This window comes from Planococcus citri, chromosome 3 (genome assembly GCF_950023065.1).
Source record: "Planococcus citri chromosome 3, ihPlaCitr1.1, whole genome shotgun sequence".
In the NCBI taxonomy this organism is placed as follows: domain Eukaryota; kingdom Metazoa; phylum Arthropoda; class Insecta; order Hemiptera; family Pseudococcidae; genus Planococcus; species Planococcus citri.
The window spans coordinates 65,033,047-65,093,784 of NC_088679.1; the positions used below are offsets into that span (position 1 = coordinate 65,033,047).

Genomic DNA, 60,738 nt, shown 5'->3' on the forward strand with positions numbered 1-60,738 from the left:
CCCATTTTGATGGGCTGCATGGCAATACCCAGAAAAATGACCCAGTTTTGGGCTCCATCCATCCAATTCCAACCAAGTGGAAGTGTTTCAAAAGTTCGAAACAATCACGCTGGAAAAAACATTTATTCGTCGAAATAAGTAACTTATTTGAATTCTTTTCTTCCTAAATAAAATACTGACCCATTTTTTGATAGAATGATAGGTCGAATGGCAGTTTCTGAGGGATCTCGAAATTCAAAGCTAGGTAGGTACTTGTTAAAGAAGTATTTTCGCCTCAATTTTGAATTTGTCACAGAATCTTGATTCATTTTGAATATTTTGATAGATTAAATGGCAGTTCCTCATAAATTCAAATTCTTTCAACGTCTCGACTCTCGAGTGAAAATGACAGCTGACTTGTAACTGTATCAACTGGACTAGGCACTAACTGATCATGGACATAAGCCAGTCAATGATGAAATACTTTAATGAAAGCATTAACAGTTGGCAGTTGAAAGTGTGTTTTTATTAAGTACTTGTCTATTAACTTGATCATTAGATAACAAAAATTTGAAGAAAAAAATATAAATGGTAAAAACATGGCAACAAATAACAAAAAAAATCAAAAGTTCATAACATTATCACACAAATATTGCACTATTCTGAATCACATTAGAAATAATAAAGACAAAAATTTTTAAATAAAAAATATAAAGTAGAAATTAGTTTCTCTCCACGAATCAGTTTTTGGTCTAGGTGGCCCAGTAAAATTGAATGAAACCAGAAAATTCATCACTTATTTAACAAATAACTTATATTATGGAAGAAATAATATTAAATTTCAAGAGGCACTGTATAGTTAACATAGATCACAATCCTCGAAGCTCATTATTTCATAAGAATAAAAACGTGATAAAACAATTGTAAATGCACCAGTAGGTACTATTTCCATAGTCCGTCCATTTATATTTTCTTCTAATTTTCCAAAATGCTGCTTACTGGTATGGGCAAGTTATCTAGATCACTTTGATTTTCACCCTACAAACAGGTATTCAAAATTAATTTGACATACTTTTTTTTTTTGGAAGTTTTCAACTCAAATTCTATCAAAACAACACTTACTTCGTATATATAATCGTTGTTTTCAACATTTGAAGCTGTACAAGTGGTTGAAGTTCCAAAGGAAGGTTCAGTATCATCAACGGGTTGTGGAGTGGAAGGTTGCACATTGATTTGTGGAAAGACTTGTATTTCTGTTTTTTTATCAGAGGGAGTCGAAGGAGAAAGAGATGAAATTGGTTCATTGGTTGGATTTTGAGTACTCATCGGAGGTGTAACTCTCACTGGAGATATTCTCCTCTGGATGTCCATCGTACTTGCTTCTATAGTTCCCAGGACTTGACGTTGTAAATGTGAAGGGGCTGTAGGCGATGTACTCAGCACAGCTGGTCTACTGGCAGGGGGACTCTGTAGAAAATCCAACTATTAGTTATGCTAGTTCAAGAATTAAATGCAGATGTTCATTTTTGAGCACTGATTTGGACAAACCGGGTATAAGTAGTGGGGAACTAAATTTGAATGTGAGCCTGGTGGTATGGATGGTCGTCGTTCGATATGTGATGCAGTCATTCTGTCTATAAAAGTTTATCATCATTAATATCAATATCTAGAACAAGTTGAGTTTGAAAGGGGGAGGGGTGGGTTGAAGAAACTTACTTAGTAATTGTCTACTTTCCATCATATTATCCAATTCTTTCAATACAATGGCCATGAAAGGCCTACCTTTGGCAGTATCGTGAGTGCACTGAATTCCCAATTTGATCAAAAGCACGTAATAATAATCTTCTTCTGGTCCAGCCTTCGAGTCTTTTAAATTAATAGAATTATTTTCTGCTTCGTGACAATGATCTCTCTGAAATATCAGAAAAAGTACGTAAGTAAATAAATAAATATTTAGAAATCATTTTAAGGAACATGGCATTATATGAACAATTGAATAAGTATAGAAATAAAAAATTGAAATATTTACCAAAAATCTTTCCTTTCTTGACTCATCATAAGCTCTTAAACCAGTCGCTAACTCGAATAACACCTTAAATAATTAACAAGAATTTTATTCATTAGATTCAAAAAAGAAAAAAAATACGATGAAAAGTAAATAAGGAAAATCAGGCTAATTACCACTCCAAATCCATAAGTGTCCACTTTGACTGATAATTTTCTACCTCGTAGAAACTCATGAGGTAGATACGGTTTAGTACCTTGTACTTTAGTTATTTCTACGTGAGTGATATCTTTGATAGGACCTTCTTTCGCCAACCCAAAATCTCCAATTTTTGGCACGAAATTGCTATCCAGAAGTATGTTGGCACTACATCAAAACATAATGAAAAAATTACTGGGAATTCAGAGGTAAATAAATATGGGGAATTTACGTTGGCATTATACGTGCAATGTATTTGAATGAAGCATAGAAATTTTTGCCAAAAATTACGCGAGGGAACTTCTCGAGGAGTTCTCCTCTGATTTAAACAGCGTTGAAATTTTTTTGAAAGAGAATAGTGTGAAAACTCCTTAATTAAAATTTCAGCAGCCCAAACTGATTTTCTGATTTTTAATGAATATTTTAGAAAATTCAAAGTTGGTCATTTTCAGCAATTTGAATTTATGATTTTATACCTTTTTTTGAAAAATGAAAAATATTTACATTCAAGCTGGAGCCTCCAGTGTTTTTTTGATTTCCTCAGAGAGCATGGAAATCATTTTAAACAGTTGAAAATCAGGTTCACACCAGAAATCCCGAATCCGATATCCCGAATGGACATTTCCCGAATAGGATATTTCCCGAATACTATTTTCCCGAATCCATTTTCCCGAGGCCCAAAATCCCGAACCCAAAATCCCGAATGACCACTTTCCCGAATGTCTTTATCCCGAATTTAAAAATCCCGAATATATTTATTTTCTATGGAAAATGTGTTTACCATGGTCATGTCGCTCAAAGCGAGATCAGAGGAACAATAGAATAGATTGGGATTGCCGCTTACGTGAGTACGATCAAAGCAATGTAGAGCTCAATGTATCAACAACTTCTTTGACGAAGGCAGAAATATAGTTGAAGCATATGTTTCCAAACTGCACCAAGTCCAAAAAATATTGATACGAAATTCATGGTAGGTACTTAGTACAGTTTGGAAACGCAGAAATGATCCAAATTGGCTGATTTTTTGATATGTTGTAGCCAAGACCCTTGGACACAATATATCAAAATATCAGTCATTTTGGGCTGTGACTTCATGCTATGTAGATGGCGTTGCAACCTCCGAAACCTTGAAAATGGACTTAATGGTTAATGCAGTTTGGAAACATGCTTCAGTTGTATTAAAAAGACCTGAGCAATCTGTCCACATGTACCTCTGAACGTTGGCTCATAACATTGTTCTTTGAAATTTTTTGTCATACCACACTATTTTTGAATTTAAAAAATTCAATTTTTCCAAACGAAATTTGGCATTCGGGAAAATGACTTTGGGATAATGGTATTCGGGAAATATCCCATTCGGGAAATGTCCATTCGGGATTTCGGATTCGGGAAAATGACCGTGAATCGAAAATCAAGTTGAAGCTAATTATCAATACATTTAGGGGGCTTATCTATTTGAGAAAATTTTTGAAATTTGCACGAATTGCTATGTCTCATCAGAAACCAACAGCTTGACATACCTTTTGATATCGCCATGAATCAAGGGAACCTCCATACTGTGCAAAAATTGTAATCCTCTGGCTGATCCATTGGCAATGGTCACACGTTGCCACCATGATAAAGCTCTGGTTCCTTGCTGCAAAACGTTGAGAAAAAACACATTCACTCGTTTGATGTTTGATTATTATTTCATCATTAAGTTGTACATTGCATGTACATTGTACACTTACTCTGCATTGCAATCGATCTTCTAAAGAACCATTCGACATGAACTGATAAATTAAGCAAGGGTTCTCTCCATCGATACTGTATCCGTAAAGGGGCAAAATGTTATCGTGTTTATAATTATTTAAATACTTAAGCTCTCTTAATGACTGCTGTCTTTGAACTTCCGCTGCATTATAGTGAGGGTCATTAGGTCTCTGTAATTAACCACACACAGACAATGTGAGTACGATTATCGTCCTAGATCACTTAATGAGTAATATCTAAATATACCTACTGATGAATTTGTATAATAACTAACAGAAGCAGTGAAGTAGGTAATTGATTAGCTTATGTACCTGTGCTTCGAGTCGTTTTACAGCCACCGAAGTATTCTTCCAAGACCCTTTGAAAACTACTCCAAAGCCACCTTTTCCTAGTGTAAGTCTTCTATCCCAGTCTCTAGTCGCTTCTTGTAATTCTCTATACGATATATGAAGAGAGCAGGCATCTAAAGACATTCCTGAACACATTTGATATCGATTAAATGACTTGCTTCAGCTTGAGAGTATCTACCTACCTATGTATTGACCTAATAACTCTAATTACTTGTCAAGTTGGTTTCCAGAGTGGCTGGGGTGTCTCCAGAACCGGATCCTGATCGTTGTTGAGATGTGAGTGATGCAGCTGGAGGCTGAGCAGCATTTGATCTGTTTGATACTCTATTCTGAGAGCAAAGAAATAGACAATGTTGAAAATGAAAGTGTTTTTTTGTTTAGAAAAACTGATTTGGAACGTACCTAGTTGACTTACTCTGTTCAATGCACTGACTGGATTTGAAGGTGAAGAATGATTACCTACTTTAAATTCGATATCAGTGGAGAAAGAAATATTGGTATCGTCTTCGTCTTGGATATAAGAATGATATTGCGGATCGACTATGATGAAAAATGATTAAAATTTTGTTAATAATGATTCCAGGTTATCTTTGATTGAGTTGATTTATTAATATGTACCTAGTACCTACCAAATGGTTTTAGTATTTTCATAGCTTGGTAATTGCGCATTTTATGTAGGTATTTGAATAATTTCACAATTGTGCCATTCTGACTGCCCCATTCGCTCAATAAACTGTCTGTGGGAGAACGATGATGAGCGGCCATTTCAAATCTGTTCAATGTGCGGTAATCGAAGTGCAAGTATATGCCACCTGTTATCAGATATAAAAATAGGGTTTAGTTTAGGTTCGAATAGTGTGATATATTGGAATGTTTAATTAGCAATCAGACATGAAAGTTGACGTGTAACCTACCCAAATCTTTCCATTTATTGTTTAAATCCAAACATAAGCACAATTCGTTTCGTTCGTAGTATGGAAGTTCATACACATATTTAATCTGTTTCCTACTGTGTGTTTCACTTGACGATCGAAATGACATATTTACATAGCACTTTCACGAATAAAATACAATACCTAATCGATCAGGATTAATCACTATTTAAAAATAATAAAACCGAATAGCGAAAGGACATTCTAATTTTACGTTGTATGAAGTGTTATCACTACTTCGTGACAAACACCGAACAACCGAACCGAAGAATAGAGGAATTTTACAATCATCATTCATCAATCAAGCTATGTTCGGCTATGTTCGGCTGGCTTCGGTATGGATATGATAACAAGAGAAGTTGGTAAACAACTTTGAAGAGTGAAATTTTTTATACCTATTACCTACCTGTTCCCTGTTCCAGATCCAGAGTTCAGAATCACACTTCTTGAAAAATAAGTTGAATTGGAAGATGATTCTGACCGAGGGCCTGTATTTAATTATAATGATGACATTTAGATGCCATCTGTGATGCTCAGTTGACCTTGAATCATTCGTAATTGCTCTTGCTCAGAATTGATCTATCATACATCCTTCATCCCGCGTTCCCCTACCTACCTACAGAGACACACTTGTAAATATTTAAGAAGTATATCAACACCTCTATGTTTGAAAATTGAGATACTGGATACTATCTGAATTTGTGATGAGTATGACGGTACTGTACAAGTGAATGAAATCGAGGAAAATAAGTGATGACTTTTTCTTCTTTAAATCTTTCGTCTCAGCTCAGTCACGTGAAGAAAGAATTTTTTTATTCGTCATCTTCGTTAGGTTTATTACTCGTATGTAGTTCTCTAGATGACGTCATCTAATTTATGCATAATTATCTTTCGCGATGGACGACAATCAGAGAATTACCAATTACCCATCCGGGTATCTTATATGTATACAGATACAATCGCTGGAGAGTGGAGACGAATTACTCGTACATGGACGTGGAAATACCGGAGGTTTGCCTGGAAAAATAGGCTATTTCCTGTTTTTATTGGGATTACTCTATAGGAACTGTAATCGAGTTTGCATGCTAGGCAGGTGAAGGTGCAGTATTGCTGCTGTACAAACAAATCGTTTGTTGGTCATTTTTGACGGATTTTTGGAATTTGTAAACCCCCAGATTTGAGCAAGTAAATGATTGAAATTTGACTGACTGGACTTTGATTTTTTTGCTGAACAGAAAACTTTTTTGTTTGTGGATTGTTTTTTTTTTTTTTTGAAAATAGAATAATAAATCAGGTACCCAAATTATAATGTACTTACCTACTTATTTATCAAAAAATGGAACAAATAATTTCTTTTTGAAAAAAATATTCAGAATGGAATTATTACTTACCTGTAGAACAGAAACTTCAAAAATTCGCCAGAAATCGAAAAATTAACTTCAGCAACTGAAAATTAGTGTTGCAGTTTTTTGAAGTCCTCTCTCGACTTATCTGAGTTTTTTTCTTTTTTCGAGTCAATGAGTTCCCTCGTGAGTAACAATAACAAATCCAAAACCAACATTGCCATCAATTTTCAAATCAGGATAGGTAATTAGATCATAAAAGAACGAAGAAAAGAAAATTATAAAATTTAATTCATTATAAATTATAAAGTCTCGTTTAAAAAATTATTTTTTCACGTTTCTCATTTTTTAAAAAAAATGTTTCAATGTTTTCTGAAAGGTATTGAAACAAAATTCAAAAATATCAGTATAGATTATTTTTTGAGACATTTTTTTTTCATGTTTGCAAATTTTTTGAAACAGTTTTTTCAATTTTTTATGCGTTGTTTTATTTTGGATATGTAAACATTTTTTTGTTAGGTATATTTTTTACGCCAGAAGAATGATTGTTTTGTTTTTTTTCGAGTTCAACTCTCTGAGTTGACTTTTTGCTTGATCCTTTCAAAAATGATTGTGTATTTTGTAATTTTATTTGCAATCAAGTAGGTAATGAATGAATTTTGTTTTTTTTTGTTCCAGGTGAGTAATGAATTTTAACCAAGATATTTAATGATAAGAAAAACCGAAAAAGTATGTAACTTTCAATTTCATATTTTATATTTTTTTATTATTCGTGAAAATTGAAGAACTACTCATTACATTCCTTCCTCCTTCTAGCAATAAGGTACCTGTCATGAATTTTCAAAAAAAAAAAAAAAAAAAACATCATCTAACTTTTCATTTTTCAACTTTTTAAGGGGTATCCAAAATATTGATATGAGTCGAAAACTGAATTTTACACGTCTTGTGAACATTTATTTTGTTTTTTTTTTGCTCGCATCATTCAAAATAGCTAGGTAGTTTTGATTTAAAAAAAAAAAATGAAAATTTTAGTTCTGCAACTTGAAATTAAGGAAGCATCCTGGTTGAAAAAATTATTAAGTATCCAAAAGTTTCCCTTTTTTTGGTCAGAATTCTTCTAAATTCTTCTCTTTTCAAAAAAAGAACCTCTCCCGGTCTTTCAAACTATTTTGGACCCCTGTCTGTATGAAGCCCTCAAAGTTGAAAAAACATCAAGTCAATGAAATCAATATTTTTTTTTTGAAAACTTCTCGTTTCTGTTTTAAAAAAAATTTTTTATTGCTTTAATCAATATTGGGATTTTATTTTGAAAATGTCCTTCTGGTGCCTGGTGCTAGTTTTAAGGTACTTCTTTTTAGTTTGAAGATTTTTTTAGACAACATGAATTAATCCTTCCTTTTATTTAGGACTCACAAAGGAAAATATTTGAACACAACATTTTCATTATTTTAGTCAATCTACAAAAATTTAATCCAGAGATAGTAGTTACTTTATTAATACTTACCTACGTCACGATGATATTAGGAAATTTTTGACGAACTACTTAATTATTTGTGCAGAGAGCAAAAGTGAAAAAATGTGGAGAATTTCGTGTTTCATTCTGAAATTTGAGGGGAAAACAAATTTTTAAATTCGAATTCCAATGTGATTGTTCAGAACCATAAATTCATTCATCCGAATAATTTTTACAGTGTAGGTATAATTCAATTTTTGTTCAATATTGTCAAATTTTAACAAAATTTCACGACTTTTTGTTTTTGTTAATTTTCTTTAGCTTTATAGCAATGTAAACCATTTTTTCCTCGAAATTTGGCGCGATTTTTCCGATATTTGTATATCAGTTTAATATGTTTAGGTAAACATTTTTTATGCAATTTTTTGCCAATTTTTCTGACCTTTTATCAACTTTTGTGTCTTATTTACAGTTTTAAAAATGAGTTTAATGAACATGTTTTCAACATTTTTTTCATATCAATTTTATAAAATTATATCATTTTTGGTGCTTCAGTCGCGTTTTTAGTATTTTCAATCATATTAATTTATGCATTTTCCCCCAATTTTATTGCTTCTTTTGCGTTTTGAAAAAGTTAAGTGCAATTTCAATTTCTTACTTTATTTTCTTTTCAATTTTATTAAAACTTCATCACTTTTTTGCATTTATAGCAAATTTTACTGATTTTTTTTGATTTTAATGATTTTTGAGTTTTTTAAAAAGCGTTTTCAAGTCCACGCATTCCACGAAAATCTCATTATTTTTCATGTAAATTTTGTCGTATTTTGTCAAAATTACATTTTTTTTGTTGAAAATTTAGCTTTTTTTTACAACATTTTTTCTGTTTTTTTTTTTCTACTGTTTGTGTGTTTTATCACAACTTTTATACCAATGCAAAAAAAAAGTATTTACAATTATCATAATTTAGTACATGTTTTGAAATTAATAAAATTGACACGAAGATGGCTCCAAACTGAGAAAAAATGAATTATATTGCTAAAATTTATCGAAAAATCATCGGAAATGACGAAAATTGGTAGAATGCTATAAAAAGTTATATCGAAAATATGTAAAAATGCCAAGATGAATTAGTAGAGCGAACGAGAAAAAAAATGATAAAATATCATCGAAATTGGGTACCATGTGTCAATTAATTTAAAAGAAAAAAAAAACATTTTTACTCAAATTTACAATACATGCAGTCTCATATTAAAAATGACACACAAATTTAACATTTTATGAGTAGTTCAATAGAAAAATAACCTAAAATTAAAAAAAAAAAAAAATGCTTTTTAAGAAAATCACCAGAATTGTTTAAGAATGTTTAAATACAGGTACTCGATACAAATGCATAAAAAAATGTCTTTTAACAAAACACAAAAACATCGTAAAATTAAGCTCCATTAAGACCTTGTTAGCTGTTCCCATAATTATAGATATATCTATTAATTTAATAATCACAGAACCAATATGTATGAACATGAATCCATAATAATAAAACGCAGTTTTCACGACCTCGAGACACAAAAAAGCTGCTATAAACCGCTACTTTGTGGCCAATGCATAAGGTCATTGATACGATCTGAATTACTAGGCCTGATATTTTCAGCCATGGGATGTAGCATTTTAGGAATGGTTTCCGGAGTGTAAGTGAAAGATAATCCGGTAGCGTAGATGATACCGTCATCTCTCACCAGCGAAATAGGAACCTGGGTAGGATGTCTACTCCACATTCGATTACCCCTAAACAACGATATATCTGGAACAACACACAGCATGCTTTCCAAACACTGGTAAATAGTTTCCGATTCGACTTCGCCGAACCATACTTTCAAATAAGGGCTGAAATTTTCGCCAGATAGTTCCAACATGGCCATTTCACCTCCGCCGTTTAGGTTCAAATTATTCACTATAGGTACCGGTGTAACTGGTGACTCGACCGGACCCATACCTTCGTAAAACTGATACTCAGCTTTATCGGTGCTAATTATCGTCCAGCATGCTCCATCGTTGATCATTTCTTTATTCGGATCTAACGGACTGGGAGATGCTTGGAAAGGAATAATACGTTCTTGCGATAAACATAAGTACGTTCGTTCGGTATCTTTCATGTAAAATGCGCATTTATGCAGTTGCGATACCGGATCGTCGGCGGCCAATAGGGCCGTTTGTTTGTCTACTTTTCGTATAATTAATCTAGGTAACATTTTACCAGTCACACCGCAGACTAATCTGACGGTGCTGCCGTAATGTATGTATCCGTCTCGTACGGTGAAATCTTCGCTTTCGCTGTCGTCTTCGTCTAATAGGTACATCGTGAACGCTCCCCATTGAGTAGAGCTGGCGTGGAAATTACCATTTTCCACGTGCAAGTACCTCGTGCTGACTGTTTGGGAGCGTAATCTGTTGAATAACGCGACTCTGGTACCACTGGCGATACAAAGATCGGCGTTTTTCAACGATTGTTTCTTTTTGGACGGTTTCGAGATGACTTTCATTCGTTTACTGTTGAAAAATCCAACGCTGTGGCCATTGCTGTAGAATAGTTTCACCGATAGCATGAAATGCTTGCGTTTATCCGAGTCAGATATGTATAGAGTTTTGGCAGCGCAGTATTGTTTATCGTTGTTTAGATCTAGCTGTTGCATATCCTGATCAGAATTACCGATACCTATAAAACCGCATAATTGGGTCGGGTGTTCGGGATCGGTGTCTCTGTTCAGTTGTTCTCGGCGCATTCGCCAACCTTCTCCGTTGAGATAAATGCAGGGTGGTGGGCAGAAAAATCGTTTTTCGTTACCGTATGATTTTTGAGCGACTTTGGCGTGTAGTATTACGATTACCATGTCTTTTCGTTCGCGTAGGTATCGTTCCATTGCCTCGCGGGTTAGCTTACGGTCTTCTTTGCGGAACTGCGGATTGTAACTCATTTCGTAATTATTTTGAGGCATGTTACGGTTCAAATTGATCGAGGGAGCATTGTATTCGTTCTACCTGAAAATGAACGTAGAGGTTAGAAAGATAGGTACGAGTATAATATCGAGGAAAATAAAAATATGTTTTTTATATAACTTCTAACACTATAGTTCGTAAGTAGGTAGGTATCACTTATCTCAGTGGAAAATGATTGAATCTGATCAGATCCGAACATTTTCCAGATCCAATCGCACCATGCTTAAATCGGATTCGATATGATCAGATCTGATAAGATTCAATGGGGGGGGGGGGGCTGATTGGATTGACCAGATCCGAATAAACGTAAACAGACTCGAATAGATCAGATCTCGAGCAGATTAGAACAGATCACAGATCTGATCAGACTAATCATTTGCCCCTGGAATAAATCCTTATAGAAGAATGGAAAAATAGGAGAAAGAAGTTGGAAGTACAGAAGTAAAATTGTTTCAATTCCGAAAAAATATCCTACTTGAAAGCTGATTGTAAACAATTCTGCTTATCCTGCTAGTCCTGATTTTTGCTTATTTGCGTCCTACATAGTCCTGAAGTTGTCCTGCTTTTTATCAAAATGTGCTGTTTGTACGTATACTTTAATCAGACTTTAAATTTTCAATTTATTTCATTTTTTGTGGAATTCTGAAAAAAAGTATTCTGTTTTCCACCTGACTGGTGAAAAATATTGTGTAAAAAATAAAAATAGTCTTCAGCCAATGGTAAAATACAAACATCTTCAGAAAATTTTCAACATATTCTTATCTGAACTTTTTTTCCACCGTTGCGTTGTTAGTCTTTTTTTTTTTTTTTTTTTTTTTTTTTTGAAAAAACGTTTACAAAGTAAGTAGGTAGGTGCATATAAACAGTTCACACATGCGATCAGCCAACATGCTCGTTTTTTGCGTACGCCTTATAGACACTGGACCTGCGTATAAGACAACCAACTGGCAGCCATCTTGGCAAAATATCCTGTGTAACGCCAATTTATCCTGCTGGGTGCTCTTTGCAGCGTTGTAGTCGATTTTGCAGGCAACAGGGAAAAGGGAGGGTTGTGTAGTCCGCGAGGAACTCCTGGCTGCGCGCGCAGTCAGAAGTTCCTCGCAAACTACACAACCCTCCCTTTTCCCTGTTGCCTGCAAAATTGACTACAACGCTGCAAAGAGCACCCAGCGGGATAAATTGGCGTTACACAAGTTTTCTTTACCATTTCCGTTCCCCTCGGCCTGCAGTTGGTTGTCTTATACGCAGGTCCAGTGTCTATAGTACGCCTATACGTGCGCGCGCGTGGGGGGGTAGTTTTCGACCTTGTTTGTCAACATGTAAAGCGTTGAAAAACGCAATTCGGTCAGCAGTACCGGTAGCTGCATGGATAAGGTAATGGAATTTGAGTGCAGAAGGTGTGGGTTCAATTCCCGCGTCGGGCACAAATTTTTTCAAAATTTTTTTTCGCGATTCTTATTTTTACGAGTTGAATTTTTATAGAAAATGTAATTAAATTATTTTTTTTTGCTTTCAAACAATGAATAAATTTATTAATATTATTTTTCGAATTGTATGCCGAATTAGGCGAGGCGAAGCCGAGCCGTTCATAATTTATATTTCACTCGATCGACATTACTCCCCTTGGTGAGTTCAGACGGAGGCTGGACATTTACCGTGTATGTAGCACTTGAGGTTGTTTATAAAAAAATTGTACTCACCGAGGCCGAAGGCCGAGGGAAGTTAACAGACATAGTATGAACAACAAAGCGACCCGCGCAACCGAGGCGAAGCCGAGGTGAGCGGACACAACGCCCCCCAACACTAAAAACAGCAATGTACATAGAGAATTGTAACCTTCAAAAATATGAAAATATAAAGGTATGTATTTCAAATTTGAAAAATGAATGAAAACGTCCACGTAACAGGCGAATTCAGGCATGTTGGCTGATCGCATGTGTGATGTGTGGAAAAGGAAATGCTAGGTAGGTACCTATGATAAAAGTATGTACATGTACACTTCTCTTGATATTCTAAACAGAAAATTCTTCAATATGTTACGCCTCGTTTCGTTTTTTAAAATAATTTTAGGTAGGTAAAGTAATTTGCATTTGTTTTTTTGTTTTTTTTGTTTTTTTTTTTCAGAAAAATTACGTGGAGGCGAGACAAAGCTATGTTTTGAGGAGGCGGGGGAGACTACAATTTTCCCAACTTTTTCCGCTAGATTTTCGCAAATTTTTCCCCTAGAATTCCTCCTCCCCCTACCATAATCCTCTTCTCCCTCACCAAGATTTTTTCAACTAACTAGGGAATGGTCAGAAGTGTTGGTTGCCGTTTGGACCGAGCGGTTGCCTACATGTAGCATATGAAGGGGCTACCTACACGGTATATTCACTTTTTCTGAAACGAGCCTTGTTTTGAAAATTCAGGGTTGCCAATGTTAAAATTTAAATTTTTTTCAATTTCGAAAATTTCAAATTTTTTTAAAACTTATTAGCGATTTGGATAGAGGACATCAAGACGATCAAAAAATGTTATTCATACTTTTTGCCCGACTCTAGAACTGAAGGGGCTTCGTAAATTTGAAAAAAATTATTTTACCATAAGAAATTAAATGAACGACAGTACATTTTTTCAAATTTACGAAGCCCCTTCAGTTCTAGAGTTAGGCAAAAAGTATGAATAACATTTTTTGATCGTCTTGATGTCCTCTATCCAAATCGCTAATAAGTTTTGAAAAAATTTGAAATTTTCGAAATTGAAAAAAATTTAAATTTTCAACATTGGCAACCCTGAATGTTTAAAACAAGGCTCGTTTCAGAAAAAGTGAATATACCGTGTAGGTAGCCCCTTCATATGCTACATGTAGGCAACCGCTCGGTCCAAACGGCAACCAACATTTTCTGACCATTCCCTAGTAAGTACATAGTTGGTCAGATTTGGTTCGAACAAATTTTTAAAATGCGGAAGTTGGAATCAAAAGGTCGAATAAAAAATTATAATTTTTTTTAAAATTAATTTGTTGATCATGATTCTGGAATTTCTGGAGTTGATTATTTTTCCTTTCTTGGAGATGTTTATTTTGTTCTGTGAAAAATTGATAATTCAAATTGTGAAACAACAACATTTTTTATGCAGAAAGTATCAAATTTTCAAATTTTTCAGGAAATTAAGTACCCGTTGGTATTTTATTATTTTTGAAAATATGAATAAAGACTCAAACGAAGCGAGGGCACAAGATTTCGAAAGTTCACAATTCTTCAGAAGTAAAACTACATTATTTTTTATGGGAGAATTAAATTTTTGTACCCTCCAACTTTTAACTCACATAACTTCTTCCCAACTTTTCCCAAATTCCCAGCTCACCCAACTTTTTTTCAACGTTTTTCTGTCTAGAGGATGAGATTCACCCCCCCCCCTCAGCACGCCTCAGCAAATACGTTGAAAAAATATGATAATAATTTTTCATTAAAAACACTTAAAAGTTGAAACAAATTTGAAAAATTTGATAAACGAAATATTGAGTTGGGATGGTAAAAATTTTGTTACCTCCTCCCTACCCTTAAAACGTTAATTTTTGAATTTCATACCCTCTTCTAACGAAATCACACGTATTACTTTCATTACACGTAATGGATGAAGAAAAGTGGTTTTGAACTGACATATTTTATATTTCAGAAAATTCAAACTTGGATCTTTCAAAATTGATTTTATTCTAAAATAATGAGAACACACGTTGCTGCTCCTACTAGAGCAGAGAAAGTGGGCAAACTTTTTGGAGTATCGTGCTTTTTGATGCCTTTGAATTAAATTTTGTACATTTTTTCGTAATTTCGCAGGTAGTTGTAGTTTTTTAGTTGAGGTTTCTGCAGTTATCCACTGGATTTGACTTTAGGTTTTAGGCTTCAGATTTTCAATTTTTTTTTTTTTTTTTTTGATTCTGGCTGAGGAAATAAGCACAAAATAACAGTTTTCAATTTCAAGATTTCAATTAATATGTACGATTATTTTGAGTTTTCGAATATTTTGGGCAAATTTTACTGCAATTTCATAATTTTTTGGTATTAACTTTCTCACTTGTGTTGGGAGAAATTTCAATGATGTTTTTATGCAAATTTTGCTGCGTTTTGTTGAATTTCACTGAAATTGCATTATTTTTTGTTTTATTATTTTTTTTTTGTAATTTTCAATCATTTTAATGCTTTATTCATGTTTTCAATTTATTTTATCAAAGTTTTATGCAATTCTGCTTACATTATACTTAATTTTGGAGAAATTTCTTTTGTTTATGGTAGGTAATTTTTGCTGATTTTGGCACTTTTTTCGGTCCCTCCATTGAAATTTCATCAATTCCATGTTTTCACTTTGATCAACTGTCAAGTATTTTTCGTACGATTCTGACTATATTTTTTCAATTTTTCTATTTCTAAAATCTAACTTTTTTTAAAAAGTGATTTTCGGTGATTTTTGAATCATTAGGCAAATTCTATAAAATTTTGATAATTTTTGACAATTTTCGGTTTATTTTTTCAAAGTTTATACTCGCGTTTAGAAGAAGTTTCAACGATGTTTCATACAATTCTTGCTCAATTTTGTTGAATTTCAATCTCATTGACATTAGATCACTTTCTGGTGGTATTTAGTGACTAATTTTAAAATTAATTTAATGAAATTTTTGGAGAAAAACTTCTTTTTATAAAATCGATAGTTTTTTTTTTTACTTTTTTTCAATTTAGATTTCAATTTCTGTCCAAAATCAGTCGATTTTTTCAGTTACAGTTTTAGCAATCTTCGGTTGTTTATCAATTTTTCTTTCTGAAATAATAACGAACAAAACTCGAAGTCTCATAAATGAATTTCTTGCAAATATTTCAAAAATTCTAAAAACGTTAGCCTTACATTGTGAACTGGGCCTAATATGTTTGTACTAAAAGGTCTTCCATTCGACATCGTTTGTGTTTGTAAATATTCCTGGAGAAAGAGATAGAGGAAAACGGTGAGGAAATAATAGATAGAAACTGTGACGAATGACGATTATTTTGAAATAGGATGTCAAATATCGTAATCAAATCGAATTCTGACTAATATTTACTTACTCCAGTGATATATCTGGCAAGAAATATATACTCTGTAACACTCTTCGATCAGTCTCGTTTTCAATGTTTTTTTTTCTTCAAATTTTAACAGTGTCTGATGGTAGGAATTTAAAAATAATTAATTTTCTTCATCATTGAATCGACGATAGAACACACTTCTTACATTCAATATTATGTGGAATGAATCTGAAAAAAATGAAAAATACCCGTCAATATGTAAATGTACAAACATTGATAACATTGGGCAACCGGTTTCATATTAAAATCTAGAATTATGCCTAATTCATTTGCAATTACTTCAGACTTACAGTTACGTACTAGTAACGAATTTATAAGAAAATAATGAAATAAAACGTAGAAACATACCAGAAGTTTCCAAATTCTCAACTTTTTATCTTCAATTCTCTTGGATGAAATACTTTGTGATACACAAACAAACTACAAATTACAATCGCGAGCGCGATGGACAGGGACTGCTGGAAAAGAGGAGAGAGGAAATCGCTTTGTATTTTTTTTTTTTTTTAGCTTTAATGGTGAAGTGTTGGGCCTGAATGCAAATGGTCAATTACCATTCAATTACCAATTTAAGGTGTAATTCGGTGTATGAAATGAAATTTAAAATTTTTCCTTGATGGTTAATTCCTTCACCAACTCGAACCAAAACATTAGGCTATAAAAAACAAAATTCAGAAAAAAAAGATCGTTTACAACTTCTCAAGGAAATCTTTCAAAGTGGCAATCTCCAGTCTCCGATTCGACAAAATCAAGCTAGATCAAAAGAGCATAGATCCCAAAACCCCTTGTAATTGAATCAGAGCCTCCAGCAAGTTTTCAAATTTCTCCAGGAATTTCAAATTGCTCGCAGCCCCCTCCCCCAACCTACCCAGTCCAGGCCACGTCTGATATAAATTATAATTTATCTTGAAACAAATTCTGTCGAAATAAAATAATTACGAAAATTGCATGAATTCAAGACGAAATATTTTAACAAACATCACAGACATTTTATTGCACAAACGGCTACATCTAAATCACACATTCGGAAAAAAATTATAAAAAAAAATTATTTAACTTAAGCATTAACTTAAAAAAAAACAGTTCGATAAATAAAAAATATTCTTATTCGAAAAAATAATTGTGTATGGTTCTGTGAATCGCTTCCAACCACAGTGTTGTGGCAAACGCACCGCACTCAACTTCATCGGACTCTTCTTCATTTTCAGCAGAAGATGTAGAAGCTCTGAAAAAGATCAACATAATATTATTAATGTAAAATTAGATGATAATCGTTGAAATCGAAAACAAAAAATTACAAACCTTGCTTTCATAAATCGTGTTTTCTCACAATTAATTTTTCCTACATTAACTGCTTCCTCGAATGCGGTTAAAACTTCTTTTTTATTAGTTATGTTGTTGCAAAATGTATCATAAACCGGTACCAATACATCAACCTAAAAAAAAAAATAAAATAGTAATAATTATTGTTAATTAAAACGAGCTAAACCGTAAAGCTTTGCGAAATCAATTCAGTATACCATTGTTCGATCGCCGATTTTAGCTTTACTATAGCACACGAGCGAATCTAGAGAACTTTTCCACATTTTCAACCAGTCCATTTTGGATGTGGATGCTAAATATCTGGTTGCCGATGCCAGTAATATACTATACAAAGTACACGACTGCCCTCCGATGTTTTGCATCAGTCTCGACATATGGAAAAAACATACAGCTGGGTATTCCAAATCCAATTTCGGCATATTTTGCAGTATACCTATTATTAATTTCATTCGAACGGTTTAAGTGTCACATCGCAGATGGAATTTTAAAAATAGGTATACATTAATAATAATAACCATACATTCGGAAAAACGTCGTAAAGCTGAACCAATATCTCCTTCTCCGGAAAACGTATCCAATTTATTCAAAAATTCTTCTTTTTGAATAAAAACATTTGCGATAGAACACAAGCATTTTTCAAACAGAGAAGCTTCATTGGCCGATAACTTTGGCCCAATCTGTTAACATATGGTCTAATTTAAACAACACAGGATTACATTAGGTATGTATGTACCTAGTTACATTTCGTAGGCTTGACCGCGGCAACTGTTCGCTTCGCTTAATTTATCAAGTAGAAGAATCTAAGTACCTATACTCGGTGTACCTAAATAGAGATTCATCATTTTCCGAGTTAATATAGATTTCTGAAAAAAATATATAGTGACTACAGGTTTTAGTAGTAGATACCTTGTTAAGCTCTAAATTGTTGTTTTTAATCGCGATTCGATTTTCATTCATGGGAATTGGAATGCTTATGCAAGTACTTGGCCAACCAGGGGCACTCGTGTTCGAATCTAAATGCTCTAACCATTCGGGATGTTCGGTTATATTTAATACACTGATTTGAAATCCGGCCATATCCAAGGAGGTCATAAAAGAGCCGCTGTATAAACGACACGTAGTGATTTGCGATTCAGCTGGAAACAGTCGATAATTAGTTTTTTACTTTCTCGAGTGTTTGAAATTGAGTTTTCATGTTATTTTTAGAAAAAGAATTGCTTACTCAGACAGTTGTAAACTTTGTTGCAAATTATTCCTAGTTCCAAATGCGAAATCGAGCCCAAATTATTTATGACTACACATACGTTTGAACCAGCTGCCAAATGTAACGATTGCGCTATTTTTGATACCATCAGGTTCACAAGTTCATCAATTGTGCATAGCTGAAGCGAAAAATAAAATGAAAAATAAACTCGTTAAGAATAATTACGCAGATTTGACTGAATAATAATTTTGTAAAATGCTCGATGAATGAAACCGTTACTTACTTTTCTTCGGCATGTTCCTATTTCTCCATGAACGCCTAAACCTATCTCGACTTCATCTGGTCCTAAACTAAATAAGGATCCGACACCCGGTACAGTACATGAAGATACAGTTGCTCCTAAAGTACTCATGAAATCATTGATTTGACGGCATTCCGCAGCAATGTAGGATAATTTAATTCCACATTTCGCCATATTGCCAGCGATCTAGAATTTATAAAAAAAAAAAAATAAATAAATTATAATAATAATACAGAAAATCTGCATGTCAGCAAATATGTACATATATTTCAGGGTCAATCACTCATTCGAGGCTATTTCAGTTACGACGAATGAAATTCTGACCAGGGCATAGAAATAATTCGGGGGCAGAGCTAAATGAGTGGAGGGGGAATTTTGGAGCCCTTGAATGACCGAAATGAGCTACGTAGATGAAGCTTATTAATCCTGGATTTTGAAGAAACTTGGTGAAGAATTTTGCTTTGCTTTGAGTGGGAGTCTTGGCCAAACCAGAAAAAATTTTAGCCACCTTGCTTTCGTCAGGGATCTTCAAAGTTGGGTCATTTTTGATGTAGCCAAAATTTCTCCTAGGGGAAGACGAACGAATTTTTTAAACTGGTATTGAGAAATTGAAATTTGAAGAAATTTTCTGAAAATCCTTCACAATATGTACAGGAAATTTTTTTCAAAATAGCGAAAAATTATTTTAAAAAATCCCTTATTTTGAAGCCTTTAGCAGACAGATTTTTATATTTTCCAGTTCAGTAAAATATTGAAAAAAAAACAGATCGAGAAACAAATTTTCAAAAATCATTTCTATTGATTTGAACTTTAAAGTCATCGTTTTAATTGTTTAATTTTCATGACTGGAAAATTGAAAATTCTTCGAAAGCTCCAGAACAACCCATGCTACCACCAACAATCAATTCGAGTGTTTGAAAATATATTCTAAGCCAGAAATCATCGTTTTAGCTTAATTTGATCAAATTTCAGATTTTTTAAAATAAAAAATTAGCTAAATTTGTGTTTTTGAATTTATTAAAAATCAAAAACTGAAATTCGGTACTCAAAATTTGGCCTAGAGGAACAATTTTAGATAAATTTCGATTTTTTTTGTCCGATATAAAAAATTTTCTGGTGAGTGGGATACTCCTCCTGCGAAGGTAAAGAAATTGAAATTTTTAAAATAAATTTTAACGTGCTTATCATGAATACGTTTCATTAAAAAAAGGTTGAATTTTTTTCATTGAGATTTGAGAGTTGTCTTAATTTTAAGTGTTTCAATATCTATAAATTAATTTCATAAAGATATAAATTCGATTCGAGGAACTTTTTGAAATGAAATATTCAGCTGTCTTTTTCATTCAAAATGAAAAACATATCGATCCATGATTCAAACACATTCCTTCCGAGAAAGTTTTTTTTTTTTTTTTTTTTTTTTTTTTTTTTTAACAAATATCTCTTTAAAATTTTAAATATGTAGGTTATAATTTTTTAAAACATTGGGAATACTCGTGTATGATATCTTGAATACATATTGTCATAATTGTGGAGAGAGAAGCGAGAAGAGATATTACACTAATATACACTTTCAAAAATATTTTCTATGTAATTTTCTATTAATGTTTGTTCCTATATAAGTGTCCAAGTCCTTTTTCGACTCCAAAAAATGTCCAAATAAATTAATTTTCAAGTTTTTTTCTAGTTTTTTAGTTTCCAAGCAGACACCTAAAAGTATACTTTGATGTGGCTTTGTGTTTATTTTGTAAATTTTAACAAAACATCATCATTTAGTTTTTTTTATTTTTATTTTTTTTTGGGTGAGGAAAGGAGGGGTGAGGGGTCGAAGGTATTTTTCATTTTTTCCCACGTTTCTAAGAGCTTTTTCTCTCAACATTATTTTATTTTTTTGGAAAAAATAAAATTTCATTTTTTATGCAAAATGCAATATGTTAAATTTTGGAGTTTGATTTTTTTTTAACGCCGCATAAAATAATTTTATTGATTTTATTTTAAAATATTTGAATTTTTTTACATTTTGGATAGATAGATGATTAGGTAGGTACTTGAAAAAAAATTATGATTCCGACAAATAGAACCATTCTCAATAGTTTATGGAAATATATTTTAAAATTTTATTCCAGTCTTTTTTAAATTAGGGGGGGGGGAGAGAGGAGGGAAGCAAAGAATGGATTTCGATTTCCTGGTGGATCAGAAATAATAAAATGAAAATGTCAATCGTGTAGATGTTCAATATTCAAAATTTATTGAAAAACTCCAGTAATTAATGTAATAGCTTCTTCGCGAGTTCATTTTATTTTTTGGAAGGAAGGAGGCAAATAACATTTGGTCGTTTGTTGAGGGGCCGTTTTCCTTCTCGAAGGCCTTGGATTTGATTGAAATTTTATGTAAACTAATTTAATCAGTAATCAGATTGGCGAATGTCCAAAATTCAAACATTCTATCATTGTTCGTTAGTTTTGTCATTTTTTAGAGGGGGGGGGGGAAGACCATATAGACACGAATTATCCATTCAAGGCAAAATTTTCGCCAGCCAGGGTTTCGCCCAGAATTGTGAAATAAAATTTCCATCTGATGAAGTGAACAGCTGACTACCTAATCAGCTGTTTCGTGGATTGGATCAGATTTAATGGTCAACTATAAATAACAAGTACGATATTATCAGCTTTACGCCGTCACGTCGATGGAAATTCTGTAAAATAGATAATAATATAGAAGTTCACCTTGAAAATGAAGCAATTTCCGCACAATCCTCTGCGACCTGCGCCTTGAACTTCTTCATTTATTCTCGAACAGTCTTCGCTGATTACTACCATTTCGGCCTACAAAATTTTCCGATATTATAAATTAAATTATACAATGCACAAAACAATTGCCACAAAATGCTTGTAAATACTTGATTAAGTGTGATTTCTTAAAACGAGTAGGGTACTCACATCTATATTTTCTGATCTCGCACTTTCCAACGCTAATCCAAAATTTAAAATATCTCCAGTGTAATTCATCACGATCACCAATACTCCGGAATCTAAAGAAATGAAACAAATATTTTTGAAACACTCGAATTGAAGGATAACTCTTCAAAATTGTGCAGGTATCAACTTTAATTCACTCAAAGCAATCAATGGTTGATTTGTTGATACATATAAAAATAAGCGAATTAATACAAAAAAAAAAAAAAATCACAAATATTGACACGAAAAAAAAACTTACTTCCATTCTGTTCAGCCAGCGCACGAATTGCAGCTGAAATCGTTCTCGTTGGCGGAGATGCGAATACGAGCCCAGCAACAGCTCCGGATAACATCCCATCTCCAACAAACCCTGCTCATCAAAAATTATTTTGAAAAAATTCTACTTCGTGGGTACTACGAATGCTAATTTTTAGTAAATTGTTACACAAACCAATGGAAAAAGGCTCATGACCGGATCCTCCACCAGATAACAGAGCAACACGATTTTTCGAAATCTAAAATCAAACGCGAAATTTTGAAACTATTTCGAACACTTTTTTTAAAGAATTATTTTCATTTTTTACCTGATTAGACAACACGATGCGATTTTTCTTATCAACGTATAATGCAGGGTAAGCGCACTTCAATCCGACCAAAGCGTCCTCCACAGCTCGGTCAGCATCGCTAATGAATTTCATCTGAGACATGATCACACGATTATCGTCAAACTTATTCTGCAGTATTTTCATTTTGTCAAACTAGTAATACCTAAGGCAAAAGTTAATTGAACGTAAAGGTTATATGGAACATCGCGATAATTAAAAAGTGAACCCGATTACGTTAATAGTAGTAAGATAAAAAATTTATCACACTGACCTTAGATTTAGTTTTTCAATGAGATAACAGGGTACCTATAATAGATACCTATACCTACACGTAAACCTTGTATATGTATTCATGTAAACGCTAACCAAAAATTGTAATAATTATTATAGAAAAGAAAAACAACAAAAAACGCTCGAAATCGAATTTCAAAGAAAAACCGAAAAAATAATGCGTTTTATTTGAAAACATTCATCAATTACATGTGTGTACCAGTGTGATTAAATATACACGAACACAACCCAGCTGTTCGACTGTATGCGTAGTACTTATAAACCCGCGTCCCGCGTATAAGTTGAATGATACATAATTTTTCGTTAATTGATGACGTATTGAGAAAATTGTTTTGGTAACGTGTAACGTGTACTCGTACGCCCGGTTACGACTTGATAACGTTTAAAATTACTTCTAACCATAACATTACACCGTATGCACCCGGATCTACGTCTTTAATATATTCTGAAGGCACATAACTAGCTCGGCCAAGTCTGCAAAATAAATTCATCAACGAAGCCGACGAATAAATCGATTGATTTAAATGGGTTTTTAATTACTTATGCCTACCTCGGTTTCATGTGACGAGTTTCTTCACATTTTGCTTTGGCAATTTTAACAACTTGTTCCATAACGGATTTCAAATCTTTATTTTGTTTTATTTGCGAATTAAATTCTTCGTAGCAAGGTATGATAACATCCATCTGCAAATTATTATGATTTTTCAGATAATTACGTAGATAATTTACTTCATCAAAATTATATGGCAGATAAGGTATAAATTTCACTGATACCTATCAAAAATAAGGAAACATACGTGCGTGTAAAATGATGCATTAATACCTAATTTGATAGATTAGGTAGGTAATGTGAATTTACCATGGTTCTATCTCCAATTTTAGCCTTACTGTAAAGTGATACGGTTTCAATGGCTGATTTCCACGCTGCTGATACATCGAGAGAAGATGACGAAGCTACAGATTTAGCAGCTGAGGTCAAAAAAATACCGTATATTCCTCCGGATGAACCGCCCATTTCATTTTGGCACAGTTTGGACATTTGATAAAGACTAGCTGCTGGATATTCCAAATTCAGTTTTGGAAGCTGTTTCTGTAGAGCTGAAATACGATACGACCATTTGATAATTATGCTGTTGGCAATATCAATCAGTTCAAAAATGAAAATAATTTAGCCGGGGTTTCCCATAAACCGGTTTGATTGGTCTTCGTGTTGATCGGAAGGTTCCCTCACGGCAGTTCGATGGCTCCTATCTTGGAAGTTGGCCGTTTTAAATTGCTTTTGTACATGTCACATTTCTACCTTCCAGCTCAATTTGGCAGGCTTGTAGGTACTCAATTTTATTCAAAAAAAGTAACTTCAGAAACCAAAAACAGCTAAAAAAGTCGCCAAAAACTAACCAAAAAAAGTTACAAGACTTGAGCATCAATCAAACCATTCTAACATAGAAAAAAAATCACAAAAAAATAAATACAGAAAATTTCAGTTGAAAATGTAAACAAAAATTTATTTTGAAACAATAAATGAATAAACATTCCAATAGATAAAATTTTATTGTGAAACTCGATTGAGATTTCAACAGTTTTAGTGAAAAGCAGAACTTTTGGCAATTACTGGCAAAAAATGATGATTTTTTTCAATTTTTTTTTAGGATACTGAGACTACTTATTTCTCAACTTTTTGGTAGATAATAAATAAAAGAACACTTTTTGACAATTTTTGATAAATGTAGGTAATATTATAAAAGTGAGAAATGTTGGCAATTTTAGGCAAAAGGCAAGATTTTAACAATTCTAATAAAAGGTAGAGCTTTTCTGCTCAATGGACAGGCAAACAGACGACCTTGAGAAGCTAGACAAATGGTCCAATGAACTCAAGAGGACAGACAGACGATCTTGAGAAGCCAGACAAACGGGCCAATGACCTCAAGAGGACAGACAGACGATCTTGAAAAGCCAGACAAACGGACTAATGACCTTTAGAGGATAGATAGACGATCTTGAGAAGCCGAACAAACGGATTGATGACCTTAAAAAGTCAGATGGTCATGTAGACGACCCTGAGAGGCCACAAAGTGGGCCAATGACCTTGAAAGGCCAGACAGGAGGACAGAGGACGACTTTGGGAAGCCGGATAGACGGGTCAATGACCTCTAAAGTGGACATATAGGCAGACAGACGACTATGAGATGATAGACATGTCGGTCAATGACCTCAAGAGGCCAGACAGGACAGAGGACGACTTTGGAAAGCTGGATAGATGAGTCAATGACCTCTTAAGTGGACAGATATGCAGAAAGATGACCTTGAGTGACCAGACAGACCAATCAAGTATCTGAATAGGTCAGACAGGCGGACAGATGACTATGAGATGATAGACATGTAGGTCAATGAACTCAAGAAGCCAGACAGGACAGAGGACGACTTTGAGTTTGGGAAGCTGGATGGACGAGTCGATGACCTCTTAAGTCGACAGATATGCAGATAGACGACCTTGAGTGACCAGACAGACCGATCAAGTATCTGAATTGAATAGGTCAGACAGGCGGACAGACGACTATGAGATGATAGACATGTAGGTCAATGACATCAAGAGGCCAGACAGGAGGAGATAGGACGACTTTGGGAAGCCGGATAGACGGGCCAATTGACTCTTAAGTGAACAGATAGTGAGACAGACGACCTTGAGTGACCAGACAGACCAATAAGGATCTGAATAGGCCAGACGACTATGAAATGATATGTAGGCCAATGACCTTAAAAGCCAGACATACGGATCAATGGCCTTAATATTCAGAGGAGCCAGACAGACGGATCATTGACTTTAGGAGGACAGACAGGAGATAAACGACCTTAGAAAGCCAGTCAGACGGGTCAATGACCTCATGAGGATAGATAGACACTAGACAGACAACCTTGAATGGCTAGACATTCGGGTGAGTAACCTTAAGAGGGCAGACAGGAAGGCAGATGGCCTTGAGAGGTTAAACTATAACTGTTCAATGACCTTGACTCTTGAAAACGGTGAAAAAACCTGTAGATTTTTAGACATGTCAGATTTTCAAAAACTTGGAACTTGAAAAACAAATAATATTATATTGATTTTTCAACATTAGGTATATGTCTGGCATTGAAAGAAAGACAATGAATCAGTCATTAGGTACTAAAATGATACCTTCATCAAACTTTCAAAAATGACTCTAAATATTTTATCAGACTTTTTCCTTATTTGGAATTCTAAATATTGATTCAACTTACACTATTGTTAAAAAAAATTCATAATTCAAAACTTTTCTTGGAGAGAAGACTTTACAACCATTTCTTCCTCTGGGCCGGCTCATAATTCGTCCAAAAAATTTTGAAACAATGCAAAAATTACTATCAGGCATACAAAAAAGTTGATGAAAATGGACTTCTGTGATTCGAAGAAGGATTTTATGAGTGGTCCCATCCCCATCCCCATCCCAAAATCGTGATAGACCATATGAGCCTTATTTTTTCTTTGATCTAAGGGAAACCGGACTAAAAAGCAATACTAATAACCTTACCATCTGCAAATCTTTTAAGCGTAGATCCAGCATCACCATCTCCTGACAATGTATCCAATTCATTTATACGGGATTCTTCTTTGATCAATGCACTGGCAATGGCATTCAAGCATTTTTCAAACAATTTGATTTGTTCTTGAGTGAATTTTGGACCTGTCTAATAGTACATTACATTGTACATATAACGTATATAGCATTTCAATGCATTGTAAAATTGAAATAAAAAAATTATCAGTAATGTACTTTATCGAATCCGTGATGTTCCTCGTCACTAATGGAAATCGAATTTTGAGGCGTTTCCGATGGTACATTTAAATCAGTTCCAGGCCACGCTGGGGCATCTGTGCTGGAATCCAGACATTCCAACCATGCAGGATGCTGCGTTAAATTCAAAATACAAATTTGAAAGCCAGCCATATCCAAAGAAGTAATAAAATCTCCGCAATACATGCGTTCAACGGTGATATTCTTATTAGCTAAAATTGTGCGATGGATTAAAATAAATATAGAAGAGCGAGAAAAAAAGAATGCACGGTATTAGCAATTTACGTACTTAAATGGCTATGAATTTTTCCAATTATTATGCTCAGTTCTAATTGAGAAGTAGCGCCTGCATTATTTAAAAATACGCATACTCTCGAATCTGACTGTAATTTCAAGTCTTCCAATATCCTTTTCAAAATTATTTCGAGTAAATCATCGATGGGTGGTCTCTGTAAGATAGATAGGATTATTTTACCAAACGTTTTTGGGGCTAACAATAAGTAAAAAAAAAAAAGGTACCTGAATTCGTTGAACTCCAGCTTCACCGTGGATTCCTATACCAATTTCAACTTCGTCAGAGCCTAACTTGAATAATGGGCCTACGCCAGGTACAGTACAAGGAGAAACTGCGCAACCGAATGAAGCAACATTTTCTTTCAATGTGTTAAATTCTTGAACTAATTCGGATAAATTTTTTCCTGCTCTGGCCAAATGTCCAATGATCTGTCGAGATACAACAATTTGACAATACAATATTGCAATTACGTAGCCTAGGTAGTGAAGTAATTCAAAAAGATGAATATTCGAATTATATGCACCTTCATAGCTACAACGGTTCCAGTCATACCACGACGACCAGCTCCTTGAACTTCATTCCTCGGAATTGAACAATCGTCTTCCATAGCTACACTTTCCACCTGTATAAATATGTATAGTCGTAGATAGTCAATTTGTAGTAAAATATAAAATAAGTTCCATAAAGAATATTCACTTTGATGCCAAGAGTCTTAGCTTCTTCGATAGCTAAACCGAAATTTAAAACATCGCCGGTGTAATTCATTAGCAACACGAGTACTCCAGCGTCTGCAATGCATTTAAATGTATTTTTAGAGCTGAATGTGTGAAGAGAGTGAAGATGCAACGTGAATAATTTTACTATTGTTCTGCTCTGCCAGTGTACGTATAGCAGCAAAAATCGTACTGCTGGGTGGAGATGCAAAAATTAAGCCACCGACAGCTGCTGAAAGCATTCCTTGACCAACATATCCTGAAAGTACAGATGATCAGAAATTACTCCAGAGTGCAGATTTTCAATCGTTGTGTGCACTTGCATACCTGCACTGTTCGGCTCGTGACCGGATCCACCTCCGCTGACAATGCATACTTTATCTTTCACAATCTGCAAAGTTTTTGATGCTATATTATGAATATTATGAAATTTATGAACTATGAAGTAGCTAGGTAGTAACATAAATACAGAAGGATGAAAAGATGCAAGATTATCTCACTTTATTTGAAACAACTATTCTTCTTTCTGCATCTACGGTATAGGCTGGAAATAATTTATGGAATCCACAAAACGAGTCATAAACCGCTTTATCGGGATCACTGACAAATTTTACTTGAGACATGATACCACACCCACACAGTAGGTATTTCTTTTGAATTTATTAGTAAATTTTGAAGAAATACGCAAGTTATCGAGGAGTGATTTGTTACGATTGAAGCGCGTAAATAAATACGTTCAGCAGTTTTGTGAGAATACCTATACTTATTAATTAATTATGGTTCAGTTTAATTTCAACGAAACTATCTATGTATTTAATGTTATCGTCTTATCAGTAAATGCGGTTAATAACCGGCGATGCAAACACGTTTAGTGATAAGCGAGTGTTTCAGCAGCGTTGCCAACCTCAGTGATTTGTCACTGCGTAGTAAATTTTAATTTTTCACTAAAAAAAAATAATTTTTATTTTTTATAACAAAATTCAATGATTTTTTTATGATTTTTATTCATAAGCAGGGGAATTTTCAACTTGCAGGTGTGTGTAACCAAAGCTGGTGAAGTGAAAGTGAAACTGAAAGGAGTAAGAAAATTAATAATCATTCATATTTTCATTTTCTTCTCCTCTCATCTCTCTCACAAGGGAACCTTTACGTACGACTACGACTGGTCCATTCTGTTCTGTTTAGTTGAAATTTGGTTCACTGAAAACTAAAAAAGTATGTGTCACGTCACCTCACCCTGACCTCAGAAGTCAGAACGTCAGAACTAAATTTTAAGCTGCCGAAATTGTTTTGATTTTTGGTGAACTTATTTTGAAAATTCCGGAAATAGACTATATGAGTTTATTTTGTATAATACAGGGTGTTTCGAGAATCGTCTGCCAAAATTTAACTGTGGATAGTCCTCGTCTCCTCGAGGAGACGAACAAAGAACGTTATTATGACTGGTTGCCTATCTTGTGAATTGAAGGAGCCACGTGCTTCGCAAAAAATCGAAATTTACTAATTTCGAAAAAAATCATCAAAAATAAGGAAACGTTTGAATCATTCAAATGATGCCCATATAACCCATAGTACCCGAGTAGACGAATAAAAAATATTATTATGACAGATTGCCCATCTTCAAAGTTGAAGGGGCAACCTTGATTCAGCATTTCTAAATTTGGAATGCTTCAAATTCAAATTTTCAAATTGTGTTGGCGCCTTCAATTTTGAAGATAGGCAATTTGTTGAAGTAACATTTTTTGTTCGTCCATTTGAGCACTATGGATTATAGGGTACTGAAGTCATTTCAGTGAAGCAGACATTTTCTTACTCTCTGTAAATTGAAGAAGTTGCACAATTTTTGGCCAAAAATCGAAAATGTACCAATTTTGAAAAATTCCCCAAAAATCAGAAAATGTTTGGATCATTTCAGTGACTCCACTAACTCATAGTGTTTGAGTGCACAAACAAAAAAAGTTATTATGATAAATTGCCTATCTTCAAAATTGAAGGGGCCAACACAATTTGAAAATTTGAAAATGTCAAAATCTAGGGCACTACAAATTTGGAAATTTTGAATCAAGTTTGCCCCTTCAATTTTGAAGATAGGCAATCAGTCATAATAATATTTTTTGTTCGTCTACTCGAGTACTATGGGATAATGGGTTATGGGCGTCATTTGAATGATTCGAACATTTCCTAATTTTTGATGATTTTTTCAAAAATTAGTCAATTTCGATTTTTGCGAAGCACTTGGCTCCTTCAATTCATAAGATAGGCAACCAGTCATAATGACGTTTTTTGTTCGTCTCGTCTCCTCGAGAACGATCTATTTATACAGTTGAATTTTGGCAGCCGATTCTCGGAACACCCTGTATATGTATTAATATAAATTTTCTGTAAAAAGAGTAAATATTCTACTTTCTACTGAAGTCAACCTCTCTCCCGAATCGATTGTTACCATTTTTGGGCTGAACGCAGATCTAGAGCCTCCAGCAAAATAACGCTGACTTTTTCTCCAGCGATTTGAAATTGCTTCAGAAGGCGTTAAAACCAACTTCAGCAGTTGAAAATTTAATCCTGGTTTCTGTCATAATTTCGACCTTCCAAAACTAATTTTAGAGCGAATGAATCGCAAATTCGAGGAGACGAACGAGTTGGAAAGTGCATTTTTTTACAAGTTGAATATCTCAAATAATTTTTTAAAAATAAGTTCCAAAATCTTAATTTTTGTGACAAATTTCTTAAAATTTCGTGAACTCTATAAAGTCGAATCCCCTCCCCTTCTAGGTGTATCAGCCTATCAGCTAATAATCGAGTTATTTGGCTTATTCGACTAAATTTTTTGCTGCCCATATTCATTTCCACGCTACCTAAAGAAATTTTCCAATTCTGAAGAAATCAAAAATCACGCTGGAGGCTACAGAATGGCCAGAAACAGGGAAATTCGGTTCGTGGTTGCTGAAATTATGCATTAAAAAAAAAAAACAAACACAAATCGTCGAAAATGATTAATTTTGAATTTTTCGAAAAATTGTCAAAAATCGAAAAATTGAATTAGGTAACTGAAATTTTTGTATATGGGGGTTTCAGATCACGTTCTTGTCAAAAATTGAGGTCTCCTTCAAATCGGAGGCCGAAAATGGGGTTCTCTTGTTAGCTGTAAAATTTGATGTGACGTTTTGATTTTAATTTTTAATCAAATTTCGCGACGTCCAGTTCAAAATTGATTGAATTTTTAAAACGCATCAGGGTATCATCAGAAAAACAATACTTATGTCAGCTTATAGATGTAGGTAGCTAGGTACTCGTATTCGAATTTAGCACTCCTGAATCAGTAGAAATTGACATGTCAGACCATTTTCTCTATTTTCTGTTCCTGCTTTCTCTTTTAATTAAGATACTGAGCTGAGAAATAATTGTATTTTGTATCCAATGAAGTTCACTTCAATCTTGAAGTTTTTCTGAATTTCGATCAAAATTAGGTAAGGTAGTATGATTTTTAAAAATGAAATCAATCGGTTGCAAAAAAGATCAAAAAAAGTGTCTTTTGTGCAATTTTTTCAAACTTTCATCAAGAACTTTGAAGATTGAAAAAATTCTCAATTCAAATGTAAAAAACAGAAAAAAACAAAAACGAATAAAAAAAATAAAATACCTACTTAGTAGGTAAAAGGTTTAGAGCTGATTAGAAGATTGAAATAATTTTCATTTAGGTGATTCAAAATTGACACTCATCAAGAAATACGCTCAGTAAGTTTGATCACGTGACTCCCAGGTTTTGGAGCTATTCTCGTGATAATGATAACAGGCAAACGGGAACTCGTATTTTACGAGTGAATTTCAGCTTAATTTTTGCAATTGATCGACTTTTGTGAACTCGTGTTTTAAAATTATGTTTTCTGAAACGAAAGGATTCAATATCACAAGAAATGGAAGCATTTGCGCTGTTATTTGGTGAGTTTTTACCGAATTTCGACCTCTCAGAGACACTAAAACGATCGTAAAATCCGTCCGTAAGTACTTAGCTTGTTCAATTCAGTTCATTGTTCTTCAGGACGACACAAATAACAATTTGAAACTTCGACACTAAAAAAATTCACCGTAGATCGTTCATAATTGAAGTCGAAACTTGGTCATTTGCAGGGAAACGGGCAATTCCCGTTTCCTTGCAATCATTATCACGAGAATAGCTCCGAAACGTGGGAGTCACGTGATCAAACTTACTGAGCGTATGGACGAGTAGTCAAGTAGTCGAACAATATTTGTTTTAAAAACCAGAACAAATGAAAAAATTCAAACAATCAAAAGGAAAAAAGTACAAACAATGAAACAATTAAACGTGTCCACTGTCCAACCACCCAACTGAACACGTGTTTTCCATTTTTCAGCATCCCACACACCTGTGAGCTGACAAAATAAGGCTAAACACAACACACAACACCAGAGTGCGCATTTAAGCATTCCCTACATCGTTTCAGCAACGCGTACATGCGCGCGCACGCGTATATAAGTAGTTTTCGTTTTCGTCGTTGTTCCGCTGCTTCTATAGCGTTCGAAAACAAGATCCAGCAACCAGCAGCGATGGCGGTGTGGCAGGACAGAAGGCTTGGTAATCGGAAGGTCCAGAGTTCGATCCCCGCTCGATTCCAAATTTTTGAAATTTTTTTTTTGCCATAAATTTTTTTTCAAGTGTATTTTATTAATATTATTTTTATTTTTCGAATAGTATGCCGAATTAGGCGAGGCGAAGCCGAGCCGTTCATAATTTATATTTCACTCGATCGACATTACTCCCCTTGGTGAGTTCAGACGGAGGCTGGACATTTACCGTGTATGTAGCACTTGCGGTTGTTTATAAAAAAATTGTACTCACCGAGGCCGAAGGCCGAGGGAAGTTAAACGACATAGTATGAACGACAAAGCGACCAGCGCAACCGAGGCGAAGCCGAGGTGAGCAGACACAACGCCCCCCAACACTAAAAACAGCAATACATACGTGATAAATATCCCTTGTTGCTGAAATGTATGTAGGGAATGGTAAAATGCCCAGAGTGCAATAAGAGCTGCCTGATGTTCAAAAACGTAGGCATAATCTTTGTACAAGAAATCAAAATCAAAATCAATTGACAATTTTTGATCAATTTTGGTGTCCTTCAATAATTTATTAAGCTGCTGTAGACATTGATTTTTCACGTAAAAAATCAATGGCTATCGCTGATGCTGATGCCTTGAAGAATGAGTGATTCCTGGCATTCTGGGTTCCTGGCGTGTATTCGTTCATTTGTGATGAGTTGGAGATGAAGCTTGAATGAAATATCAATTCTCAATTTAATATTATTGAGGTTTAAAAATTCAAAATCGAGTTGACATGCCCAATTAGTCAGTTACCTATTGGCTATTATTATCGAGACCAAACACGTATGTACTATTTTTCAATTGCACCCCATCCGCCTGCAAGCTGGCAAAATAATGTTTGTTGAGACTCCTTATCACTGTGGACCTCGTTTTCGTTTCGTTATCATTCTGTAAATTTATAATTGCTATTTTTTTGCTGAAAGCACTGGGATACTAATTAGTTGCAACAAATGAAAATAAATTGAAGAAAATCGATTAAAGTGGTAAGTACAAGTAGATGTACTCAGATATTTACTGATAAATAATGATTCACGATGTTGTTTCATCGACAAAATCTAGTATGTCGCGTTAGTTTTGATCCAAAACATCCAAGAATAATTCCTTATAATTTCAGTTTCACGCCGGTTCGTACAGTTTGGAGTAAAAATAATGCCTCGTTCTACACCGAATATTCTGGTCACCGGTAAAGGATTCTTGTATCATTACAATATTTTATTATAAAAGTCAACTGACATAATCAATAATCATTACTTCAATTATCAGGTACCCCCGGAGTTGGCAAGTCTTCGCTATGTGCAGAAGTTGTTAAACAAGTGAATTTTGAATGGATCGAAATCAGCAAAGTTGCCAAAAGTCGAGAGTGTATATCAGGATACGATGAAGAATTGAATTGCCCCATAATCGACGAAGATAAAGTAAGATTTCCCACCGGATGTGTTCAAGTTACCTCTGTCATTAAAATACATATTTTAATGGCATGGAAGTCTTTTTTGATGAAATTAATTTCATTTTGAAATATGCAGGTTATCGATGAATTAGATCCAGTCGTAGAATCCGGTGGTAAAATTATTGAATACCATGGTTGTGATTTTTTCCCCGAACGATGGTTCGATAAAGTATTCGTTGTTCGTGCCAATAACACGATATTGTATGATCGACTGCAAGAAAGGTGATTATTCTTACAAATTAGTAATGCTAAAATGTTGTTATAACTTATGTCATTTTTGAATTACATTTTTTTTGCAGAGCATATAGCGATTTGAAGATAAGAAAAAACATAGAATGTGAAATTTTTCAAAGTATTTTAGAAGAAGCAATGAGTTCATACGAACCATCCATTATTCAAGAATTACATAACAACAATGCGAGTGATATGGAGCAAAATACTGCGATAATTGTTGAGTGGATTAACACGTGGCTTCAAAATAATGAAAAAAGTAAAAACGAGATGTTCGGATCTAAGTAGACCAAATTATCATTTCGTATTCTTGTTTTTCTACCAATTGTTCAATTTAATTAAGTAATTGTCAACCAAAATTCCATTTTTGATTTTGTAAAATCCTATTTTTTTCACTCGTGAGAAATTTGAGTATTTTGGGAAAATTACCTACTCAAAATGTCAGCAGTTTCTGTAGAAAAAAGCTGACAACAAAACACATGTTATTGTGATATTGTTGATATTTCAATAAAGTTTTTGATATTAATTGATACGACTTCTTCATTTAGATGACAACGGACAAGTCAACAATGACTTTGGAAATTGTTGGAAAATGAAGTATACTTTTTCATATTAAATGTATAATTATGTTTCACATTAAAAATAAAACAATTCATCCAAATATTATAAAGAAATGCACAATCGTCAGCGTTGGAAAAAACAAAATCTCGTTTTTTTTTTTTTTTTTTTTTTACCAGTTTTACTGATTTTAGTCATTTAGAAAATGACTGATTTTGGCACCAAAAAAAAAAATTGAAATGATTCCAAGATCATTTGAAACATTTTTTTTTCTTCTTTACAACATATTTTTTAGAGCTTTCGTGAATCAAAAACTAGTTCCTTGGGTTTTTTTCAGATATTTTTCTTGTTTTCAAGAAAATTCTGGATAATTTTTTTTTGTTCTTTTTTGGGTATAATTTTTGAAAAACATTGTAAAAAAAATAGGTATGCACAATTCCCAACAAGCCTACCAATTTTTTAAAAAATGAGCCAAAAAAAGAGTTGGATTTCAAAAAACAAAAGCTCACAGTTTAAAGTTGCATTTCAAAACTTTTTATCCTTGAAAAAATTCAAGCGTTCTATTCAACAATGATTATGTATGTTTTGAAGAACCAACAAAAAAAAACAAACTTAACATTTTTGGTTCTAGATAAAAATAACGTTTTTCGTTTTCCAATGCTGGCGATCGTCTTGGACACACCAACATGTTAAAACATATTAGAATTGACTAGTTGTATAAAACAGCAACGCTGAATTGTATTTAAAACAACACAATCAATCTGACTAGATTCTTCTGTAGAAATAATTTTCTAAGGAATGATGGAAGATTACTCTAAACATACTGATAAGTACAATATTATCACGAGGGAAAGGGAAAGGAAAGGAAAATGAAATAAATGCGTTCAGAATCAGAATGTACAGACACAGTGCGAAGACCGAAGAGATCGTCAAGTATTGAAATTTAAAACATTAAAATTACGTTTCCGTTTTTCTATATTCTAGTTTTTCAATATCAGGAATATCTTCAAAATCCTGCGTCCAATAATAAAATGGTGGTCCATTGGTGAAGCAGTATTGTTGGTCTAATGGTGCACTGTCTTCTACCCAATACATCATGTAAAAGTTACACATTTCATTTTTTGACGTTGCGCTGAAGAAAAAATAAATTTGTGAACAAAGAGTACCTATAAAGTTGTAACGATGCTGAACATGAGCATTTAATTACCCGACTCGCGTTACTCGATCCCTTTTAGTTGCATCCATCTTACAAGCAGCCGCCTATGAACACGATAGTGGTGAATTAATAGATACATAACTTCAAATCGAACATCTAATATCAACCATAATGTTGAATTTACGTACCACGTAGTCGTCTTTTTTAATTATTAAAGGTTTTTCAACCTCGTAGAACATCTGCGGATCCATAGGATCTCTTTCCCCTATCATAGTCCAATGAAGCATGCCATTTTTTCGTCGAACTCTATAACCAACTACTCGTACACCTGTGCAAGAAATACGAGCTCGTAAAATTTAAACAAGGACGAGGCTGAGAATATCGTAGTAAGATCAACAGGTCACTCACCGAGTTCGTGAGTATGGGTTCGAAAAGCAAATGGATGTATAACCTTGTCTTCTTGAATTGGACAAGCGGTTTCCATACTTTCGAGGGAATATGGTTGAATTTCACCAGCAGTTCCCATCAGTAGCACACCAGCTAATCTAGGCATTCTAGTATTTTGAATGAGAAGCAAACGAAAATATGTAATTAACTTTAGTAAGTTTAAGAAAGGGTCAAAGTAGGAGAAAAATATCTTTACTTACGGATTTTCTGTATAATGGAGAATCACTCCAGAATTATCGACAGTTCCATCTGAAATAAAATTTATCATTAATTAAATACGATGCTCGTGAAATTTCATACGTTAAGAAAAACACACGATTAATTCTTCACACGAAAATAGCACACCATAAAAGGATAGGTACTGAACAGTTCGACTTACTAAACAATGAAAAATGATTGGGACGTATCTAATAAAAATGAATTGAAATAAAAAAAAATGAATAACTAACGTACGAAAGTACTTATTTATGTAAAAATGAATAAGTTAGGTAATGTGAAGAAGATAATAATACTTCCTAATACATGTAAAAATTTACCTTTGAAGTGTTCTACGTGATTATAATGCACTTGCAATACTAAATACAGTATATCTGTATCTTTGCCCACTTTAAATGCCACATTATCAGGTAACTTTAACATTGGAGCATCTCTGGCCCAGGCATATATGATCTGCATAATTATAAAATTCATTAGAGATTATATCTAATCTTGGAAAAAAATTATTTATAACACGAATAGAAAAATTCAGAGTTGTTGCCATTCAATAAGTGAACGATTCTATTGTAAAAATGACAGAGAGTTCTGAGAACAGTGAGAACCACAATTTTTTAACTAACTGACATATGCTACAAGTCTCTGAATAAATTCAAAAACATTGTCAAGCATAATTTAACATATTCCTTACTATATTTCCTTCGAAGCATGGATTGGCATACCCTTCATGATTCTGCATATCTAGAGTGGACATTTCTCCACAATTCCTGTAAAAAGTTACAGGTTGAATTGTTGGTAACGAACATATTTTTTAAATAATTGAAATTAAAAATGAAAAATTCAGTTTACCAAACAGGTTTTGATAATCCGGGTCGTTTACAACCATACAGAATCATGTGATGAACAGTATTCATGGAAGCATTTGGTTGAAATCCAACTAGAAATATAAATGTCAAAATATATTCGTAAGAAAAAAGGAATGAAGATTGAGAACCTGTAGCCCATCTTTTTCTTCTACTCACCAATATAATACGAAAGAGATGGATTCACTTTCACTGGAGTGCATAAATATTGATCCGACTGGAACAGAGAAACAAGATTATAATATGTTGTAATCATAGTGAAACGAATTGCTAAATATTTCCAGATTTTCCATATTGTAAGCGTGAATACCTACGTAATTTGTTATTTTAAAATCAACTTACTTTTTTTGGCTGGACATTGGGCATATTTAAAATATACTTTTCGACATCATAAATTGTGGAATGAACAGTGGTAAGTATAAGGACTGAAAATACAACCACATTAAGTAATATTTTAAGTAGCACCATTTTAATCATCACCATCCGGAAAAAAGTATATTTCAAGCGATCATTTTTATGTCAAACATCTGTCAAAACACTTCTGTTTAGTGTTTGGCTTGGTTGCTTACGTCAAGGCAAATTACCACCACACCACACAGGTTGAAAATACGAACGCGTAAGGCGGATGAAGTGCGAAATTGATTTATTATCAGTTTTGTTTGTACGTAGGTTTGTCGTACAAAAGCTCGATGCTACTAAGCTGAGCTTTTGGATTCGGTACAGTAACACTTTTTCTGTGAATAACAGTAAACTCTTCTGGCACAGTTACATCATTATGGAATCTCGAATATTTTCCACCTGTATTCACCTGTTGGAAATTTCCGTAAATTGAGGCAAGTGATAACCGTAATGGAAATGGGTAAAAACTGTGTAAAAACGCAACAACCAATGATATCAAAATGCGAAGTAAGATTCGGGCGTCGATTTGGGTCTGTTTTTCTTTTTTCTTGGGGTGATACAATTTTTTTGTTTTTTGAGAACTCAAAAACAAGTTGTTCTAACTCCTAACATGTTCGTAACACGTCCAAAACGTGTATGAAACACACATTTAAAACTTATTTACATTACTCATGATAAGAAAGTACACACTTTCGCCCCTTCTATGCGGGGCGAAAAGCCCTCTTTTCATCCCGGCACTTTCGACCCGCGTCAACTAAACACGTACAGAAGTTTTCCACCCGCGTTAACCAAACACAAGCCGAAACCTATCGAAAAGATAACAAACGCGAGTAGGCTTACATGAGTAACACATTGTTATGAGATTATTGAGATTTTTCTGGGTTTTGCGTTAATCAAGCATTGAATTATTTTGTTGTTTGTGAAGTCAAAAGTGTGTGGTTATGGTCAGTTCTTTCGTCATGTGCATGTGCTGTGTTTGTTCGAATTTTGTTTGAATAACGATTTATTTATCTTACATATTTCATTACCCATGTAATTAAAATTAATAACTTGCACAATATTATACTCTGCATTCTGCAGAGACTCAAGACTCAACTGAATACCATGGTCCCCACATACTAGCAGCGACGAATGCGTATACTTTCTTATAATTCGTAATGTAAAATATCTTACATTATAAGGTGTGAGAGTGAACTTTTTAACGACGAGTAAATTTTGCTTCACTCGCCTTCGGCTCGATCAGCAAACTTTTGCTACCTCACTCGCTTCGCTCGTTCGGTAGCAGTTACTTCTCTCACCTTCGGTTCGTTCAGTAAACTCGTCCACTTCACTCGCCTTCGGCTCGCTCAGTGAACAATACTCGTCGTTAAAACGTCCACTTTCGCCCCTTATGGTGTAATATACTATTACATACCTAATATTGAAACACATTCAAAGGTGTTTGAAATGAAACACAATTTCATAACTTTTCAAGTTTTTTAAAATGACTGAGTGGGTACTAGAAGTTTGAAATTTTTTCAGAAGTTGAGTTGCATGTTGAAATTGTTTAGTGCTCTCTTACTATTATTATTATTTTTTTTTGGAGATGTGCCCCAGTTCCAGTCTAGACGTCTAGACCGTTGGGAAAAGTATACTGAATAGTAAATACCTATTTACATACATCTGGGATCTGGGCACATCTTTTTCATTATTTATGTCTCCATGCTACCATACCAGAAGGCTTATTGAGTGAGGTATGTAGTCGTCGGGTGTCTTCCTGCTCCCTTCTTCAGAGTCTTCAGAGATCTCGGATCATCGGATGGCATCTTCTCGTGTGGAATTTCCTATGGTTAATGTTCTTATTCTATTTCTACTATAACACAATACACGTGTTTTCGAGAATTTTTTTCTGTTCTCAACATCTTTGATATATTTTTATGCTGTTTCCTAATTTACAGTAAAGTTCAAGTTCAAGTTGCGGACTAACGAAGAGAAAACACCACGTGGCATCGCCAAGATTTCATTTCTCTAAGGAGGGGACAAAACCTGATATTTTAGGCATTGAAAATCGAAATTGGAAGTAATTTTTGAAAATCCTTCATATTTTTATTTCATGAAAATGAAGAAAGTCGCTGAATCACTCAAAGTGAATTTTGGTTTTTCAACTTCGTTCGGTAAAATATGTACTAAAACGTTGTGGAAATTGTAAATTTCAAAAATCCACTACAGGCTCCAGAATCACACCAAACCGTTCACTGTTCCCAATCGATTTGGCAGGTCGAAAATAGACTATTCTGTGATTCTTTTCTCAATTCTCATTCTTGACTCAAATTTGATCTTCAAAAATTTACTACCTAATAGTCGGGGAGCCCGCATAAGGATCTATTGCACCCCAACCCCCCTGTCGATCCACCGGGGGGAGTCCTATCCTAAGGAACATTTCTAGCCCTTGTCCTTAAAAAAAGTGGCCCTGCTTACAAAATGGCGACCATTTTGATTGACAGGTCAGCCGAAATCGCAGATTTTGCGTTCCAACATAGGACTCGCACGAAATTTCTTAAACCGTACAAAAGTAGATTGAAAGATCAGACAGAAATTTATCACCTGTCCAAATTTCAAGTCCTAAAGTGCGTTTTTCGATTTTTGGCGAATTTTAAAAAATCTAATTTAGGCCAAAAATTAGGGGGGGGGAATCAAAATTTTACCAAATAGACCAAGAAAGCTGAAATTTGGGATATACCCTATTTTCGACATGCCAAATCGATTGGAAACTGTTTCAAATCGTTTTGAGCAGTTTTGGAGCCTCCAGCAAATTTTATAAACTCGAAATTCCCACAAAATTTCATCAAATGGAGTTGGAAAGCCGAAATTCATTCTGTGAACCACTTTCAATACGCTACGAAGTCGACTGCAGGTGGATTTTAAGTCGTTTCGGAGCCTCCAGCGACTTTTTGAAAATTACTGGAGCCTCCAGTAGATTTTTGAAATTTCAAATTCCCACAACATTTTATCAAATGGAGTTAGCAAGCTGAAATTGACTTTGCATACTAATTTCAATACAATATGAGGTCGACCGCATGGTGGTTTTAAATGGTTTTGAAGCTTGCAGCAGTTCCAGGTACTTTTTGGAAGTTTCAATGTTCCAAAGAACTCCATACAACCTTTCAAAAAGTCGCTGAAAGCTGCAAAACGACTTGAAATCCACCAGCAGTCGACTTCTTTTAGCGTAGGTATTGAAATTAGTTTGCAGAATAAATTTCGGCTTTTCATCTCCATTTTTGATGAAACGTTGGGAAATTTTAAGTCTCAAAAGTCTACTGGAGGCTCCAGTAATTTTTAAAAAGTCGCTGGAGGCTCCAAAACGACTTAAAATCCGCTTGCAGTCGACTTCGTAGCGTATTGAAATTATTACGCAGAATGAATTTCAGCTTTCCAATTTCATTTGATGAAATTTTGTGGGAATTTCGAATTTCTTAAGTCTGCTGGAGACTCCAGAACTGCTCAAAACGGTTTGAAACAGTTTCCAATCGATTTGGCGTGTCGAAAGTATGGTATGTATATCCCAAATTTCAGCTTTCTTGGTCAATTTGGTAAAATTTTGATTTTTTCCCTCATTTTTGGCCTAAATTTGATTTTCAGAAATTCACCAAAAATCGAAAAAGGCACTTTAGGACTTGAAATTTTGACAGGTGATAAATTTCTGTCCGATCTTTCGATCTACCTTTGTACGATTTAAAAAATTTCGTGCGAGTCCTGTGTTGGAACGCAAAATCTGCGATTTCGGCTGATCTGTCAATCAAAATGGCCGCCATTTTGTATAAGTAGGGCCACTTTTTTTTTGAGGACAAGGGCTAGAAATTTTCCTTAGGACTCCCCCTTTAAGAAAAAAATTGTCACGGAGGATCGACGGGAGGGGGTGGGGTACAATAGATCCTTATGCGGGCTCCCTGACTATAAAAAAAAAATTGGAAAATTCTTTTTGGCATTTGAAATTTTTGCATGATCTTTCGATCTAGCTTTGTCCGTTTTGAAAATCTTTTGTGCGATTTCCATGATTGTTATGAAAGCAAAATCTGTGATTTTGGATTTTTTTTTAGTACGACCAATTTTTTTTGGCAAATTTATCACAAAAAAATCAAAATTCGGAGAAAATCAATTTTCCAAACATCAAAAAAGTTTAAATTTATTCTGTTGTCTTTTTTTCACCTCTTTCTGACGTATTTCATGAAATAGTTGATAAAAATTACACTCTTTGCAAAAAAATTGAAATTTGTTTATTTTTTGAACCTTTTCGAATTTTGATTTTTTGCGATGAGTTCAAATCGTCGAGTGAAAGGTTTTTTTTCAACTTTTTCAACGGATATGTAAAAATAGGGGTTAAATGGGTCAACTTCACCAATCAAAATTTTTTTTCATGTTTTAAATAAAAAAATCGCATTTTTTCGCAAACTTTCAATTTTTTAAAATCGACTTTACGAAATAATGCCATCCCAATTATACGTTGTTCAGCATGAAAAGTTGTCCATAATATATTTTTTTCAGAATTTTTGAAAGTCTGAACGATAGGAAAACTACGTTTTGAAACTTTTCGAGCTGATTTTTCGTACAAAAAAAAGTGGCCACACTGATTTTCATGATTATTACCAAAATGCCTTTCAAGACCCCTAGTTATTGGAAAAAGTTCCATTTTGGTAGGTATCGCAGTTATCGAGTAATCTATTGCTGAAATGGATGATATTTCAAGTTCACTGAAAACTTTGACATCCCCTAGCAGCATTTGAAAAAGGGCTAGAGGGCTGCGATTTGCGCCATTGGTCATCTCTTCGGGAGGTCTTTCCGCAGGAAAAATTTCAAAAAAATCGCCGACCTCCCTTTATCACTTCTTGCTTGGTCGAATTGATCGTTGATGTGGAATGACCAAACAGTAAAATTAAAACTGAAAAATGAAAATCCTTTTCCCTTAAAAAAACTGGTAAAAAGCCTGAAAATAGTGAAAATTGAAAAAAGAAATTGAATTAGGAATACAGAACAAAGCAAAAAAAAAAGTGAAAATTAAATTATTGCAAAAATAAACTAAAAAGAAGTACTTACAGTAAAAGAACTGAGAACTAGAAAAAATGAAAAGGAATCAAAATGGAGCCAAAAAGAACCAAAAAACAGTTTGGAAAAAAATGATTCAGAACCAAGAGGCAAAAAATATACAAAAACTCAAATAATTATCTTGGGAACAGAACCAAGAGCTGAAATGAAACTACTTATAAAGAACTAAAAAGTGAAGAACTGAAAAACGAAAACGAGAACGAAATAGAGAAGAGGTTCTTAGAAAAAAGAAAACTCAAAAAATTCCGTTTTCGTAGCCCTAAAAATTTTACTCCAAACCTTCGAAAAAATAATTAAAATTTGAAAAAAAAATTCAAAATTGATTCCGCACCGGGCAAGGATCGATCTCCCTACCTTCCGCACGACGATCCGGTACCAGCGCCTCATGGCTATGCTGCGGGTTGCCAATCCTTCCCCTCACCCCTCGCATGCGTGCGCACTTTACGGTCATGACTTCCGTCCTGGATGAATCGTTTCTTCTTCTTACTACTACACAAAATGGACTGCTTTGCTCTGTTTACGTGTTTACGTTGTTGTTATTATTTTCGTCGGTAGTGTGCGTGTGTGCGTATATGCAGCCAGTGTTTCTTCGGTATCGTGGTCGTGTATTGTATGTATGTGTATTGTATTATATACCTAGTCCGCATTATTGTGTTCGTTTGTTCTTTTTGTGATTTTGTATAAGTGTATGGTGAAATTTTTCATTTAAATCGTTCATCAACCATATTGTGTTCAATGTTCATCAGTGATCAGTTTTTAATTCATAAATAGTCTTATTATCGATTGGTTACATATCTCGTTAGTGTACGTACGCTTATTCTCATGCAATAATGGTGAGTGGCCGTGTGTACGGTGTTGATATTGTTTTACGCATACATTCTTTTGTTCGGATTACTCGATTATAAAATCGACAACGGTGTTTCACGCGTTGTCAAATTTTTCTGCATGTTTCAATGTTCGAATTATCGACACGATTACTCGAATTTTATTCGACGGTTGTGGCGTTTAATTATTCATTCTGTATTTTCGTGTAGTTGTAATCCGCTACGTGCATTCGTAGCCTTGGAAAATGGACGTTGCGCGACGAGAATGTGCAGGTGTATGTTGTCTTACGCGCATGGTTATCTTTTTTACGAATAAAATTTTTATACGAAAAATAAAATTTATCTACACATTTATTTCCCATCGAATATCGAGTTATCACGAATGAAAATCAGATCCACGAAAGCCTAACTTGGTCCACCGTTAACTCATGTTGTAGGCCGGAGGCTACGTGATTCTATATCCGAATTTCCTTGTGATATTTATCTCGAGTATGAATCAATCAGATGTAATGAAGTACTGATAATGGAATGATCGTATCCGTAATTTAATTTATTGGTCGATGAGTAATCGAGAATTCGTTCATTGATGATAATAATATCGTTAGGAGTTAGGAGTATAGATCTAGTTACAATATTATCGATTAATTAATTTTTTTTCATGTTACAGGGCCCTGAAATCATTTCAACGAGTATTGCATTTAGAACCGAGCTACGTTACAGCGAACGAAATACATCTGAGGTTAGGTTTGATGTTCGAAGTTAACGATGATTGGGATGCAACAACGCTGAGACACCTGCAGTTCAACGTATTTGACTCGAGCTCCGGTACATTTTCTAAATTAGAGAGTAAGTATTAGTGCAGAAGTAGTACTCCTTCGAGGAATAGATCACTCATCAGCTCGCTAGAATACGAATGCGAAATACTAGATACCTGGATAGTCTGTTACGTCAACGGAATCTGATTCATCTTCAGTGTATACGAGTGACGAAACATTCGAAATTTTAGGCCTACGAAGCACCTGGCACATTATGCGATGAATAAGCTTGGAAATAATTCGCATCTCGAACGACTAACGAACTGTCGAGTGGAAATTACACGAACGTATTTGCGAGATGTTCGAATTAGTCTGGTTGAATATCAACAACGTTGGTCGCTTTATGTACCGTTATACGTGCCACTGTTCGTGTAAGAAACGTTGGTGCAATCGCTCGAAACACTTATTTCAAGTCAGCAGCTGTCGTAGTGTTCTTTTCTTCGTGTTATTATCGTCAAATGCTACACGTTTTATCTCATTTTTTTATACGGTGTTCGATTTTTACTTACAGACGGTACGGTTTCATATGGTGGATTTATCCAAGTTCAAGGTGAATATCGTGTAGTCCGCCGAAGACAGTTATGAAAATTTGCTGAACGAAGAAAACTCGTCTACCGATTCATTTGCCAGCTATGTCGCCTGTTAGGTATGTTATTTTACCATCGACATTAGTTTTTAGACAGCTGATAAGTGATAAGGTACGTGTGCATTGGTGCGCGTCCATTATTGTATACTAAGCTTAAGCTGATATCAGCGATACGAGTGTAATTTTCAATTTTTATGTCACTTTGTAGGATAGATGTACCGCTGCATTGACGTTTTAGACGATAAAAGTCGACGAAAGAGTTACGTTTTGGAGAATTTTCGCCCAAATCAATCGAAACGGATGCGAAATCCGGCCAGTTGTTGTGTCGCTTTACTAGAATTAGTAAAGTAGCTTCCCTATAGTAATTTTTTCGAGAAGTCTGGAAAGAAACGCGGATACATGGTGCTCCATCGGGTAAGTTTTTATTCGTGATTCTCTATTTAGCACCGTACAGAACGACGACGACGTATTCTAGTCAACTGTTTATATGTTTGTGATGCAGGGTTCTCTATCAGCAGCGAAACCAGCCTATGGATGCTCTGCAAGCTTACATCCGAGCTGTAGAATTGGATAAAAGTCATAGTGCCGCTTGGGCTAATTTAGGTATGGGTTCTCTGCTATGCTTTTACGTAATTCGCCGAGAGTTCTGTGCGACGGTTTACCGACGTAGGTCTTCAGCAGGGCTCGTACTCGATTACTTTTTAAGTAATGTAACGAAGATACTGAAGTTATCAAGGGTACTTTTTGGTTACTTTTTCAAAATTTTGGTTATTTAAATTACTTTTTTGAAAAAAAAATTCACGTCGTGGTATTGCCTTTTGAAAAGAAATATCACCAGAAGATTAAATTGCGGAAATATAACACGTTTATCATCCACCCCCCTCCCCAGTTGGCTACGTTCAATTTTCAGCTTTTGATGAAATTGTCGAGGTATCATAAATTGGTATAAAATCATTAAAATCTCTACGTTTCATCAAATTTGCTTAAAAGTGTCGTTTTGTGCCAACATTTTTTATAAATAATTGTCACTTTTTTGCAGAAAATTTCAAAGACATTTTCTCCCAAAATTTACTCAACAGTTTCGCTTTATTCCCAAAAATTCCCCAAAGAAAACTGTTATTAAGTGTTTTTTTTTTTTTGAATCAAAATGTTGTGACAGATGTTCATTATTTTGGCAAAAAGTGAGAAAAACAAATATTTTTTTTTGTCAAATTGGCTGAAATTCTCACTGCTTTGTTAAAAATTGTTGAAAAAGTCATCTCCAAAATTTTTGAAAAAAGCCAGTTTTTCTGCTAAAATCAGGCAAAGTCTCGCGTCTGTCTAAAAATTGCTGAAAAGTTGTCGTTAAGAAAAAAAAACATGAGTCATTTTTTTCAAAAGTTGTCCAAGTCTCGCTTTTTGCCAAAAACTGCCAAAAATCGTTGAAAGGTCCCCCTTTTTTTGGGTCAGAAATTACTTAAAAGTTTACTGCTTTTTGCTAAAATTGTCAAAGTCTCCATTGAGTTTCGTTGCTAAATTTTAATTGGAATATTTTGTTCGATAATTTAAAAAAAAATCAAATTCAATTGAAATGTTTTTTTTTTTTTTTTTTTTTTTAAATCAAAATGTTGTGACCGATTTTTATTATTTTGGCAAAAAGTGAGAAAAACTAACATCTTGTTGCCAAATTGACAGAAATTCTCACTTCTTTGTTGGAAATTGTTGAAAAGTGATATCCAAATGCCTGAAAAAAGCCTGTTCTTTCTGCTGAAATCGTCGAAGTCTCGCTTTCTGCTATGGAAAGGCTCGCCTTTTATCAAAATTTTCAAAAAGTCACGTGTCTGTGTGAAAATTGCTTAAAAGTTATCGTTAGGGAAAAAAACATAAGTACATCACTTTTTTCAAAAATTGTCCAAGTATCGCTTTTTGCCAAAAACTTACAAAAATTGTCGAAAGGTCGCGCTTTTGTGCTAAAAAGTTTCGAAATAATTATGTTATCTTACTTCTGTTAGAAGTTACTTAGAAGTCCTCCTTTTTGCTAAAATTGTCAAAGTCCCCATTGAGTTTTGTTGCTCAAGTTTAACTGTAATATTTTGTTCGATAATTTAAAAAAAAACATCAAATTTAATTGAAACATTTTTTTTTTTTTGATTTTTCCTGTGGGTTGAAAATGTTTTGTTCGTCAAGTTTTGTAACGTTTTTTGATATTCCAAACATTACTCTAGTCTCGCCTAAAAATCTTCCTTCTCATTAAAAAATGTTAAAAAATTTCGTTTTTGCACGAAAATTGGAGGAAAATGGAAGTTGAGTTTCCTGTTCGAGGAAAATTTCGAATCATGGGTATGTTTTTTTTGCCCAATAAACTCAGTGTTTGGAATTCCATTTTAAAAAAGTCTGACAAAATATCAGAGAGTCATTTTTGAAATTTTGATTGGCATAATTTTAGTGATTCGTTCCATTTTTCTTCAAGTCTTAGTTTATATAAATATTGTCAGTAAATCAAAATTTACAAAAATTTTTGATTTTCAGCATGCCTAAAAACCTAATTTTTTTTCCCAAAAAAACCCTCAAGTCTCGTTTTTTTGCTAAAAATTTTCCAAAATTATCTACCAAGAATTTTCTTGTTTTCGCGAAAAAATTGCAAACAAGTTTCGCTTTTCTTTTTACAAAAATTCCAAAAAGTATAATTTTTTCCAATGGTTTAAAAATTCTTAGTTTTGAACAGACGTTGAAAAATTTCGCTGTTCTGTTTTTACAAAAATTACCCATGTCTTAGATTTTTACTTCTTTCCCAGAAATTGCAAAAAATTATCGAAAAATCTGTTTTTTTTTCAAAAGTTTCATTTATATTTTTTGATAAAAAAAGCGAAAAAGTAGGTATAATTTTTGTCTTTTTCCTATAAATGCGAAAAAGTCCTACTTTTTGATAAAATTATTGAAGTCTTGCTTTCTGTCAAAATTTTCGCTAAAAACTTTTGCTTCTTTGTCAAAAATTGATGCAAAGCCCTGTTTTTTGTTAAAATTATTGTCAAGCTTCGCTTTTTGCCAAAAATGGAAACAAGTCTCGCCTTCTGTCTGAATATCCAAAAAAAATTTGTTTTTTGACCAAAAATTGTCATTTTTTAGTAAAATTTTTGAAAGGTCTCATTTTTTTTCAAAGTTGTCGAAAAGTTTCGCTTTTTTGCCAGAAATTTCAGAAAAGCCCTTCTTTTAGTGAAATTATTCTCAAAGGGTCGCTTCGTGTCAAAAATTTGCTTTTTGTCCAGAAGTTGTAAATTATTCACTATTAAATTTTAATCAAGTATAAACCACAACATTTAACTGGAAATATTCTATTTTTTAAATGTTTTTTCACATTTTGTCGCTTTTCGAGTTACTTTTTGGTTACCTACTTTTTCAAACTTTTTTTTTTGTTGCTTAACTTACCTTTTTTTTTTTTGAAAAAAAATGAGTATTATTACATATAATCAATGATACGATCCTTGATTGTTGGGGGGGGGGGGCAGAATGTAAGAAACGCTTTGTGCTGAGTGAGTGTTGTACTATAAGCATTCATATGGGTAGCGCTGTAATTGATCCAAATCAAAATGGCCTGGGCCTATGTCGTGATAGTTAATGGGATGGATGCGTTGACCTTTCAAAACTGACGCCAACGTTTAGGCTTGAAGTGTATAAGAAAATAACAAGGAAGGGTGGGATTGTCTCGAGGCCCAAGGGTGAGTCAATTTGCAAGAGTTGCGAGTTGAGAAAACATCCTTGCCAAGTAGAAAGTGGTCCAGTAAAATTTGCTGACCAGACTAACCAACCAACAAACAACTGCATAAATTGTAGGCTGAAATACTACTCGTATGTACATTAATGATCGTGTGTTTTGTCTCTGTTACAGGTAATTTGTATGAAAGCTGTAATCAGCCCAGAAACGCGTACGCTTCTTTAGTGAACGCTGCTCGCAGTTTGGAAGCCAACGGACCTATCAACGAAATTTCGTTGAAGAAATCTATCACACAGTCGTGTATTTCGTCTTTAAACGCCAAACTGGCTCAACAAATCGAACTTCTGCAAAGTCACTTGTGCAACGCTCCGATGCCTAGTATCACCTCAAAGTGAGTTCGTAATTAATCCTTTGTCGCCGCTTAGATCCTTCTTTTGCATACATCTGTGAGTGATCAAAACGAGGCTAATTTTCCCCATATTTCTATATTTTTATTGCAGACGTAGGCAATTGCCATCCATCGAGGAAGCGTGGAATTTACCGATGACTGCTGAAATGGCTTCTAGACAGCAGATGGAACAACAACAACTACAAATAAAACAGAAGCAAAAGCAATCACACAAATCTGGCTCTCAAAAGCATAACCAGGTTTGTTCGCTTTTCTGATTAGTCCTCCCAAAAAGCGGTTGTATTTTTTTTGGAGGGGGAGGGGGAGAGAAAAAAATTTACAAAAGATCGATGATAGTTGAATTTACGAGTAGAACTATGGATGAGACAGTATAGTACGATAAATGTTTGCAAAATGTGTCAACCGTTCTTCTGGTGAGTCATCGATGATTTCTTCAAATTCATTTTTAGTGTTGAAGAATTCACATGGTTGTACAAAGGGAAGGTCACAAGGCCGAAGGGATAGAGTCTGAGGGTTGCTTGTTTTCGTACCTTGCTTTATGTATAATTCTTTCCCTTGCTTGTGTATTTGTTATATATGTATGTATGTTTGTTTTGCATTGGTGTATTTTTTTTCTCGATGTACCTACTCGTACTCAGGAGCTTCATGTAGCGAATGGTCATACCAGCAGTTCTACTGCCATCACCCCTGTAACTACCACTGCCTCAACTGCTACTCTCACTGCCTCTACGAAACGATTTAAGGTCAGCTCCTCGCCTATACTAATAATAACGGACTGTGTGTTTTGAAAATTTGGAAGTTGGCGTGCTTATTTAATATGTTCGCTCTCAGTTGTAATTAATCGGTGAATTTTTTCGATTATGTTTCAGGTCGGTCACAATGGCGAATTGATGAATTCATCGGACGGATCTGTATCGTCGATAGATTCTAATAAAACAAACAACAGCGCTAATAATAATAACAGTAATTGCAATAATTATAATTCGACGCCTGCTTTCTATCTCAACACTCAGCAAATGATGACGTTGCAATTCTTGCAACAAAACGTACGCACGTTAACGCCTCCGCAACAGGTAGGTCGACGTTTTTTCGCTTTCTTTTTCGAACATCACCTGTCCTTCTAGTTCCTTATCAGCAATTCAAATTTGCCAATATGTTGATCGAAATTTAATGAAATCCGTCTTTTTTTCAGAACGCTTTACAGCAGCTTCAAAATCAGTACCGATTAATGGTACAGCATCAGCAACAGGTTAAGCAGCAGCAAATGCAGCAACTAAACGAATCTGGAAATTACGCTATGCCCGGTCAGAATACAGCGATGGTACCTCCTGTACATGCGCATTCATCTTCGCCAAATTCGACCACTTCTCAGTCGCAAAGCAATCATCCGCACGCTTCAGTTATCAAGCAATATATACCGCCGGTGAGTTTTGAAGATGTTGTAAACTTTTAATACGTCTGCGCGACCTCGCCTATTTTTTTTTTTTTTTTTTTTTGGTACAATTTGGGTATTTTTGAGTAAAAAATAATGGTGAAATACCCCTGTCCTCTGAAAAAATTTCAGTATCTAAAATTTTTTCAATTTTTTTGGTTTCCCAGAGGAATAAATATTCACAAAAGAAAATCTGAAACCGCCTTATTTACGAACCAAACTTAGGAAGGTACACGAAACTTTTCTCTTTCTAAAAATATTTCTACCAAAAATTGAAAAAGTCTCACTTTTTTTTCTAAATAGCCAAAATCTTGTTTTTTGCTAAAAATTGTGACTGTCACTTATTCTCAAAAAATTTCCTAAAAACTGAAGAAAAGCAAAAGCGTTGTTTTTTTTTACAAAAATTGCGATAGTGTCATTTTCTTTCAATAATTGTCAAAGAGTCTTGCTTTTTGCTGAAATTGTCAAAACTTTTTTATTTCACTCAAAATTGGCAAAAATGTTGCTTAAACGTCGAAAGACTCCCTTTTTTGCCAAATATTAACAAGAATTAGGGCTACTAAAAAATTACGTTTTTTTTTACCAAAAACTTGCGAAAAAGTCTCGTATTTTCTCCAAAATTACTCAAAAATCTCGCTTTTTTGCCAGAAAGTATTTATTTTGCTAATAATTCCCAAAAAGCCTCGCTTTTTTACTTAAATTGGTAGTCTTGCTTTGTGCCAAAAAATTGTAAACAATTCTCGCCAATTCAAAATTTGATAAAAATTGTGTTATTTTTTTTACACAAAAATTTCTCAAAATCATAGTTTTTTTAAAAATTACCCAAAAGTCTCGCCAAAAAGTCTTTGTTTGTCATCAACCAACAGAACAAAGTCTTAATTTTTTCGACGAAAATTTCGAAAAAAAGAGTCACTTTTTCCGTTAATTGCCAAAAAGTCCTGGTTTAAATTAAAATGGTCAAAGTCATGCTTCTTGCCAAAAATTCTCGCCTTAATAGCAGAATTGAAAAATTTTGCTTTTTTAGCAGAAGTTTTCAAAAATCACAAAAAAACTCGTTTTGTAACATTCCCAAGAATTGTTACCTTCTTTTTGTCACAACTCACAAGTTCAAATTCTTGCGTTTTGGCAAAAATTTCTACTTTTTTGCTAAATTCCTTGAGATTTTCAATATTTTCCCAAAAATTCCCAAAAGTCTCCTTTTTTCCCCAAAATTTCCAAAATGTATCACTTTTTTGCCAAAAATTCACATCTTTTTAGCAAAATTAAAAAGTAGCTTTTTTAGCAAAAGTTGCCAAAAATTACTGAAAAAAAAACTAATTTTTTTACATTCTCAAGAATTCTTACCTTCTTTTTGTCACAAGTTCAAATCCTTGCGTTTTAGCAAAAATTTCCACTTTTTTGCTAAATTCCTTAAAATTTTCAATATTTTCCGAAAAATTCCCCAAAAGTCTCCTTTTTTGCTCAAAATTGCCAAAAATGGTCAAAATCGTCCCCTTTTTCAAAATGTAGGAAACATTTTTGCTTTTTTACTTACCAGAAGTTGTCGAAAAGCCCTGTTCAGCTTATTTAAATTAAAAAACTAGAACAATAATTTTCAACTTGTTATGTTCTGTTTTTTTGTGATTTTATGTTTTGCTCTCGTTTTCACTTGTTTGGTTTCTTTTTTCCTTTTGCCTACTTTTTCGAGCTTTTTTTGGTTTCCAAAGTTACCTTTTTTTTTTTTTTTTTTTGAGAAATTGAATACGATCATTTTACTTATTTAAACATATTTTTGGAAGAAAATCAAATTTTGTGTTTTTTTTTTCAATATTTCTCCTTCTAAGGAGTCAAAAAATTCACGCGGATAGAGTTAGGTCTGCTCTAGGTATACGTTTTGGATGGAATCAATTTTTTTTTTGTTCAAAACTTGTTGAAGTAGGTTCTGCCTTTTTTTTTTTTTTTTTTTTTTTTTTTTTTTTTTTTAAACGTGTTTTCTCCGTTTTGTGTACTCAAGAAGGAGGGGAGGGGTCAACAATTTTTTTCCATGGGTACCCATACCCAACAATGTTTAATCGAAATTTTAAAAATCTAAAGAACGTTGTAATCAGACAATTAATTTATTTTTCAGATCAACGCGCACGAATCTGAAATGAAACCACCTTCAACCACCGATCTGGGCGTTAGTGATCAAGAATTACAAGCGTTGTTGTCGCAAAAGGATTTAGCGAAATCGTTAGCCGAAGATATATTGAAACAGTTCGGAACCACGAGCGGAGATGACGATTTCGATATAAAGGATGAACCTGTTGACATTCCTTCAACTCAAACAGGTATACCTAATATTCTCGCAATGCAACGTGTCTTTATTCAATTCACTTATATGTGTAGTATCTTTTCAATTAATAACGATGACTGATGTATGTATTTTTATCATTTTTTTCGATGAATGAATTGCTTACGCAGATAACTCAAGCAATAATATCAGTTCGAGTACCAATCCACCGTCGAGTGTTCAACAGAAAAAAGCTTTACCCAGTACCGCTGACGTTTGTTACCGTAAGTGTAGTACGATTAGGATTTCAGTTTGAAGTACTCGTAATTGTTGGAAAAACGTGCAACTTGATCGTTTTTCGTTTCATATTTCAGAATTCAAAGATGAAGCGTGTACTAAACCCGAACCTAGGGATAGTGTTTCTAAAGAACTTCCGAAAGGGGTGGACTATTCGATCGATATGACAGCTAAACAGATGATCGAATCGTGCAAGTAAGTCGAGCTGGTTTTTTAACGCATGCTTCCAATTTTGGAGGATTACGAATTGTAATTAATAATCGTGTTCTTACAGGGGTAAAGGTCTAAATGGAGTAACGAACGGATGTATAGTATACGACCATAATGGCCTGCCACCTACACCGCCGGATCCTCCGCCTCAAATATTAACTAAAGAACAACTATTACCTCAGACTCCGTCAGTATTCTTAGATAATAAAAAACAAGTGTTTAGTCCGCAGTTGCAAGAATTCTGCTTGAAACATCCGATAGCGGTTGTTCGTGGGATTGCTGCTGCTCTTAAATTAGGTTTGTATCGTCAAATGATATTCTAGTATTTAGCGTTCGTAATGTTTTCTCGTGCGAGCTGTTTTTAAAATTCGTAAATGTTTACGGCGCAGATTTGGGATTATTCTCGACTAAAACTCTGGTCGAAGCGAATCCCGATCATTTGATTGAAGTTAGAACGCAAGTACAGCAAAGCGGTGACGAAAATTGGGACCGGTTACACGGTCGTAAAGGCTGGGCTTGCATTAGCCATCGATCGCACACCACCATAGCCAAATACGCTCAGTACCAAGCGTCCGGATTTCAAGATTCGTTAATGGTATGGAAGCAGCGATTGTTGTACTTGATTTTTTTGCTTTTCAATCATTGGGATGGAATTGATTGAGTGTGTGGTCTTTTTTTGTAGGAGGAACGAGAGAAAATTGGAGCTACTCAATCATCCAATTCGCAAGTTTGTTCTAGTAATTTATCTGATTCTGATTCTAAAGATTCGACGGGCAATGTAAAGAGAAAAAAGGGCTGTCATTTTGTAAGTATTTTCTGCTGGTTGTGTTCAGAAGATGGCCGTTGTTGGTTAAAGAAATGACTGTACGAGATCTAACGTTTATATTTTGACACGTTTCGCAGAGTGTACCAGGTATCAAACCGCCCCAAGGTTCGAAAATGTTGAGATTCGGCACAAATGTCGATCTATCTGACGACAAAAAATGGCGATCGCAGTTACAAGAATTGATGAAATTACCAGCTTTCGCTCGAGTTGTTTCGGCAGGCAATATGTTGTCACACGTTGGACACAATATTTTAGGAATGAATACGGTTCAATTATATATGAAGGTAGATGATCAGAATACAATTATGGAAAGATTAACTCGGTGACGTTTTTAATGCTGATTTTTGGTTTTAATTCGCGTGCCTAGGTACCCGGAAGTCGGACTCCAGGGCATCAAGAGAATAATAATTTCTGTTCCATTAATATAAATATCGGTCCAGGCGATTGCGAGTGGTTCGCTGTACCAGATGCGTATTGGGGTGTAATTTATAATCTGTGTGAAAAGTTAGTAGTGGTTTATTTCTTATGAGATATTCGGCTACGAAACGATTGTTTTTTTGTTTTTTGTTGTTGAATTTTATGGTAACTAATTGCGTTTTCCTTCGGCAGAAATAATATCAATTATTTACACGGATCTTGGTGGCCGACGCTCGAAGATTTAGCTGCTGCGAATGTACCATTGTATAGATTTTTGCAAAGACCCGGTGATCTAGTGTGGGTGAATTCGGGTTAGTAGAAGATTTTTTAATATGTACACTCGAACTATTGAGTACCTTATTGACGTCCAACTTGATGCAATTTATTCTGGCAATCTCGCGTAATACGACTTAGTTTACGTTCGTATAACTGAGCTGCTTGAATGGATTGCTTCGACTTGGAATCAATTTACTTCTTCTACAAGGTCGCTTATTTATAGCGTATTTTAACGGCATTTATTTTGTATTCAGGTTGTGTTCACTGGGTGCAAGCGATAGGCTGGTGCAATAACATCGCCTGGAACGTTGGACCTTTAACAGCTCGGCAATATCAGTTAGCCATCGAACGATACGAATGGAATAAATCGCAAAATTACAAAAGTATAGTTCCTATGATACATTTATCGTGGAATTTGGCTAGAAATATCAAAGCTTCCGATCCCAAACTATTCGAGCTTGTCAAGTAAGTGAAATAGATATTTTACAGGGCTCGTTTTGGGTTACTTTTTAAATACAAATTTTCAAAAATTCAAGTTTTTTCATACATGTGTATGTAGAGTAATTTGTGAAAAGGTACACCCTGCCTTCTGCTAAAATCATCAAAGTCTCGCTTTCTGCCAAAAATAGCAAAAAATCTCGCTTTTTGTCACAATTGCCTATATAGTCTCGTATCTCGCTACAAAGTGTCGTTTTTTTGGCAAAAATTCTTCATAGTTTCCATTTTTTTTTACCTATAAAGTGGAAAAAATTACCAAAAATGCCAGTTTTTTTCACCAAAAAATTCCGAAAAAGTATCTTTTTTGCCAATACATAATTACTTACTTAAGAGTTTTTCAAAAATTTGTAAGTATCGATTATTCACAAAAATTCTCCTTTTTTTTTCAATCAACAAATTCGAAAAAAGTTTCGATTTTTTCACCAAAAATGCAAAAAAAGTTTTTTTGTCAATAATTCAAAGTTTTGCTAAAAATTTGTCAGTTTCGATTTTTGCTAAAAATTGGCAAATTCACGTGTTTTATAAAATTGACGAAAAGTCTCACTTTCTTCCCCTGAAAATTATCCGGAGATCCAACTCTTTTGATAGAAATGGCCAATTCATTATTTTGGCCATAAATTTTCAAGGACGCTTGCTCTGCAAGGGGCGTAGGACGTTTGCGAACCACCCTATTGTTATTATTCCTCTTTTGTTGGGTTGATTAATGATCTAAAACTGAGACATTTGCGAACCAACGAGATTCAAATTAAAAATGAACTCCGAGCGAACGAGTGATTCATATTGAAGCCAATGTAAGACATTTGCGAACCAATACCAACCAGTTAGATGTAAACATGTCAACGCCTTTTTTGGCTTAAAAATAAAAAATAAAACTTCACCTAATAACTCACGTAACTCAGTGGTCCAGGAAACACTCCGTCCCCCAATAGCTAAAATTCAATACCTCTGAACTGTTTTTCAAAACTTTACATAACTTATACGAATATTCAAAGGGTCATTTCAAAACTAAGATTTCAACAGCAGAGTGACCTAAAATTGCAAATTTTTTCCCCACAAAAATGAGACGACCCTATCCTGTGGCAGGAAAATATGATATTTGAATCTATCTTTAGTGGAATGGGTCAATCACCATGCACAATCATACGTACTTGGATAAAGTGAAGTTTAAAAAAAAATAGTACATACATGCCTTGAACTGCTTGTATCTCAAAAATCACAATTTTGCAGTTAGGTCACTCTCACTTTACAGATGCTACCTATATTGACAAAAAAATCACTGTGGAGAGGGGAGTGAAAATTCAAAATTTGAGTCCTAGCGTGTAATAAGAACTCGAAATTCGAGCCTGAAATGCCCTGTGGGGACTTTTTCATACCAGTCGTGGGTTTACGAATTCCCCGGGGGAATATTCGCATCCAAGCCAAGTGGGGCGTTCTTATTCCCGAGTCTCGGGTATAAGAAAGTCCCCCTGGGGCATTCGTAGATTCAAAAATTGCGATGAAAAAGTCTCTTGGGGCATTTGTAGACCTGAGTATTAAAAAAGTCCCCCTGAGGAATTCGTAGACCCGAAAATTGGTGTGAAAAAGTCCCTCGGAGAAAATGTAGACCCCAGCCTTGGGTGCTTTTCAGATAAAATTTTTGGATCGCCATCTTACCCTTCAAACGGAGCGAAATTGCAATATGATAGGTATTCTCCTACTTCTCATCATATTTACGCAAAAGGACAACAGAGTGGTTCGCAAAAGTCCTACTTTTGGGGGTTGGTTCGCAAATGGGTACATTTTGAATTAGAATGTATGAGCATAATGATTCTTTTTCTTCGCCATCTCTATCCTATTGTGGTTCGCAAACGGGTTGCTTTTCGGCTGTCAATTTTCCTATTCATGGTTCGCAAACGGGAACCGGCCCTCTGCAAGGGACGGGGATCCCTTGAAGGGTAGAGCATCGTTGGAGCACGTTGAGGCAGCCCCCCTTCGTCCATTAGGAAAAAAATGGACGTGTTGTCTAAACGGTTGCCCTACCTATGTCTATCTGTCTGTTCGCCCTCCTAAGGTCATTGACCCGTCTGTCCGGTTTCTCGAGGGGCTCCTAATTTTTAAAGGTCAATGACCCGTTTTGCTGGTTCCTCAAGGTCAAATGTATGCATGGCTGATCTCTGAAGGTCATTGACCCGTCTGCATATACTATTTTTAAGGTCGTCATGTCTGGACTCTCGAGGTCATCGACCTACCCGCGTAGCCCCATCCCTACTGGAGATTTTTTTCGAATGAGGTGGCGAAATCTATCTCATTTTTCCTCACTAATTATCTTGAAAGTCTTATTTTTTCGACCAAAAATTGCGAAAAAGCATCACTTTTTTTTATCAATTTACTCAACCGAGTATGTTAAAAAGTTCTGCTTTATTTTGTTTTTTGGCAAAAATTTTCGTTTTTTCCTTGCAAAATTTCTGAAGTTTCATTTTTTTTTTAGAATTTTCCAAAAGTTTTCCTTTTACCAAAAATTATCAAACGGTGTTACCTTTTTTGCCAATAATATTACCAATAAGTCCTGCTTTTTGCTAAAATTATCAGGTTTTGATTTTTATTAAAAACTGTCAACAATTTTCGCTTTTTCAAAAGTTGACAAAAAATCCTTTTGTTTTAGCAAAAAAACAAAAAGTTTCGCTTCTTTTTTAAATGCTCAAAAAGTTTTGTATTGTGCCAAAAATCGCTAAAAGTTGTCGTTTTTTGAGAAGATGTTCCAAAAAGTTCAACTTTTTTCCCCAAAATTTATCAAATGGTCTTTCAAAACTTCGAAGAAAATGGATCAATCGGTGTGAGATTAACTTTTGAAAACTTGAAAAAACAACTCGTTTACTTTTTGACATTATTATCTTTGTGCAAAAAAATATTGTGGACTTTCTAACATGATGACAGATTTAAAAACCCAAATTGTAGAACATAATCAATGAATTACCAAAATTATACCTATCAAGTTCCCAAAATAACTTTCTGATACCTACCTATTCATTTTTTTAAAATCTGAAATTCTGAACATAGAGTTAGATCGAAAAAAAAAAAATATCCGTGATTTTAAACTATTCTTAGAGAGGGGACTTTACTCTCATGTTTTGGTTCCTTTTTCAAACTTTTTTGTTTAGGAAATTTACTTTTTTTTTTTTGTAATAAATTGAGTAGGTACTTACTTACTTACGAGCCCTGTATTATCGCTTTAATGGTTTACGAAATACTTATCAACGATGATTAACACTACTATTTTGTGTATCGCAGAATGTGCCTGTTGAGATCTTTGAGAAACTGCGTACTCATGTTGGAGTTCGTCAAATCTAAAGGCGTCGAAGTTCGATTCCACGGAAGAGGGAAAAACGAAGCTTCGCACTACTGCGGTCAATGTGAGGTAAGTGTCGAACTTTTGAATCTTGGTAAAATTTCTCGCCGTGTTGTGACATTCCAATTTTTTTTTTCTTCTTTACTATCCGCAGGTCGAAGTATTCGATATATTATTTATTCGAGAACAAGAAAAACGTCACGTCGTGCATTGCGTAGATTGCGCGCTAAAGCAGGCACCCGCATTAGAAGGGTTCGTATGCCTCGAAGAGTACAAAATGAGCGAATTGATCGAGGTTTACGATAATTTCTGCCTTCATCCCGGAATGGGTGTCAAATATTCGTGAAGTCTCAGCAATTAATTGCCTAATTTATTTTTCCCCGTGTGTACAGTTTTTTAGTTGAGGAATAACGTGTACAAAAGACAAAAATATCGATAATGGTGTGCGGTTGAGTTTTATTTTTGTTTATTAATTGTTTATATTGCTTGTTTCGATATTATTGTATTACCTGTAAATTATTATTCTCTTTTCTCGATCAAAAATGTGATTTTTACAAAATGAAAACGTTGAACGAGAATTTCCTTCTCTTCAACCAGGTACCTATTATTCCTACTCCCCGGCGTAATTTATTTGTACCGTTTTATTTTTATATCTTCGTTTTGTTTCGTTTTAGTTAATTGGTACAGTACAATTTTAAGGCGAATTTCAACACCATAGTCCGTGTTCTCCCGTATATTTTTTTTGTTTTTTTTTTTGTTTAGCATTGTATCCTTTTTACGTTGAATTTTAACGTAAAATTAATTTATTTTGTGTGTGATTTATGACACGACGATTTTTCTATGTAAAAGATGAAATGATGTATCGAATTCTTGGTAAAAAAAAAATGAGCCAACAAAAAAAAATAATAATTTATGGGCTTTCATTTTACGACCAAGAATTTTATACGTACCCGAAACTGCCATAATTTCAAAGATTTTCTTCTTTTTTTTTTCTATATAACGCGTAGGTATTTAAAATTTAGTAGACGATGATGTTTTAGCCACGCTTTGTAGTAATTTTAACGAATATTTTTTCACGTTCGTAAGACATGTATCGCGACGTGAGGGGAGATTGAGTACGAGATGCGTGTCATTTTGAACTGCCATTAGATTTATTTAATATTTTACGTACGTGTGTGAAGAATTATTGTCAATTCGTAACTCAATATTAACGTACACCAATCTTCCTTCGAAGGAAAGAGTGAATTGTGTTTTGAAATGAATGATTTTTCGATTTGTCGAATGAAAAAATTGACTCAATTTTTTAAAGATTGAAATCGCGAGTAGGAAAAGAGGAATTCATTCGTGTGTATTCCCCTCCATCTCTTAGTAATTGACCTTTTTGAACTCGTTCATTGAATGTATATTAATTATTATTAAAAAAAAAAATAATACGATATTTCATAAATTTTGGACCTACCAATATTGGTTCTTTAGTGTTGTTCGTTTTTGAGTTACGCTTCTTTCTCTTCTGTATTTTGAGCTGATTGAAAACGTAAGCTACCATTTTAATTTTTTTTTTCTAAATCTGAATCTGTTTTAAAAGACGTAATTTGAATTAAATGATGCTACCTGCCAAACCTGATGCACCCTAATAATATTCATGGTGTTTGGTATATCTGTACATTTTTGCACTAAACAGCAAGTTTTATTTCAATGACAATTCATTTTTTCAAATGCATATATTTCTCGTCAATTAACTTTCCTTCATCGTATTGTGTTCAAGTTTATTTATTACTCGGTAGGTTTTTTTTGTACCGATATGAATCTTTTTTTTTTTTTGTTGATGGTCATGCTGAACAGGTTTGCGAAATTTTAGATAGTAATATTTTTTCAAAGGGCAGGATTTTTTGTCGAAGATACAGGACTTGTGTATTACTGTATTTTATCGAGTAGGTAAGATTTCTGTATATAATAGTTGATCTCAAATAATTTATTGTATAACACAAATAAATTGTATATTTCAGAATTGTTTTTTTTTGTGGTTGGTTTCTACGAATTATTTTAAAAGATTGAAAAAACGTTTTTCTATATACAAATCGAAATAACAAAAGAGCTTCTCGTTTTCACCGCTCGATGCGCTGAATCATAAAAATTTCAAGATTCGTTTGTGCCGATTAAACACAAAACACTAGTAACACGTTAAAAAAAAAAAAAAAAATGTTCAAAACGTTTTTTTAAACTCCAATTTCCTATAAAAAACACGTTTTTTCCAGTTTCTTGTAGAAAAAAAGTGGAATT

At 34.2% G+C, this 60,738-nt stretch overlaps 6 protein-coding genes, 1 long non-coding RNA gene and 1 pseudogene across 8 annotated transcripts; 2 read left to right on the plus strand and 6 right to left on the minus strand.

Annotated features, from left to right (window-relative positions):
- Window positions 1-483: 483 nt before the first annotated feature.
- Window positions 484-5,499, minus strand: LOC135842081 (pelle-like serine/threonine-protein kinase pik-1). Its single transcript, XM_065359422.1, has 13 exons — window positions 5,199-5,499; window positions 4,914-5,096; window positions 4,700-4,824; window positions 4,496-4,613; window positions 4,246-4,409; window positions 3,913-4,104; window positions 3,703-3,818; window positions 2,161-2,350; window positions 2,009-2,071; window positions 1,696-1,891; window positions 1,528-1,613; window positions 1,102-1,446; window positions 484-1,017 (listed from the first exon to the last, which is right to left on the minus strand). Exons 1-13 carry the CDS (start codon window positions 5,323-5,325, stop codon window positions 955-957), a joined length of 1,968 nt encoding a protein of 655 aa, XP_065215494.1. The 5' UTR covers window positions 5,326-5,499; the 3' UTR covers window positions 484-954.
- A 1,584-nt stretch (window positions 5,500-7,083) lies between these two features.
- Window positions 7,084-16,599, minus strand: LOC135842084 (suppressor of hairless protein-like). Of its 2 annotated transcripts, XM_065359426.1 has the most exons (4): window positions 16,445-16,599; window positions 16,079-16,264; window positions 12,704-12,806; window positions 7,084-11,045 (listed from the first exon to the last, which is right to left on the minus strand). In XM_065359426.1, exon 4 carries the CDS (start codon window positions 11,000-11,002, stop codon window positions 9,587-9,589), a length of 1,416 nt encoding a protein of 471 aa, XP_065215498.1. In that variant the 5' UTR covers window positions 11,003-11,045; window positions 12,704-12,806; window positions 16,079-16,264; window positions 16,445-16,599; the 3' UTR covers window positions 7,084-9,586. The 2 variants fall into 2 exon arrangements, with proteins under 2 accessions (XP_065215498.1, XP_065215497.1); XM_065359425.1 differs by lacking the exon at window positions 12,704-12,806 and having other exon boundaries at window positions 7,085-11,045.
- A 459-nt stretch (window positions 16,600-17,058) lies between these two features.
- Window positions 17,059-22,901, minus strand: LOC135842082 (PTS-dependent dihydroxyacetone kinase 1, dihydroxyacetone-binding subunit DhaK-like). Its single transcript, XM_065359423.1, has 13 exons — window positions 22,752-22,901; window positions 22,460-22,643; window positions 22,327-22,390; window positions 22,135-22,245; window positions 21,858-21,949; window positions 21,645-21,743; window positions 18,904-19,107; window positions 18,639-18,798; window positions 18,323-18,552; window positions 17,937-18,093; window positions 17,614-17,849; window positions 17,396-17,529; window positions 17,059-17,318 (listed from the first exon to the last, which is right to left on the minus strand). Exons 2-13 carry the CDS (start codon window positions 22,622-22,624, stop codon window positions 17,198-17,200), a joined length of 1,773 nt encoding a protein of 590 aa, XP_065215495.1. The 5' UTR covers window positions 22,625-22,643; window positions 22,752-22,901; the 3' UTR covers window positions 17,059-17,197.
- LOC135842083 (PTS-dependent dihydroxyacetone kinase 1, dihydroxyacetone-binding subunit DhaK-like) lies at window positions 22,900-28,419 on the minus strand. Its single transcript, XM_065359424.1, has 12 exons — window positions 28,089-28,419; window positions 27,916-27,979; window positions 27,737-27,847; window positions 27,572-27,663; window positions 27,399-27,497; window positions 27,100-27,303; window positions 26,870-27,029; window positions 26,560-26,792; window positions 26,317-26,473; window positions 23,631-23,869; window positions 23,322-23,455; window positions 22,900-23,245 (listed from the first exon to the last, which is right to left on the minus strand). Exons 1-12 carry the CDS (start codon window positions 28,209-28,211, stop codon window positions 23,137-23,139), a joined length of 1,725 nt encoding a protein of 574 aa, XP_065215496.1. The 5' UTR covers window positions 28,212-28,419; the 3' UTR covers window positions 22,900-23,136.
- A 4,622-nt stretch (window positions 28,420-33,041) lies between these two features.
- Ak6 (adenylate kinase isoenzyme 6) lies at window positions 33,042-34,412 on the plus strand. The gene is made up of 5 exons (XM_065359431.1): window positions 33,042-33,191; window positions 33,323-33,391; window positions 33,472-33,623; window positions 33,732-33,877; window positions 33,955-34,412. Exons 2-5 carry the CDS (start codon window positions 33,358-33,360, stop codon window positions 34,172-34,174), a joined length of 552 nt encoding a protein of 183 aa, XP_065215503.1. The 5' UTR covers window positions 33,042-33,191; window positions 33,323-33,357; the 3' UTR covers window positions 34,175-34,412.
- A 184-nt stretch (window positions 34,413-34,596) lies between these two features.
- On the minus strand, window positions 34,597-37,858 carry Phm (Peptidylglycine-alpha-hydroxylating monooxygenase). Its single transcript, XM_065359430.1, has 10 exons — window positions 37,466-37,858; window positions 37,283-37,340; window positions 37,110-37,197; window positions 36,952-37,027; window positions 36,584-36,716; window positions 36,248-36,296; window positions 36,009-36,154; window positions 35,789-35,928; window positions 35,652-35,704; window positions 34,597-35,576 (listed from the first exon to the last, which is right to left on the minus strand). Exons 1-10 carry the CDS (start codon window positions 37,604-37,606, stop codon window positions 35,402-35,404), a joined length of 1,059 nt encoding a protein of 352 aa, XP_065215502.1. The 5' UTR covers window positions 37,607-37,858; the 3' UTR covers window positions 34,597-35,401.
- A 6,096-nt stretch (window positions 37,859-43,954) lies between these two features.
- Window positions 43,955-44,494, minus strand: LOC135842090 (uncharacterized). Its single transcript, XR_010558067.1, has 2 exons — window positions 44,357-44,494; window positions 43,955-44,259 (listed from the first exon to the last, which is right to left on the minus strand). It is a non-coding gene; the product is annotated as an uncharacterized LOC135842090 (long non-coding RNA).
- Window positions 44,495-45,036: 542 nt separating this feature from the next.
- Window positions 45,037-60,466, plus strand: LOC135842089 (lysine-specific demethylase 6A-like; annotated as a pseudogene).
- Window positions 60,467-60,738: the final 272 nt, after the last annotated feature.

Excerpts from the sequence above, each read along its gene's own strand:
- Phm (XM_065359430.1), bottom strand. The coding sequence starts at position 37,606 with ATGGTGATGATTAAAATGGTGCTACTTAAAATATTACTTAATGTGGTT. Across the intron at positions 37,198-37,282 it reads ATCTCTTTCGTATTATATTG|TTGGATTTCAACCAAATGCT; the intron begins GTGAGTAGAAGA and ends TTATATTTCTAG. Across the intron at positions 37,028-37,109 it reads GGATTATCAAAACCTGTTTG|GAATTGTGGAGAAATGTCCA; the intron begins GTAAACTGAATT and ends AACTTTTTACAG.
- Ak6 (XM_065359431.1), top strand. The coding sequence starts at position 33,358 with ATGCCTCGTTCTACACCGAATATTCTGGTCACCG. Across the intron at positions 33,392-33,471 it reads ACCGAATATTCTGGTCACCG|GTACCCCCGGAGTTGGCAAG; the intron begins GTAAAGGATTCT and ends TTCAATTATCAG. Across the intron at positions 33,878-33,954 it reads TATGATCGACTGCAAGAAAG|AGCATATAGCGATTTGAAGA; the intron begins GTGATTATTCTT and ends TTTTTTTTGCAG.
- LOC135842081 (XM_065359422.1), bottom strand. The coding sequence starts at position 5,325 with ATGTCATTTCGATCGTCAAGTGAAACACACAGTAGGAAACAGATTAAA. Across the intron at positions 1,447-1,527 it reads TTCCCCACTACTTATACCCG|AGTCCCCCTGCCAGTAGACC; the intron begins GTTTGTCCAAAT and ends GATTTTCTACAG. Across the intron at positions 1,018-1,101 it reads ACAACGATTATATATACGAA|GGTGAAAATCAAAGTGATCT; the intron begins GTAAGTGTTGTT and ends ACCTGTTTGTAG.
- LOC135842084 (XM_065359426.1), bottom strand. The coding sequence starts at position 11,002 with ATGCCTCAAAATAATTACGAAATGAGTTACAATCCGCAGTTCCGCAAA.
- LOC135842083 (XM_065359424.1), bottom strand. The coding sequence starts at position 28,211 with ATGTCTCAAGTAAAATTTGTCAGTGATCCCGATAAAGCGGTTTATGAC. Across the intron at positions 27,848-27,915 it reads TCACGAGCCGAACAGTGCAG|GATATGTTGGTCAAGGAATG; the intron begins GTATGCAAGTGC and ends CTGTACTTTCAG. Across the intron at positions 26,474-26,559 it reads AACATCACGGATTCGATAAA|ACAGGTCCAAAATTCACTCA; the intron begins GTACATTACTGA and ends ATGTACTATTAG.
- LOC135842082 (XM_065359423.1), bottom strand. The coding sequence starts at position 22,624 with ATGAAAATACTGCAGAATAAGTTTGACGATAATCGTGTGATCATGTCT. Across the intron at positions 17,850-17,936 it reads TTTACGACGTTTTTCCGAAT|GTATACTGCAAAATATGCCG; the intron begins GTATGGTTATTA and ends AATTAATAATAG. Across the intron at positions 17,319-17,395 it reads ACACGATTTATGAAAGCAAG|AGCTTCTACATCTTCTGCTG; the intron begins GTTTGTAATTTT and ends GATCTTTTTCAG.